Source organism: Nicotiana tabacum, chromosome 14 (assembly GCF_000715075.1).
Source record: "Nicotiana tabacum cultivar K326 chromosome 14, ASM71507v2, whole genome shotgun sequence".
Lineage (NCBI taxonomy): Eukaryota > Viridiplantae > Streptophyta > Magnoliopsida > Solanales > Solanaceae > Nicotiana > Nicotiana tabacum.
In genome coordinates, this window is record NC_134093.1 from 11,422,384 (window position 1) to 11,494,472 (window position 72,089).

General features: G+C 37.5%; 4 protein-coding genes and 1 pseudogene across 4 annotated transcripts; 1 reads left to right on the forward strand and 4 right to left on the reverse strand.

Annotated features, from left to right (window-relative positions):
* Positions 1–4,320: 4,320 nt before the first annotated feature.
* Positions 4,321–41,433, forward strand: LOC142168808 (WD-40 repeat-containing protein MSI4-like; annotated as a pseudogene).
* A 4,729-nt stretch (positions 41,434–46,162) lies between these two features.
* On the reverse strand, positions 46,163–49,910 carry LOC107781123 (NADP-dependent alkenal double bond reductase P2). The gene is made up of 2 exons (XM_016601802.2): positions 49,390–49,910; positions 46,163–47,830 (listed from the first exon to the last, which is right to left on the reverse strand). The coding sequence occupies exon 2, from the start codon at positions 47,397–47,399 to the stop codon at positions 46,359–46,361; it is 1,041 nt and encodes a 346-aa protein (XP_016457288.2). The 5' UTR covers positions 47,400–47,830; positions 49,390–49,910; the 3' UTR covers positions 46,163–46,358.
* Positions 49,911–50,400: 490 nt separating this feature from the next.
* Positions 50,401–51,814, reverse strand: LOC107781046 (NADP-dependent alkenal double bond reductase P2-like). The gene has a single exon (XM_016601701.2). It carries the CDS (start codon positions 51,662–51,664, stop codon positions 50,624–50,626), a length of 1,041 nt encoding a protein of 346 aa, XP_016457187.1. The 5' UTR covers positions 51,665–51,814; the 3' UTR covers positions 50,401–50,623.
* Positions 51,815–52,928: 1,114 nt separating this feature from the next.
* On the reverse strand, positions 52,929–54,373 carry LOC107780958 (F-box/kelch-repeat protein At3g23880-like). Its single transcript, XM_016601608.2, has one exon. It carries the CDS (start codon positions 54,257–54,259, stop codon positions 53,084–53,086), a length of 1,176 nt encoding a protein of 391 aa, XP_016457094.2. The 5' UTR covers positions 54,260–54,373; the 3' UTR covers positions 52,929–53,083.
* A 10,613-nt stretch (positions 54,374–64,986) lies between these two features.
* On the reverse strand, positions 64,987–65,616 carry LOC142168809 (uncharacterized). The gene has a single exon (XM_075229963.1). It carries the CDS (start codon positions 65,614–65,616, stop codon positions 64,987–64,989), a length of 630 nt encoding a protein of 209 aa, XP_075086064.1.
* Positions 65,617–72,089: the final 6,473 nt, after the last annotated feature.

Sequence of the window (72,089 nt, forward strand, 5' to 3'; positions counted from 1 at the left end):
TACGTCTTCAAATCCCGCTCTCGTCGATCACAGTAACATCATCATCGAATATCTACACGCAAGGTGAAGAAGTGTAGTATGAGTACAATCGATTCCATGTACTCAATAAGTAACAAACCTAACCTTAGGTTGAAAGTAGTGACGAGCTGGAACACAAGTCAAAGTCCAACAATGATAGCAAAAAATGGCTCATAACAATATAATAAAAATCGTATAGGAAATAACTCAGAAATAAAATATTCAGCTCGTTCACAGTTCCAGAAAATAAACATGCTTTTCAAGTATAACAGTGAAAACCCAAATCTCTGACCGAAAACACCAAAATATGAGTAAGTTTGTAAAATCGTGATTTTTCTTCCAAAACTTTTCAACAGGTAAATGTTTCATTATCAAATGGCATGTGGAACAGTACATCTCTATGCCTACATCTCAATGTGTATGAGAAGTCATGAATGACGTGATACCGTACAACATGAGGAAAAGTGTGTCTCTATAGCTGTATGTCAAGTGTGCATGTCAATGCAGTACAACATAGTGAACAACCATATGCATACTCTCGAAGTATCAATCCACTCAGTCGTCCCCATCACTCGGCACTCGCACTCGTACTCAATACGTACATGCGCTCACTGGGGTGTGTGCAGACTCCGGAGGGGCTCCTTTAGCCCAAGCGTTATAATCTGCACGGACAACTCACGTGTTATAGTATCAATATCTGGATCCATAAGGACAACCCATGTGTTGCACGGACAACTCATGTGTTATTGTATCAATAACTCAAAATCAGGACCTCGGCCTCACTCAGTCATCAATCTCTCCAGTCTCTCGGGATCACAATGTCATAAAACTAGCCCAAAAATGATGATATGATGTATCAATAAATAACAACAGAGACTGAGATATGATTTTCAATGAATGAACATGACTGAGTGTGAAATTACAATGTAAGCAAATAACTCAATAGCAGTAATGACCACAGTGGGTCCCAACAGGATAAGTTTATGGGCTAGACATGGTTTCTAACATGAATCACAACTCGATAACTCTAGTACGTAGAGATTTCAAGATTACAAATAAGTTCAGGTAACTACACAGTACCACAGAATTAACGGAGTCACAGTTCACACGGTGCACGCCAATACGCCTGTCACCTAGCATGTGCGTCACCTCAACACCAAACGCATAACATGTATAATCAGGATTCATACCCTCAACACCAAGATTAGAAGAGTTACTTACCTTGAACAAGATGAGTCCAATATCGAGCAAGCTAAGCAATGCTCCAGATATTGCATTTTGCGCGTATCAACTTCCGAACGGCTCGAATCTAGTCATAATTAATTCGATTTAGTCAACACAAATTATAGGAATTAATTCCATATAAAAATATTAATTTTTTAACAAAATTTGAAATTGCACTCAAAAATCGCGTCTCGGAACCCGACAAAAGTTATAAAATATGAATGTCCATTCAACTACGAGTCCAACCATACCAAATTTATCAAATTCCGGCAACAACTCGGCCTTCAAATCCCCAAATTTTATTTTCAAATCCCTAGGCCCAAATACTCTAATTTCACCTCAAAAATACGTAATCTAGTAGAAATACTCAATGATAATCCAATATTATAGACTAACAATGATCACAAGTGACTTACCTCACGTTTTTCCGTGAATTCTCTCTGAAAATCACCCCAAAACCGTGTTGGAAATGTCCAAAAATGGCAAAAACTCATAACCCCTTCGAAATGTATACTGCCCAGGGGTTCTGCACCTGCGAGTCACTTAGCAGTTTTTGCGATCTCGCAGGTGCGAGTAACCAACCACTTCTACGGTTTGCCAAGGCCTTCACTGGCTTTGCTTCTGCGCCCCAAAAGCCGCTTCAGTGGGCTCGCATTTGCGAGGCTCGGTCCGCTTCTGCGCCCATCCGTCTGCATTTGCGATCACGCAGATGCGGAATTTTCTCTCGGACCTGTGGCCACTGCCTTATCTCCCTTTTTCGCTTCTGTGCTCCCAGTCTCGCTTCTGCAAGATTGCACTTACGAGCCAATTTTCGCAGGTGCGATTGAATCAGTAGACAACAATAAGTTTCAATTGTTTTAAGTCGAAATTTGATCCGTTAACCATCCGAAACTCACCCGAGGCCCCCAGGACTTCAACCAAATACACCAAAAAGTCCTAAAATATCATACGAACTTAGTCGAACCTCTAAATCACATTCGATGCCCAAATTCAAGCTTAATGAAACTAAGAATTTTCAAACCTATCAAATCAAGTCTGATTGACCTTAAATTTTGCACACAAGTCATAAATGACATAACGAACGTATTCCAACTTTCAGAATCTGATTCCAACCCCGATATCAAAAAATAAACTTCCCGGTCAAAATTCCAAACTTACATTTCCATTTTAGCCAATTCAAGCCTAATTTAACTACGGACTTCCAAATAATTTTCCAGACACGCTCCTAAATCCAAAATCACCATACAGAGCTATTGGAATCATCAAAACTCTATTCTGGGGTCGTTTACACATAGTCAACATCCGGTCAACTATTTCAAGTTAAGCTTTAACCATTGGAACTAAGTGTTCTAATTCATTCCAAAACCTCCCCGGACCCGAACCAATTACCCCGGCAAGTCACATAACAACTGTAAAGAATAAATTGAGCAGTAAATAGGGGAACGAGGTTGTAATACTCAAAACGACCGGCCGGGTCATTACAAATCTTTTGCATAATATTTAAAAATTATACCCAATAATTAAAACAAACAACTAAGAAAATATTTAAGAATATATTTGTGTGTGCGAGAGAAAGCAAAAATGATTTGTAAAAGTCAATACCATTAATAATTCTGCAAACACAAAGATCCAAAAGAGTAGAAGTTAGATCAATCTGTTTACTCTTTAAATAACATTTTAGTGGATAAAATTACCCTTTAATATTATATTAAGAATTTGAGTCAACAAAAAATAAATTATTTTTTAATTTTAAAACCAAATAATTAAGTCTTTGAATTAATTATTTAGCAAGAGAATCTAATTCAATTCAAATTCATCATACGAGTTAAATTATTTTTCAAGTTGACAAACCTCTTAGGGAACAAAAATTTATTTCCAAAATAAGAGCGTAAGAGGTAAAAATAAATTAGAGAACAAAGTAAAAGCAGATAGTATAGCACTAAGAATCAAAAGGTCATACAAGTGTCTGTGTAGGATTTTAATGCACATTCGAAGAAAAAAATCTTGAACAAGAGCAAGCTTTCAAATCTATATTGTAAAGAGACGACTCTGGTATAGCGCAATTATCTTTTGTAATTAATGCCACTAGCTGTATCCAAATAATATTCATATGTCATGCATTACATGTAAATTCCAGATCTGATACTGTTAGCAATAACAATAAGTGGTTTACCAGCAATAATTTTACCAAGGGATCGTACAACTCACTTTAGATTCGACATACCTCTTCAAACAACTGAAAATATCATAAAAATATATATAAAAGTAGAGTGGTGGTGCTAAATTTATAAGAAAAATAAATTTAATAATGGGATGAAGTGCCTATGACTAAGTCTCAGACGATTGAAACAGTTGACAAGAGTTGTAGAGATATAATCAATATCATTAAACACATTTAGTGAAAAAGTAATTGTTTTGTGAGATAATTTCTATCAAGCACTACCAGTAGTTTCAAAATCGACGACAACAAAGATTGTAAAATGCTAGCTTGGAAAATTATACATATGGCCTCAAATGGATAAGATTCAACTAACAATAAATATGAAAGTAAGAACATATTCAATATTCAATGACTTCTTGCTTCGTGTCAAAAATGGAGAAGAACATACAATAAAAGACGATTTGATTCTTTCAAAACACTTAGTTATCAACCCCGATGGTGATAGTAGTGAAAATTACATGACAAAAATTAAAGAGCTATCTTAGCTAGAAGAAATATATTAATCAAATGAATGAAATATCGATTGTTAAGTTTTCTGGTGAAAGCAAAATGCTTTTCAGTTTCGACTTAGCAGAAGATAATACCAACAACTATTACCAAAAGGAATACTTAAATATTTTAATACAGAGATTGATCTTCCATTGAATATATTTTGATTTTGAAGAAAAATTTGCTTGTCATGCTGAAAAACTTAGATCCATCAAATGGCTTATGTAACGGCACACGAATGGTATATAGAGGTTTTTATAAAATCATATTTGCAGAAATCATATGTGTTTATCCTCGAATTCAACTTCTATCTTAGAAACTTAGTGATAACTTTTTAAATTTATCTAAAACTAATTTTCAATACGCTTATGTTTTGCAATGGTAATAAATAAAGCGCTAGGGCAGACATCCCAAATATTGGACCATATTTGTCGAAACAAATTGTTTTGCATGAATAACCATATGTTGTACTTTAGAGAGGGATATCAATATCGATAACGAGAGTTCTGGTCATGACAAAACAGCCAAAGCATTAGAAGGAAACAAACACAAAAAGGTTGTCTACAAATATTTCTTAGGTAAGATATCACCACATTAAATATTTCTAAACTATAATACATAATTATCTAACTAACATGACTATATTAATCATTTGCGTAAGTTTTAATGATATTTTTTTTATTTTGAATTCACGTATTATTCTAATGTAATAATATTTTCCGTCATTATTATACATAAAATTTCTCTCATTAGATAAATTTATTGTTCCTTCACATAAATAAATAACTAAAGCATTACGTTCCATTATTAACATGCAGTGCACGTTCATAGATACTAGTATAATACAGAGGTCGAGGAGGAAAAGGCAGGGAATCCTGGGTTTATTCATTTTTCTTTTGGATCTATAAAAAGCCCTTCAACTTCACCAATTATTTTCCTAGGATTTTCTCAAATGGTGAAGCGGAGGGATTTTCACAAAGGGTATTCTACCAAATCTGGTTAAGAGAGGTTAAGAGAATCTACCATTCGTGAGGAAGTACAAAACCATAATATCTCCAAGAGAGGTTAAGAAAATCAGAGAATTCTCTTGGAACACGGACATAATGGCAACTCAAACAGATAGTCATGGACTTCTCATTTGGAACATTAAAGCTCAGACTGATAGAGGTGATGTCGTCTCTGGTACTGATGCTTCGGAGCCAAATCTGGTATTGAGTGGACATCATGAAAATGTAGAAGCAACAGCTCTGGCACTGAGTCGGGAGGAATCCATCCTTTCTGGATGAAAGGATAAAATTGTGCTATTATGGAGCATTCAAGATCATATTTGAACATTGGCAGTATCAACTGGCTCTTCAATTAAGTCTGTGAATATTCATTCTGTTCTTCCACGTGGCACCCTCGAGGGCCACACAGATACCGTTAAATATGTTCAGTTTCACCCTTCATGTTCAAAGGAATTTTGTAGCGTTGATGATGATTCACGCCAAATATTTTGGGATGCTCGAGTTAGTTACAAACCTGCCCAACCGGTTGACAAAGCACATAATGTAGGTATCCTGAAATGACCAGACTTGTCATTTTGATAATTCATGTTCCGTTTAGTGACTTAAGGTCCCAAGCAACTTCGTAATACGTATTATGACCCACATGTGAGGTTGAGTTTGATTTTCGGAAGATTCGGAATTTAATTGAAAGAACAATTCTCATTTATAAAGCTTGAATTTCTAAAGTTTGACCGGAGATTTGACTTTTGAGCAAACGACTCCGGAATGAAATTTTGATGATTCCAATAGCTTCGTATAGTGATTTCAAACTTCGGCATATGTCCGGATTTAGATTTGGATGTCCGTAGGACAATTCGACGCATTTTGGCGAAAGTTGGAAAATGGAAGATTTTTAGAAAGTTTGACTGAGGAGTTGACTTTTCAATATCAGGGTCAGAATCCATATCTGAAGATTTTCATAGGTCTATTATATCATTTATGACTTGTGTGCAAAATTTTAGGTCAATCAGACTCGATTTGATAGGTTTCGGCATCAAATTTGAAGTTGGAATTTGTTAGTTTCATTAGGCTTGAATTGGTGTATGATTAGTGTTTTTAGCATTGTTTGATATGATTTGAGGCCTCGACTAAGTACGTAATATGTTTTGGGACTTGTTGGTATGTTCATACGGGGTCCCTAGGGGCTCGGGTGAGTTTCGGACCATTTCTAGGCCATTTTTAACTGCTGTTCTTTTTTGGCTATAGCAGTGTGCATCGCATAAACTTCTGCTGCACATAGCTGAATTTTGGAAGTTTATATCTCGTAATCTGTAATGAATTTTGCGGTAATCTAAAAATAAAGTTGTAGCCCTTTGAGTCTGGTTTCCAGAAATGTAAACCATTCATCATTTTGACATTTTTACAGAAAGTTATGATCCATTAACCAAAGCCTGGTACTGCAGTTATTTTTTCCTGGCAGTGTGCATCGTAGAAATTTCTGCAGCACAGAACTGACTTTGGAAGGTTATATCTCATAATCTATAAGAAATTTAGCGATGATCTAAAAATGAAAATTATAGCCCTTTGTATCTAGTTTTCAGAAATTTAAACCGTTTGGGAGTTGGAATTGGGTACTAAAAGTTATGGTTGATACACTACAGGCTATTTGGGAAGAGTTTTGGAAGAGTTTGGTATTTTGAGCATAACCATGTAATGCTCCAAAGGTCCATTTTTAGTTTTAGAGATCGTAATTCGATTTCGAGACTTCTGGGAGTTTGATAATGAATTATAGGAATGATCTGGAATGTTTGGTCTAATTTCACCAAATCGCGATTGGTTTTTTAGCGCGAAACATGAGTTAATTATTTAACGAGTAAAATTAGTATCGCAATGAGCAAATTATCTCCGAAATGAGTTTAGATTGAGTGTCTAGGTGCGTATTATTATTTTTGACTCATAGGAACAAGAATCGTCAAATTCTGAGTTCGTATGATGGAGTTAGAGCCTTTTTAGTGAAAAATAAACTGCTCGAGTAAATAGTTCCGGTGCGCACCTTTAGCGACCAGATTTGGCACTTTTAGCGACGTAAATGGGGCTTTGAGCGACTAGATTAGTGTTTTTATTTGGCAGAAACTTAAGGACCAAAAATGGTCATTTCGTTTAGGGTTTTTGGAGCACGGTTCTTGGCAATATTCATCCGAAAGTGATTATATTTCTACATCCGAAAGTGATTATATTTCATAAATCCATGGTTATATTCATCGTTTAATTCAAGTTTTAATGGAAGAAATTTGATTTTTGTAAAATCTTTCAAAAACAAAAATTTTAGATTTGGAGGTCGATTCGTTATCAGAATTTGATAAAAGTGGTATGGTTGAACTCGTATTGGAATGTGTTCGGATTTCGTGAAAATTCTATCGCGCTCCGAGAGGCGAGACCCGTGTTGACTTTGGTTGATTTTTAATGCTAAATTTTAAGTTGACGTTTTATTATTCGGGATTGTTTCCAATGAATTTTAATGAAGTTATACAATCATTTGGATAGATGTGAGCTGTCTGGAGGTCAACTCAAGCAAGAAGACTATTTTGGAATATCGGCCTAACTTTAAAAAGGTATGTATCTTGCCTAACCTTGAGTGGGAGAATTACCCCTTAAGTATAATTGAAAACCATGTACGCGAGGTGAGGAGTACGGACTTGGTTTATATGTGAAAATTATATTGGTTGAAATTCGTAGACGCCCTTATGTATTAAATTGGAAAATTATTGGAACATAGTATGTCACGACCCAATTTCACCTATAGGTCGTGATGGCGCCCAACACTACAACTAGGCAAGCCAACTAGTAGTTTAAACACATATTCAATCCTTTTAAAACTTAACCGAATAATTAAACTTTCTTACTTGCAATAATCAAGACAATGTAAAAAGATCTGGTAAATTAAAATAACCAAGAAACTAATTAAATCCAAAATTTCTACTAGTGTGTGTGCCAAGACCTGGTGTCACAAGTATATGAGCATCTAGTAGATTATACAAAAATTTAAATATTGTCTGAAATAAAATAAACAGAATAAAAATTCAGGAAGAGACATAGATTGCTACAGAATAGTTCAGAAGGGCAGCTCACCACTAAGCCTCTGGATATCGTTGGTGTGCGCCGATAGGTCCAACTATAGCACCTCTATCAGGTTCTGCACAAAAGTGCAGCAATTGTAGCATGAGTACGTAAACAACGTGTACCCAGTAAGTATCAAGCCTAATAATAAGGGTCGACTTTGACACTCACTGAGGGTCAATAATAATAAATAAAATAAAAATAAAAATATTTATATCAACATGATTCACAGAGTTAATAATAATTTTATTTAACCAACAAAAATAATTAAATTCCTTCAAATGCAACAATTCCCAATCTATTAATTAAATTCACAAGCTGCAATTAAAATATCAAGATATTGTGCAATTATTATTATTATTAGGCACGATTTCTGCTGAGGTCATACGACCTGATCCAGAGTGTCGTGTACACTGCCGAGGGACGTGCGACGCGATCCATAGATGAATATATACTACATAGGTCGTACGGCCCGATTCAAAGTGTTGTGTACACTGCCGAGGGACGTGCGGCGCAATCCATAGATGCATCTATACTGATGAGGCGTTCGGCCCGCTCCACAAGAAAGGAGGACAATTTCTTATGTACCCCCGGAATGAGAGGATGCACAATATTTTTTAACAATTAATTAATTTATACAGAAAAATTAAGTATATTAGATTTTCATCTTTTACTATATTTCCCTAAATATTCAAAATATATTACAAATAATTTAATTAAATAAAGAATACAATTTACACACGTAATTCATGATTTGAGTCCTACATTACCCAGAATTTAGCATAAATAGTAGCTACGCACGGACTCTCGTCACCTCGTGCGTACGTAACCCGCACATTTAGCAACAATTATTAATTTAAATCACCTATGTGGTAATTTCTTCCTCACAAGATTAGACAAGAGACTTACCTTGTCTCAAAGTTTCACTTTCTGATCAAATGTTGCGTAAAACCTCAATTCAATGCTGAAAAGTCCGAAACTATCCAAAAGTTATATAAAGTAATTAATACATGTTCAATGATTTGAAATTCATCTATTAAATAAATTACCCTATCCAAAATGGTAAAATTCATAAATTTCACCCCAGGCCCATGTGCCCGTATTTCGAAAATTTTCGGAGGAAAACATTACTCATAATCTCAAGAACTCAAATATATAATTTCTATCCAATTCCATAACCATTTTCATGGTTAAAATCTCATTTTAATAAAAATCTAGGTTTTTCATCTAAACCCTTGATTTCCAAGATTTACCAGTTATAATCTATCCATAATCTATGAATTTCACTCAAGGTGTGTAGAACTAACTTATCTTAAAGTTGCTAGTTGAAATCCCCTCTCAAAAGCTCTGAAATCGCCCGAAAATGTAGAAAAATGGGCTCAAAAAATGTCGGAGCCCCGATTTTTTTAACCATTCTGTCAAGCAGCGGTTTCACATCTGCGGCTTTGCGGCTCTGCATTTGCGGAAAAGGTATCGCAGATGTGGTTTCCCCCTAAGCTGGCCCTTCGCTTCTATGGTCAGCGACTCGCATCTGCGAGTCCGCTTCTGCGACTTGTACGTCGCACCTGCGCCCTATCCGCACATGTGCTTCTCTCCTTTGCACCTGCGCCTTCGCAGGTGCAGCCCTTTTTTCGCATCTGTGGTTCTGACAGAACTGGGGAGCTTCAGCTTTGGCTCTCAATTTCCAACTTAGTCCGAGCCTCGTCCGATTAACGCTCGGGGCCCCGCCCGTACATACCAACAAGTCTAAAATCATAAAACGGGCTCGCTTGAACTCTCAGAACTTGTAAAATAACATCAAAACTAAGAATCATACCTCAAACCAAATTTATTCAACTTAGAAATTTCAAATTCTTCAAACTTACTCCGAACGCGCCGAAACATACTTATACTACTCGGAATGACACCAAATTTTGCGTGCAAGTCTTAAATCACCATACAGAACTATTCCCAAACTCGAAATTTCAAACGGACCTCGATTACTCCCAAACCTACTCCAAACCAAATTTAAAGAACTTTAAACCTTCAAATAGTTGATCACTATTAAGCGCTAAAATGCTCCTTGGTTATCCAAACCCCGATTCGAACATACGCCCAAGTCCGAAATCATTATACGAACCTATTGGAACCGTCAAATCCCGATTCTGGGGCCGTTTTCTCAAAATGTTAACCGAAGTCAAACTTGGCCTCTTAAAGCCAAATTAAGGAACCAATTGTTCCGATTTCAACCCGATCACTTCCAAATTTTGAACCAACCATCTCCGCAAGTCATAAATTAATAAAAGCACATACAAGGAGTTTTATTTAGGGGAACGGGGTTCTAAAAGTCAAAATGACCGGTTGGGTCATTACATTCTCCACCTCTTAAACAAACGTTCGTCCTCGAACGGGTTTAGAATTGTACCTGGAGTGATGAATAAGTGTGGATATCTACTCCGCATATTTTCGTCGGCCTCCCAAGTCGCTTCCTCGACTGGTTGGCCCCTCCACTAGAATTTTACTGCAGAAATCCTCTTGGAGCTCAACTGGCGAACTTGTTTATAAATAATGGCAACTGGATCCTCTTCATAACCCAAGCTATTATCTAGCTGAACTGTGCTGAAGTCTAACACATGTGACAGGTCGGCATGATACTTCCAGAGCATAGATACATGGAAAACTAGATGAACTCCTGATAGACTGTGAGGCAAAGCAAGCTCGTAAGTAACCTCCCCAACACGTCTCAACACCTCAAATGGGCCTATAAACCTTGGGCTCAACTTCCCCTTTTTTCCCAAATCTCATGATTCCCTTCATCGGCGAAACTTTCAAGAAAATTTTCACCTACCATAAAAGATAAGTCACACGCTTTCTGATCCGCGTAACTCTTCTGTCTGGACTGTGCTGTACGAAGTCGCTCCTAAATTAAGTTTACCTTTTCCAAGGGATCCTTCACCAAATCAGTACCATATAACTTAGCCTCACCGGGCTCAAACCATCCGATGGGCGAACGACATTGCCAACCATATAAAGCCTCAAATGGAGCCATCTCGATGCTGGATTGGTAACTGTTATTATAAGCAAACTCGGACAAAGGCAAGAAACGATCCCACTGGCCTCCAAAGTCAATCACACATGCCCTGAGCATATCCTCCAAAATCGTAATTGTCTGCTCTGACTGCCCGTTGGTCTGCGGATGAAAGGCTATGCTGAGCTCTACACGGGTCCCCAATTCACTATGTACTACTCTCCATAAATGTGAAATAAACTGAGGGCCTCTATCTGTTATGATAGAAATTGGCACACCGTGCAATCGAACTATCTCCTGAATATATATATATCTGGGACAACCTCTCCGAAGTATACGTAGTCACAACAGGAATAAAGTGTGCCGACTTGGTCAACATGTAGACAATGACCCAAACTGCATCAAACTTCCACAAGGTCTGCGGCAACCCAACTACAAAGTCCATAGTGATGCGTTCTCATTTCCACTCTGGTATAGTCATCTGGTGAAGTAGGCCACCTGGCCTCTGGTGCTCATATTTAACTTCCTGGCAATTTAGACACCTAGCTACATACTCAACTATGTCCTTTTTTATTTGTCACCACCAATAATGTTGCCTCAGGTCACGATACATCTTCGTAGCGCCTGGATGAATAGAATACCGAGAACTGTGTGCCTCCTCTAGGATCTTTTTCTTCAGTCCATCCACATTAGGAACACATAGATGATCCTGAAGTCGCAGAACATCATCCTCGCCAATAGTAACTTCCTTGGCACCACCCCGTAGTACCATTTTTCGAAGAACCATTAAGTGTGGATCATCATACTGGCGAGCCTTGATCTGCTCAAATAATGAAAACTGGGCCACAACACATGCAAGAACTCGGCTGGGCTCTGAAATATCCAGCCTCACAAGTTTGTTAGCTAAGGACTGAATATCCAAAGCTAATATTCTCTTCTCTACTGAAATGAAAGCCAAGCTATCCATACTCTTCGCTTTTTTACTCAAGGTGTCTACAACCACATTTACTTTGCCTGGATGATACAGGATAGTAATATCATAATATTTTAGTAACTCAAGCCATCTGCGCTGTCTCAAATTTAGGTCCCTCTGCTTGAACAAATGTTGCGAACTGTGATGATCAGTGTAAACCTCACAAGACACCCCATAAAGATAATGCCTCCAAATCTTAAGAGTGTGAACAATCGCATCTAACTCCAAATCATGCACTGGATAATTCTTCTCATGGGACTTCAGCTGACGTGAAGCATACGTAATAACTCGCCCTTCCTGCATCAATACATAACCTAAGCCAACACGTGAAGCGTCACAATACACTGTATACATCCCCGAACCGAAAGGCAACACTAACACTGGTGTTGTAGTCAATGCTGTCTTGAGCTTCTGAAAGCTCACCTCACAATCATTGGACCATCAGAACAGAGCACCCTTTTGGGATAATTTGGTCAAAGGTGTTGCAATAGATGAAAAACCTTCCACGAACTGACGATAATAACCTGCTAAACCCAGAAAACTCCTGATTTCAGTTGCCGAAGTTGGAAGATGCCAATTCTGAACTGCCTCAATCTTTTTGGGATCAACTTTAATGCCCTCGCCGATAAAATATGCCCCAAAAATGATACAGACTCTAGCCAGAATTCACATTTGGAGAACTTAGCATATAGCTTTTGTTCCCGCAACGTCTGAAGCACCACTCTCATATGTTGCTCATGTTCTTCCTTTCTGCGCGAGTAAATCAAAATATCATCAATGAAAACAATGACAAACGAATCAATATATGGTCTGAATACCCTGTTCATCAGATCCATAAACGCTGCCGGGGAGTTAGTTAAACCGAAGGACATCACCATAAACTCATAATGACCATATCTAGTCCGGAAAGCAGTCATCGGAACATTCGAATCCCCAATCTTCAACTGATGGTACCCCGACCTCAAGTCGATCTTAGAGAACACCTTAGCACCCTGCAACTAGTCAAATAGATCATCAATACGCGACAACGAGTACTTGTTCTTAATAGTGACTTTGTTCAATTGACGATGATCAATACACATTTGCATCGTTCCATCCTTCTTCTTCACAAATAATACTGGTGCACTCCAAGGCGATACACTCGGTCTGATGAACCCTTTGGCTAGTAACTCCTCAAGTTGTTCTTTCAACTCCTTCAATTCTTTTGGAGCCATGCGATATGGTGGGATAGATATAGGATGGGTATCTGGAACCAAATCAATATCACGATCAGGTGGCATGCCTGGAAGATTTGAAAGAAATACATCAGAGAACTCCCGAACTACAGGCACTGAATCAATAGTCGGAGTCTCTGCAGTAGTATCTCGAACATAGGCTAGATAAGCTAAACAACCCTTCTCAACCATGTGTTGAGCCTTCATAAAAGAAATAACCCGATTAGATGCACTAACAGACGAACCTTTCCACTCCAACCTAGGAAATTCTGGAATAGCCAAGGTAATAGTCTTGGCATGGCAATCTAGGATGGCATGATATGGAGATAACCAGTTTATGCCCAGGATGATTTCAAAGTTAGTCATCTTAAGCAACAGGAAATCTACTCTAGTTTCATAACCACATAATGTAATAATATAGGACTGGTAGATCCTATTCACAACAACAGAATTGCCCACAGGAGTGGACACATAAACAGGAGTACTCAAGGATTCACGAGAAACACCTATGAAATAAGCAAATAGAGATGACACATAGGAATATGTAGACCCTGGATCAAATAATACGGAGGCATCTTTTCCGCAAACAGAAATAATACTTGTAATCATGGCATCTGAGGCCTCTGTATCTGGTCTGGCCGGAAAAGCATAGAACCGAGCTGGAGTGCCAACTAGCTGGCCTCCGCCTAGCTGGCCCCCACCTCTAGGACGACACCTACCCACTTGTCCTCCACCTCTTGGTGGTCGGACGATTGGTGGAGCAATTGGTGGGGTAATTATAGGCTGCTGACCCTGCTGCACTAGTCTACCCTGAAGCCTGGGGCAGAATCTCCACATGTGACTAGGATCCACGCACTCATAACAACTCTTCGGTGCGATGGGCTGCTGACTAAGAGTGTGGCCCTGGTGACCTGAATACCCACTGGAAGAACCCTGAATAGCTGGCGGGCGATAAGAACTCTCTGGCATAGCACTGAAATAAGGTCGCACTAGAGGACCCCGAGGAGGCGATGGTGCTGGATATGGGGGCATGTTGGATTGCCCTCTCACGAACTGACCTCTGCCCCCAGACGGAGCACCTCTGAACTCTCCAGAATATCTAAATCGCTTATCTCTCACAACCTGCTCTCGCCTACGCTGACACAAACCTTCAATCCTCCAGGCTACCTCCACGACTAGCTCATAAGAAGTACCCATCTCAACCTCTTAAGCCGTAGTGACCTGAATGCCAGTATGTAAACCCGCAACAAACCTCCGCACTCTCTCCGACTCAGTAGGGAGTATCATAAGTGCATGGCAAGATAACTTATAGAACCTTGCCTCGTAATCGGTCACTGACATATGACCCTGCTGGAGCTGCTCAAACTGAAATCGTAACTCTTCCCTCAGGGAGGGTGGAATATACATGTCCAAGAAAATACGGGTGAACTTGTCCCAAGTCATGGGAGGAGAATCTGCTGGTCTGCCAAGAAGATAAGGCTTCCACCATCTACGGGCCTTGCCCTCTAGCTGAAAAGTAGCAAAGTCTACCCCATGAGACTCCAATATCCTCATGTTGTGCAGTCTACCCCTGCACCGATCAATAAAGTCCTGGGGATCCTCTTGTTGCTCACCCCCAAAGGCAAGAGGATATAGGCTAGTGCATCTGTCCAATAGTTTCTGCGAATCAGCGGTTGCAGCTGGCCTGGGCTCAGGTGTAGCTGCTGCCACTGGCTGGGCTCCACCCATAGGTAGTGCACCCTGGGTCTGATATACAGCAGTTGCCTGCCCATGAGCCTATGTGGTAGGGGTATGTGCTCCCCCGCCCGCCTGAGATGTGGCTGGGTCTGCCGGAAATAAACCGGCCTGAGTCATAGTGTCCATGAACCGCAGTATACGACCCATGACATCCTGGAACCCGGTGCAGATGTGAAATCCACTGGAGCTGGCTCTACCACAGGCACCTCATACTGCTACTCAATAATGGGATTCTCTGCTGGACCCACTGGCGGCATAATTGGAACAGTCCTGGGATGTCCTCGCCCCCTACCATGGGCTGGAGCCCTCCCTCGGCCTCTAGCCACTAGGGAGTAGCTCTTCCCTGGTCTGGAACCTCGTTAGAGCACGAACTCACCATCTGTGAGAGAATAAGAGAAGGATATTTAGTACCACATTAATTGCACGATGGAATATGAAGAAAGGTAGTTTCCTAATACCCTATAGCCTCTCGAAGATAAGTACAGATGTCTCTGTACCGATCCGCAAGACTCTATTAGGTCTGCTAATAACTTGTGAGACCTACGTGAACTTAGTGCTCTGATACCATGTTGTCACGACCCAATTTCACTTATAGGTCGTGATGGCGCCCGACACTACAACTAGGCAAGCCAACTAGTAATTTAAATACATATTCAATCCTTTTATAAATTAATTGAATAATTAAACTCTTCTAACTTGCAATAATCAAGACAATGTGAAAAGATCTAGTAAATTAAAATAACCAAGAAAATAATAAAATTCAAAATTTCTACTAGTGTGTGTGCCAAGACCTGGTATCACAAGTGTATGAGCATCTAGTAGATTATACAAAAATTCAAATAATATCTAAAATAAAATAGACAGAATAAAAATTCAGGAAGAGGCACTTATTGCTGCAGAATGGCTCAGAAAAGTATCTCACCACTAAGCCTTTGGATATTGTGGGTGCGCGCTGATAGGTCCAACTATAGCACATGTATCAGGTTCTGCACAAAAGTGCAATAAGTGTAGCATGAGTATGTAAACAACGTGTATCCAGTATAAGTATCAAGCCTAGTCTCGAAGAGGTAGAGACGAGATGGTCGACTTTGACACTCAGTAAGGATCAATAATAATAATAATAAATAAAATAAAAATAGAAATATTTAAATAAACATGATTCACAGAGTTAACAATAATTTTATTTAACCAACAGAAATAATTAAATTCCTTCAAATGCAATAATTCCCAATCTATTAATTAAATTCATAAGCTGTAATTAAAATATCAAGGTATTGTGTAATTATTATTATTAGGCATGATTTCTTCCGAGGTCATACAACCCGATCCAGTGTGTCATGTACACTGCCCAAGGACGTGCGGCGCGATCCATAGATGCATCGATACTGCCGGGGCGGTCTGCCCCCTCCACAAAAAAGGAGGACATTTTCTTATGTACCTCCGGAATGAGAGGATGCACAATTATTTTTAATAATTAATTAATTTATACACAAAAATTAAGTATATTAGATTTCCATCTTTTACTATATTTCCCTAACAATTCAAAATATATTACAAATAATTTAATTAAATAACGAATACAATTTACACACGTAATTCATGATTTGAGTCCTAAACTACCTGGACTTTAGCATAAATAGTATTTACGTACGGACTCTCGTCACCTCGTGCGTACGTTGCCCCCACATTTAGCAACAATTATTAATTTAAATCACCTATGGGGTAATTTTCCCTTCACAAGATTAGACAAGAGACTTACCTTGTCTCAAAGTTTTACTTTCCAATCAAATGTCGCGTAAAACCTCAATTCAATGCCGAAAAATACGAAACTATCCAAAACTTATATAAAATAATTAATACATGTTCAATGATTCGAAATTCATCTATTAAATATATTACCCTATCCAAAAAGGTAAAATTTCTAAAATTCACCCCGGGCCCACGTGCCCGGATTTCAAAACTTTTTGGAGGAAAACGTTACCCATAATCTCAAGAACGCAAATATATAATTTCTAATCCAATTCCATAACCATTTTCATGGTTAAAATCTAATATTTATAAAAATCTAGGTTTTTCATCTAAATCCTTGATTTCCAAGATTTACCAGTTATAATCTATCCATAATCTATGTATTTCACTTAAGGTGTGTAGAACTAACTTACCTTAAAGTTGTTAGTTGAAATCCCCTCTCAAAAGTTCTGAAATTGCCCAAAAATGGAGGAATATGGGCTCAAAAAATGTCTGAGCGTCGATTTTTTAACCATTCTTCCAAGCATTGGTTTCGCATTTGCGGCTAGCTAGCTGCTTCTGCGGCACCGCATATGCGGAAATGGTATCGCATATGCGGTTTTTCCCCCTAAGACGGCCCTTCGCTTCTACGGTCAGTGGCTCGCATCTGCGACTTGTACGTTGCACTTGTGCCTTCTCCGCACCTACGCTTCTCTCCTTCGCAGGTGCAGCCCTTTTTCCGCGTCTGTGTCCCCGAGCGTTAATCGGACGAGGCTCGGACTAAGTTGGAAATTGAGAGCCAAAGCTGAAGCTCCAATTTCCCCGTCCGAACATACCAACAAGTTTGAAATCATAAAACGGACTCGCTTGAACTCTCGGACTTTGTAAAACAACATCAAAACTAAGAATCATACCTCAAACCAAAATGTTGATCGAAGTCAAACTTGGCCTCTTAAGCCAAACTAAGGAACCAATTATTCCGATTTCAACCCGAACACTTCCAAATTCTGAACCAATCATCTCCGCAAGTCATAAATTAATAAAAGCACATACGTGGTATTTTATTTAGGGGAACAGTGCTCTAAAAGTCAAAATTACATGTTGGGTCATTACATAGTAAATCCTTTATTTGTCATGCCTCATTCCTTGTTTGCCGAGGTTGTTTTTATATGATAATTTGGTGTGATTTCTACTTTAATTTTTATGTTAAATACCGTGGTTAGTTGGGTTGACATTTTTTGAAAATAATTTCATTATGGATTCCTTATCTGCAAATAATTATTAAATAAGTTTAAAAGGAGGCATTAATCTATTTGCCAAAATTTGGATTTAAGAAGGCGTTGTTCCTTGATGAATTACTTTCCAATTTGGTTTGGAGTATGATTCTTAGATTTGATGTTGTTTTACACGTTCCGAGAGTTCGAGCGAGTCCGTTTTATGATTTCAAACTTGTTGGTATGTTCGGGCAGGGCTCCGGGGGCCTCGAGTGTTAACCGGACGAGGCTCGCATCAATTTTGAAATTTTGAAGAAGAGCTGAAGCCTTTTGCTTCTGGTACAGGTGCAGGCGCATAAGCGGAAAAGGGAAGGGGAGGCCATCGCCGCAGATGCGGAATTTTGGTGCACCTGCAATCGGGCAGGTGCGAAGCAGTGTGCATAGATGCGAGCTTGGCCAAGGCTAGTGAGACTCGCACTTGCAAGGAACTTAAGTAGGTGTGAAACCGTAGGTGCGATAAATCCCTTCGCATGTGCGAAAAACCTGCTTGGACAGAACCTTAAAACAGACGAAGCTCAGTCCATTTTTGTCCGTTTTTCTTCCATGTTTGGGGGATTTCAGAGCTTTTTGAGAGGAGATTTCAACTAACAACTTGGAGGCAAGTTAATTCTACACCCCTTGAGTTAAATACATAGATTATGGGTAGATTATAACCGGCAAATCTTAGAAATCAAGGGTTTAGATGAAAAACCTAGATTTTTAAAAAATGAAATTTTAACCACGACAATGGTTATGGAATTGGATAGAAATTATATATTTGAGTTCTTGAGATTATGGATAACGTTTTCATACAAAAATTTCCGGAATCCGGGCATGTGGGCCCGGGGTGAATTTTAGGAATTTTACCATTTTGGATAGGGTAATTTATTTAAAAGATTAATTTCGAATTAATGAACATGTATTAATTATTACATATAACTTTTGTATAATTTCGGATTTTTCGGCATCGAATTGAGGTTTTTACGCGATATTTTGATCGGAAAGTGGAGTTCGAAACAAGGTAAGTCTCTTGTCTAATCTTGTGAGGAGTAAATTACCCCATAGGGGATTAAATTAATAATTGTTGCTAATTGTGTGGGCTACGTACGCACGAGGTGACGAGAGTAGCTACTATCTATGCTAAAAGTTCGGGTAGTTTAGGACTCCAAGCATGAATTATGTGTGTAAATTGTATCCTTTATTTAATTAAATTATTTGAAATATATTGTGAATTGTTAGGGATAGATAGTAAAAGATGGAAATCTTATATACTTCATTTTTTTCTTAAATTTATTAATTGTTAAAAGAAATGTTCATCCTCTCGAATTTACCTATAATAAATATACTCTCCTTCTGCAGGTACATAAGAAAATGTCCTCCTTTCTTGTGGAGCGGGCCGAACACCTCGGCAGTATAGACGCATCTATGGATCGCGCCGCACGTCCCTCGACAGTGTACACGACACTCTGGATCGGGCCGTACGACCTCGGCAGAAATCGTGCCTAATAATTATACGATGCCTTTTATTTTAATTGCAGTTTGTGAATTTAATTAATAGATTGGAAATTGTCGCATTGAAAGAATTTAATTATTCCTGCTGGTTAAATAAAAAAAAATTTAACTCTGTGAATCATGTTGATTAATGGATACATGTTGTTTACGTACTCTTGCTGCACTTTTGTGCAGGACCTGAGAGAAGTGCTATTGTTGGACCTATCGGCGCGCACCCTCGATATCCAGAGGCTTAGTAGTGAGCTGCCCTTCTGAGCCATTGTGCAGCAACTAGTGCCTCTTCCTGAATTTTTATTCTGTCTATTTCATTCCAGACAGTATTTGTAATTTTTATATAATCTACTAGATGCTCATACACTTGTGACACCAGGTCTTGACACACACACACTAGTAAAAATTTTGGACTTGATTATTTTTTTATTTACTAGAATCTTTTCATATTGTTTTAAATTCCCGCAATTAAGAAGAGTTTAATTACTCAGTTAATTTTTAAAGAATTGAATATGGGTTTCAATTACTAGTTGGCTTGCCTAGTTGTAGTGTTGGGCGACATCACGACCTATAGGTAAAATTGGATCGTGACAAAATTGGTATTGAGTTATTGTTTACCTGAAAAATTGGATAATGTTAAATTTATATATGGTTTTAAGGATACGTAATACCTTTTGATATAAAGATAACGACATGAGTATTTTGATTATGAGAATGACAATGATGAACAGAAAGAATGAATAAGATCTAGTAAAATGAGCACAAGGGGATATCTTTGTATAGGAGAAAAGATCTTTTTGTTCCAATCTATTCTGTGTGTTTTCTTTTTTTATCTGTCGATAGCTTACAAGGATTCCCCCTTTTATAGTAGAGGATCATTACAAAAAATAATAAAATAAAGCATATAGTGGAAAACCCATGATGATTTGTCTCTTCCTCGATTCCCGCCAAGATTCTCTCTCTTGGTGCGATTGCAACGGCTCTTGTCTGTGAGCTCGATACTGGCTCCAACTCGTTACTGGGTCGGGCCCTTCGCTATTGGCTTGAGTTCGACCTTCGGGATGGGAATCGCGCATTTCCGATCTTGAAGCAGTTCCTTGCGGATCAATTCGGTCACGGGCTCAATAAGGTTATCGAGCTGACTCCTCGACCGACCTTCGGACTCGAGGCTCGTTAGTACTGACTTCGGAGCTCACTCCCAAAATCTCACTCCGACTTTTTAACACTTGAACTCGATCGAATGTAGGATGGCCGAAATCTAATTCGACCGTATACAGATAGTCCCCTCGTTTCTCACGAAGGATGCGGTGAGAATCGATGTGATTTTTGGGGGTTCGGTCGAGTCATAAGCCGACATTTTCACATGGATCGATTATTACGTATGTGATAGTTGTCCCATCGATTTAGCCTTTCAAGGTATTTAATGCTTGTCCGATGGCGGTCGGCCACCTGTGATAATGAACCGTCATGATGCAAGCCTATAAATAACTCTTCCATCTATCATTTATCACCTTTACGCATTCACTCCCCCAAATTTTCTTATCTTTTCTTCCTATCTTGTCGCTACCAGAGTTTTGGTGTCGTCAATTTTTCACTTTCCTTTGTCTTTCTTCTCCTCATATCAATGGCGAAGACTTCGAAAACTGTACCTCAGAAGGAGAAAGCTTCTTCTTCACGGCCGTCCGGCGACAAAGCGCCGGTGGAGTCGTCCACCTATGACTACATTCCCGGCCCGTGTACTTTGAAGATCGATTTTAAGGTTGAGAATCCTTCATCCGTCCTGGTTCGATGCGAGCACGTGTCGATGTATATGTGCTCTATAATGAAGGGTCATCTCGAGGCCGTTAGAAAAGACGGCAATTGGGGTTCCGAGGTTGTGTTGCAAATTCCATCCCCCGAAGAGAGCGTCATCACCCATGTGGAGGGGTTTTTAAGTGTTTACACTTATCCCTTCACATTGGGTCCGGTCGACCCGGTGATTATTGTTTTTTGCAAGATATATCAGGTCACCCTCGGTCAAATTCATCCCTCTATATGGCGTATAGTAAACCTACTTCGCTTCTTCTCCATCAAAGACGGGAGGGCTGGATTTTTCCCTGAATCACCTCACACGGTTGTATCGGCCTCAAATATTTCGAGGATTAATCAGACTTCATTGTCGGGCATCGAAGGTTTTGATGTCGAGCATCGATGAATCAGAGGGCCCCAAGCCCAAAACTTGAAGGGTGAGGAGGAAGGCAATTGCCCTTTCAATTGACTCGGTCCAACGACTGAGAGAAGAAGAAGAAGAAGAAGAAGAAGAAGGTGCCTCGGCTTTGGTGACCCGATCTGCGAGAGCTATCGAGGTCACCAAAGCTCCTAAGCCTATGACGGCTGTACCAGTCGGGGTTGACCCCGGGATCCCGAGTCTTGATCGGAATTCCCCGAGTGATTCGCTTGGGACTATGATAGTGGATTATTCGCCTTCTCTTCCTACCTTTTCTGAGGAGGCGTTAAAGGAAGCTCGAGAATTGAAGACCCCCGATATGGGAGGAGGCTCTAGTGTAGGGGATCCCTTTCGGTATTGCTTTACTGGAGTCAATGATGCTCCCGATATTGGGGACGCTTCTCTTCTACTAGTAGAGGCCCAACGTTTCATTACTCGGGTAATGATTTTACTATACTTGGTTTCTTTGTTCTTTTCCGAATTTAACTCGTGTTCTTTCCCTACTGTGTAGGCCATTAGTAGGTTTCGAATCGACCTTAGCCAGTGTGAGGTCGAGCTTCAGAAGGTCTAGGGAGAGAGAGATGCCATGCAGCCAAAAGGACGAGGCTATAAAGGACCTCCAAGCGGATTTGGCTAAGGCTCATGAAGAAGAGGCCGAACTTGATAAGCAGGAGAGCCTCGTTCTGTTAAAGTATGGGTTTGACTCGACTGTGGAAGTTAACCCTTCGTTGTCTCAGCTGCAGCAAAAGGTTGAAAAGATCGAGTCACTTCGGGAAGAAATCGATCAAATCAAACCTAAATGTAATCGGTGGAAGGAGACTATCGATCGCCTGGCTGCGGAAAAAAGAGACCATTTTGACCAACTTATAATCGGCCGATATTCAGCTTCGAAACGATAAGCAAAAGGGTTCGGCTCAAGCTAAGAGGATCGAGGAGCTTGAAGACTAGCTTGCCGAAGCCAAGGCGGAGGTTGAGTCATCGAAAATCTTGGCGGATAAGTCCATTGTGTGTATCGGGTTGATGCCGAGGCTACTCAGATGGAGGCACGAGAGGTGGCGGACACTTCCTACACTCGAGCACATTGGATTGCCAAACTTGCTAAATGTAAGTCTCGGAGGGAGACCCTCGAGGAGATACATGCTCTAGGTTTCGACCTTACTGAAAAAATAAAAAAGGCTAAAGAGCTCAAAGCTGAAGCTGAACCCTTGGCTTCTGATGGCGATGATGATGATGATGACGGTAGAAAGAGTGGATCCGAGGATGGGGGAAATCCTGACAGAGAAGCAAACACCCCTGAGGATGATCAGGAAGCTTAGTTCATAATTTTTTATGTTTGTAATCAATCATGTAGAAATATTTGTATATAGACAACTTTGGCCAATTTTTGAAGACTTTATGCGTGCCTTACAAATGTTTTCACAAGGATCTTAACAATTCAATCAAATTTGGACTTCGTAGTCTCTAAGATTGATTGTTCGAAGTGACGTAGCCCTTGGGCTTACTAGTTGAGTTAATGATTCGAACTTGAAGAAATATAATCTATAGGCGTAATAGTCGAGTGAGTGCTTGCTCGAACTCGAAATAAAAGTAGCCCATAGGCTTTAGTCTTCGAGTGAATGATTCGAACTCGATGCAATGCAGCGCGTAGGCATAATGGTCGAAGTAGCCCATTGGCTTAGTGGTCGAGTGAATGCTTGCTATAACTCGAAATAAAAAGTAGCTCGTAGGATTATCAGTCGAGTGAATGATTCGAACTCGATGCAATGTAGCCCATGGGCATAACGGTCGAAGTAGCCCATAGACTTAGTGGTCGAGTGAGTGCTTGCTCGAACTCGAAATAAAAAGTAGCCCATAGGCTTATCAGTCGAGTGAATGATTCGAACTCGATGCAATGTAGCCCATAGGCATAACGGTCGAAGTAGCCCGTACGCGTAATGGTCGAAGTAGCTCGTAGGCTTAGTAGTCGAGTGAAAGATTCAAACTCGATGCAATGTAGCCCGTAGGTGTAATGGTTGACATAGCCCGTAGGCTTAGTGGTCGAGTGAGTTCTTCTCGAACTCAAAATAAAAAGTAGCCCATAGGCTTATCAGTCGAGTGAATGATTCAAACTCGATGCAATGTAGCCCATAGGCATAACGGTCGAAGTAGCCCACAGACTTAACAGTCGAGTGAAAGATTCAAACTCGATGCAATGTAGCCCGTAGGCTTAGCAGTCAAGTGAATGATTTGAACTCGATGCAATGCAGCCCGTAGGCTTAATTGGTCGAATTTAACTTGATTCTGTTTGCATAATAAATCTCCAAATAGAGGAATTTTCCTTGGATATAAGATGTCGATAAAGAAGAGAACTTTCTTAGCATGTCATTACACATGTGTTCATGTTTCACGCCTGGGTTCTGGCCAATCTACATGAGCATGGTTCGTTTCGACCATTTGGCTCTTACAAATTTTCCTATTGGAACCCTGTTGTTGTGAAATAACTCTCTTGCATCTGAACTCGATGTATTTGAGGGCCTAATACCCCCTCAGTATTCAAGGTTGATTGTAAAGAGGCCTTGGATATTGTTGTAAGTGAAGCACGATCAATGGTTGCCTCATTAAAAACCTTGCCAAAAAAATCCATTTGGGATAAAACCAGTCTAAGGGAAAAAGAGTGCAACGGGTGCTTTCAAGCGAAAGATCCTTCTTAGCCCTTGTTCGGACTTCTGCAGGGGTCAGTTTTGAAATGTAAACGAATATGGAAAGGTCGTACCTTAGCAGTAGTACCATTTCAGATATGATACATTCCACCTGCTTGATAGTTGTTTGCCATTTATAATGCCGAGCCTGTACGATCCATTTCTGATGTTCTCGAGCACCTGATATGGTCCTTCCCAATTCGGTCCTAGTTTTCCTTCGTTCGGATTTCGGGTATTGATGGTGACTTTTCTTAACACTAAGTCCCCGGGCTTGAAATGGCGGAGCTTGGTTCTTCGATTATAATATCTTTCGATTCGCTGCTTTTGGGCGGCCAATTGGACGAGAGCAGCTTCTCGTCTTTCGTCCGATAATTCGAGGCTGGTATTCATAGCCTCGTTATTTGATTCTTCCATCGCGAATCGAAATCTGGTACTGGGTTCACCAACTTCGACTGGTATCAATGCTTCGGACCCATATACTAAGGAGAATGGGGTCGCCCCCGTACTGGATTTTGACGTCGTCCGATATGCCCAAAGGACTTCAGACAGGATTTCTCTCCATTTTCCTTTAGCGTCGTTCAACCTCTTCTTTAGGTTTTGGATGAAAGTTTTGTTCGTTGATTCGGCATGTCCATTCCCACTGGGGTGGTATGGCATCGATAGTATCCTTCTTGTTTTGTGATCTTTGAGGAATCTTGTTACTTTGCTGCCAACGAATTGTTTTCCATTGTCACATACTGTTTCGGTGGGTATCCCGAATCGGCATATGATATGATCCCAAATAAAGTCTATAACTTCTTTCTCTCTTATTTTCTCGAACGCCTGCGCTTCAACCCATTTAGAAAAATAGTCACTCATAAATAAAATGAATTTGGCTTTACCTGGGGTCGATGGCAGAGGGACGACGATATCCATTCCCCATTTCATGAACGCCCATGGGGATAGGACTGAGTGAAGTTGCTCTCCGGGTTGATGGATCATTAGCGCAAACCTTTGACATTTGTCACATTTACGAACAAATTCCTTCGCATCTTTGCCCATATCGATCCAATAATACCCTGCTCTGATTATTTTTCGAACTAATGTATCAGCACCGGAGTGATTCCCGCGAGTTCCCTCATGCACTTCCCGTAGGATGTAATTGGTATCTCCCAGACCCAAGCATACTGCCAACGGTTCATCGAATGTCCTTCGGTACAGCGTTCCGTCCAAAGCCAACGTGAATCGAGCAGCTTTAGTCCGTAGGGTCCTAAAATCTTTAGGGTCCGATGGGAGCTTTCCGCTCTTTAAGTATTCAATATACCTGTTTCTCCAATCCCAGGTTAATCTTGTAGAATTTATCTCGGTGTGACCTTCTTCGATTACTGATCTCGAAAGTTGAACAACATTCCCCGAGCCCAAGTTATCTACCTCGACCGACGATCCCAAATTCGCAAGCGCATCGGCCTCATTATTTTGTTCTCGTGGAACATACCGTAAAGTCCATTGATTGAAATGGTGCAAAGTGACAAGCAGTTTGTCTAAATGCTTTTGCATTCTACCTTCTCGAACTTCGAAGGTTTTGTTTACTTGACTCACCACCAGCAAAGAGTCACAATTGGCTTCAATGACTTTTGCTCCCAAGTTTCTAGCTAGCTCGAGACCTGCAATCATGGCTTCATACTCGGCCTCGTTGTTAGTAAACCTGATAGTTTTAATAGATTGCCTAATAGTGTTACCCGTGGGTGGTTTCAAAACTATGCCTAGTCCGGACCCTTTCACGTTCGAAGCCCCGTCCGTAAAAAGGATCCATACCCCCGATGATGTACCTGATTTCAACAGGAGTTCTTTTTCGACTTCGGGTATGAGGGTTGGCGTGAAATCGGCCACGAAGTCTGCTAAAATTTGAGACTTAATGGTCGTACGGGGTTGATATTCGATATCGTACCCACTGAGTTTGACGGCCCATTTGTCCAGTCGGCCTGGTATTTCGGGTTTTTGCAAAATATTACGAAGTGGATAAGTGGTTAATATGCATATGGGATGACATTGAAAATACGGCCTTAACTTTCTAGAGACGCTTATCAGTGCAAGTGCCAATTTTTCTAGGAGGGGATATCTAGTTTCCGCTTCTCCTAAGGTTCGACTCATATAATAAACATGGAATTACGTACCTTGATCTTCTCGAACTAGGGCACCGCTTACAGCGATTTCCAATACTGCCAAGTACAAGCAAAGTTTTTCGTCTGTTTTTGGAGTGTGAAGTAGTGGTGGGCTTGATAGATATCTTTTTAGTTCCTCTAATGCTTGTTGGCACTCCAGGGTCCAAGCAAAATTGTTTTTCTTTTTAAGTAGAGAGAAATATTTGTGACTTCGATCAGATGATCTCGAGATGAACCGGCCTAAGGCTGCAATCCGACCTGTTAGCCTTTTACGGATTTCAAGTTGTCCACAACGACGATGTCTTTGATGGCCTTGATTTTATTGGGGTTAATCTTGATTCCCCGATTTGATACCATGAAGCCGAGGAACTTGCCCGAACCGACCCTGAAAGCACATTTTTCGGGGTTGAGCTTCATGTTGTATTTCCTTAAAATTTCGAACGCTTCCTGTAAATGGGTCAAATGGTCCTCTGCGCGCAGGGATTTAACTAGCATGTCATCAATATAAACTTCCATTGATTTTTCTATTTGTTCTTCGAACATTTTGTTTACTAGGCGTTGGTAAGTAGCCCCTGCATTTTTTAGCCCAAAGGGCATCACATTATAACAATACGTTCCATATTTGGTGACAAATGAAGTCGTTTACTAGTCCTCCGGGTTCATCTGGATTTGATTATACCCGGAATAGGCGTCGAGAAAAGTGAGGATCTCGTGGCCGGCCGTGGCATCGATCATGCGATCGATGTTGGGCAGCGGAAAGGACTCTTTGGGGCATGCTTTATTCAAATCCTTATAGTCCACACACATTCTAAGTTTGTTCCCTTTTTTAGGCACTACAACTACGCTGGCTAACCATTCAGGATATTTTACCTCCCGAATGGACCCTATCTTGAGAAGCTTGGTTACCTCGTCCTTTAAGAATGCGTGCTTTCCCTCGGACTGGGGTTTTCTCTTTTGCTTCACCGGTCTGAACCTAGGGTCCAAACTTAGCTGATGTGTCGTTATGTCCGAAGGGATCCCTGTTATATCTAAATGGGACCAGGAAAAACAATCGATGTTATTGATAAGAAATTGAACAAGTTTCTTCCTGAGTTCGGGGCTCAACCCCGTTCCCAAATATACCTTTTGCTCGGGCCAGTGCTCGATTAGTGTGACTTGCTCTAGTTCCTCGATTGTTGATTTGGTGGCGTTGGAGTCATCGGGAATCATGAAAGATCGAGGGACCCTTTGATCATCATCTTCTTCGAATTTCTGGTTATCTGGCTGGGTCGAAGCCGATGTCTGTGATTGCTATTTAGTGACCCGTTCTCCTTCTAAGCCTAATCCCTTTATCGGCGAAGGCGAGGACATTGGTTTTGCTTCCTCGACGGTGAACATTTCCTTTGCGGCTGGTTTTTCTCCGTACACCGTTTTGACACCTCTCGATGTCGGGAATTTGAGGGCCTGGTGTAGGATTGAAGGTACAGCTCTCATGTTGTGGATCCATGGCCTTCACGTTGTATCTCATATCGCCTTCAATCACATGAAACTTTGTTTCCTGGATGGTTCCGGCCACGTTTATTGGTAGGATTATCTCGCCTTTGGTGGTTTCACATGCCATATTGAACCCGTTTAGAACCAGAGTTGCGGGTACGATTTGGTCCTGCAGGCCGAGCTGTTCTACAACCTTCAACCTGATGATGTTGGCCGAGCTACCTGGATCGATTAACACACGCTTAATTTTAGTTTTATTTACGAGTAAGGATATTACCAGTGCATCGTTATAAGCTTGGATGACCCCTTCTGCATCTTCATCATCGAAGGATAAAGTCCCCATGGGTGCGTAATCTTGAGTTTGAGATCACTTTTCCCTCACAATCGATGTTTTAGTGTGTTTAAGCAGTGGTCCCTGAGGGGTATCGACGCCGCCGATGATCATGTGAATGATGTGTTGCGGTTCTTCTTGCTCGTTTAGCTTGCCGAAATCCCTGTTTTTAAAATGGTTCTTCGCCCTATCACTCAGAAATTCCTGAAGGTGCCCTTTGTTAAATAAGCGGGCTATTTCCTCTCTTAATTACCTGCAATCTTCCGTTCTGTGGCCATGGGTGCCGTCATATTCGCACATTTGATTGGGATTCCTTTGGGCAGGAAAGTTCATAAGTTCGATTCATGGTATGATTTGTAGTTTCGGCATTGTTTGATGTGATTGGAGACCCCGAGCGAATTCGTGTTAGGTTGTGAAACTTGTTGGTATGTTTAGACGGGGTCTCGGAGGCCTCGGGTGTGTTTCGGATGGGCTACAGGCTAATTTCTTCTATTTTTGGACTGCTGGTTTCTGCCATCTGGTTTCCTTAATCGCGTTTGTGTCACTTCATCCGCGTTCGCGTAGTGCAATTTGTGGAGAATGAATTATTGTTCTTCGCGTTCGCGTGATTCCATTCGCGATCGCGGAGGTCTGCTTTTCCCTCGCGTTCGTACCTGTCTCTTTGCGTTCGCGTAGCTCAGTTCCTGGGCCATAAATTTCCTTATTCATGATCGCATATGGTTGTTCGCGATTGCGTAGCACTAATTCTGGGCAGTAATTATTTCTTCTCCGCGTTTGCGAAGCACTTCTTGGCAGCCTCATATTTCTTCTCCGCGTTCGTGATGCATAATCATTTGGGCAGAATATAAGATCTTCAAATCGAGGGTTAGGCCATTTTTATCATATCTTGACTTGTAGAGCTCAATTTTGAGCGATTCTTTATGGGTTTTTCAAGAAAATCGATTGGGTAAGTGTTCTTCACCTAGAATTTATTATATTCCATGATTTTATCTTTATTTTTATCACTTAATTTGTGTTTTGAGTTTAGGAAAATGGAGGTTTTTGAAGAAAATTTTCATAATGAAAAATCATGATTTGAAGGACGAATTGGTATCGGAAATTGATAATTTTAGTATGGTTGAACTCGTAACGGAATGGGTGTTCGGGTTTGTGAAATTTTTCGGGTTTCGAGGTACGGGCCCGGGTCGACTTTGGGTCAATTTTTTAGATTTTGATAAAGATTGAGGCTTTATGGTCCGGAATAGTTTCTTATGAGTTTTATTTGTGCTTTGAAGTTATTTTGGTTAGATTTGAGTCGTTCGGAGGTCATTTCACCCGAGAAGTTCATTTTAGAGTATTTGTATGTCTTCTTGGAGGTAAGTATCTTGTCTAACCTTGTGTGGGGGAACTACTCCTTACGATTTGAGTCTTCTATGCTAATTGTATCTTGTGAAGTCCGTTTACGCTAGGTGACGAGTACGTGATCGGGTTTATTTGTGGAAAGTTGGTCTTTTAGGGTTCTTAGGTCCTTGTATTCACTGATTATGCAGTTGTTATGTTATGATTATGTCTCTTAATTTCTAGTTTCACCTCTACCTACTTTAATTAGAATTAATTGCTTCATGATCCACTCTTGTTGCTTATTTGATTCATCCGTACCTTAACTGAAATTGTTATCTCTTCTTTGCCATGTTATCCTTTCCTAACTACTTATCTTTATTTTGAGATATAATTTTCTCTTCTGTAATTGTTCACCCTTAATTGAGGCTATGATTATCTTTCTACTACTTATCTTTATTGGATTTGTTGTATCTCTTTCCTAATTGCCCAACCTTAAAAGAAGTTAGATATCCTATAATTTAGTTGACTTGACCTTATTTGGAATTATTCGACTTGTGTTAGCTCCCTCGTTGTCGAACTGTATATTATGGACCGTTGTTACATAGTATTTCCTTTCTTGTTAAGATGTTCTTATTATGACTAACATTCTCTATTGTGGCTACTCCTTGTGAATTAGTTCCTCCGTTTCTTTGAGTTCTGGAATTTCTGAATTGACTTATTTGTCATACCCTTGTATTATTGTCATTGTTGTTGTTGTACTTGTTGTTGTGATGCACGAAGTTTCTGCCATGCGGTTGTTGTTATTGTGATGCACGAGGTTTTGTCGTGCGGTTGTTATTATTGTGATGCACGAGGTTTTTGCCGTGCGAGTGTTATTGGGTTGCACGAGGTTTCTGTCGTGCTATTGCTACTATTGATATTTGCACATGTGGCGTGACAAGGTGGGATATATATATATATATGTGGGTTGTGCATGTGGCGAGACAAGATGTGAACATTAGTGTGCACGTGTGGCGTGACAAGGCGGGAATTTACTTTACTAAGTGCACACGTGGCGAGACAAGGTGGGCTATGTCATGGATTGATTTGTGATAACTTGTGATTCTTGTTGTTGATATTTTTGTAATGGTACACTTACCTGTGTGAGCTTTATCTTGTGGAAAGTTATGGGAAAACATTCTACGTGATGTCCATTTCTTTTCCTATACTTACTAGTTGACATGAACTATGTTAGGACACTTGCACAAGCATACACGTAGTTAAGCACTCTTATTGATTAAGAGGTTTTCTTGATATTGTTGAGTATAGATGCACACCCTTGTTTACTTGCCTTCTATGCGAGAATGGCTCTATTTGGCACGTGAGTCGTCAGTGCGGTTATAAATTGTAATTAGAGCACAGGATGCTAAGTGTTAGGGTTCGGGAATTGGGACCCGTGAGTTATGAATATTCTGAGGTTCGGTACCTCGTGGAGTTTATTGGCTAAAACACTGTGTGAAAGCGGTCGTTTTTTTGAGTTGTTATTTGCCTTTCATTTATTTGCGATCATCAGATTTAGACTATGTTTCTGTACATCTACTGTGTCATTACTATGGTATTCCGCTGATAGTTGTTATTTTCCTTTCTTACTGCAATTACCGTGTTATTTTCCATTTTGCGTAGACTTTTTGTAGATATCATACTCTAGTGTTCCTATACTTATACTTGTTCAGGTTATTTAGTTCAGTAGGTGTCTTGACTGTTCCTTATTACTACTCTACTAAGGTTAGTCTTGATACTTGCTGGGTACCGCCGTGGTGTACTCATACTACACTTCTACACATTTTTGTAAAGATCCAAGTATTTTGAAGTCAGTTGATCATTAGCTAGCTGTGAGGACTGTTGATGTGGAGACTCAAGGTAAACCTGCTGCTGTGTTCGCAGGCTTCTGAGTCACCTTCCTATTTTTTATTCACACTGTTTTACCTATTTTCAAACAATTTTATTTAGAAATTGTAGCAGACTCTGTAGAACTTATGACTTATACTACCGGTTTTGGGAATTGTAAAGTTTATAGAGGTTTCCATTTCAAAACTTGTTAGATATTATTTAATTATTGTTGTTATTCAGTAAATATTAGGCTTACCTAGTCCCTAATACTAGGTGCCATCACGATACCTAACGGAGGGAAAATTGGGTCGTGACAAGGTTGTATCAGAGCTCTAGGTTCATAGGTGCTACGAGTCATAAGCGAGTTTAGTAGAGTCTTGCGGATCGGTACGGAGATGTATGTACTTATCTTCGAGAGGCTACGTATCTATTAGGACAGTTTCACTTCCTTGATTCCTATCGTGCGAGTTCATTGATCTCAAAGTTTGAACTTTTATCATTCTATTCTCTCACAGATGGTGAGGACACGAGCTGTAGTTACTGAGGACGTTACCCATGAAGGAGATGTCGCCAAGGGAAGGGGCAGAGGCCGACAAGGAGCACGTGCCGCAGCTAGGTCACCTATCAGAGCAGCAGTTGAGGAGCCGCCAGTAGTTCCAGTTGGGGGGCAGGTACCGGAGGCACCAACTGTTACCCACGGACTTCAGGAAACCTTAGCACAGTTCCTGAGCATGTTTGGTATAGTGGCTCAGGTGGGGTTGATTCCGATTTCACCGGTTATTTCACAGATCGGGGGAGGAGCTCAGACTCCTGCCGCCCACACTCCAGAGCAACGAGTTCATGTTGGTCAGGTTCCAGGTGTCATGGCGATACAGCCTGTGGTCCCAGTTCAGCCCGTGGTTAGGGTAGTAGCATCTGAGGAAGAATAGCTTATACTTGAGAGGTACAAGAAGTACCACCCTCCTACCTTAAGTGGAATGGTGACAGATGATGCCCAAGGTTTCCTGGAGAAGTGTCACTGCATTCTTCGTACTATGGGTATTGTGGAGACGAGCGGGTTTCTTTTGTTACGTTCCAGCTCAGGGGAGCGACTTATCAGTGGTTGCGGGCGTATGAGTTGGGTAGCCCGACCGAGTCAGCTTCACTTACATGGGTTCAATTTTCAGAGATGTTCCTGAGAGAGTTTGTACCTCAGTCCCTTCGAGATACGCGGAGTTTGAGCAGCTGAGCTAGGGCACGATGTCAATATCAGAGTATGCAGTTAGATTTAATGATTTGGCCATACATGCACCTACTTTGGTCGCTACAGTTAGAGAGCGTGTTTGTAAATTCATTGAGGGGCTCATGCATGGTATTTGGTTCAGCATGGCTCGGGAAATAGAGTCGGATGTTTCGTTTCAGTAGGTGGTAGGGATCGCTCACTGAGTGGAAGGCATGTGGGATCAGGAGAGAGGACAGGCGGGGCCATGAGAGAGAGGATAGGCGAGGTCATGAGAGAGAGGACAGGGAGACTAGGAGGCCTCGTAGACCGGATAGATCTACTGGTCCTTATTTTGGAGGTAGGGTACGGCATGGTAGAAGTTTTGTGGGTCAGCCAGTTCAGTTTGCACTTCAGGCTTCGCACGGTGTTTCAGGTACTCATAGGTCTCAGAGTACCCGTACCGCATAGTTCCCATAGCCACATCAGTAGAGGGGTTCCTTTGAGTGTGAAGATACCAGCCACATAATGAGAGATTGTCCCAGACACCGGACAAATATGTCATAGCGGGGTATTCAGGCGAGTAGAGGGAAGGCCCGGCACGTTGATGTGTTTCATATAGTAGGCTTGAGGCCATTGCGCCAGTTGATGCCATATAGGTATGCTTTTGATTTGTTATAGAGGGGCACCATTTGTATTTTGATTTGGTTCTGCTTATCGTGGTGAGTCCCCTTATTTGTTGTTCCACCTATGGGTTACTTAGTATTCTATATATGTGTTTACCCATGTTGGGAGATTCTATGAGTGGTAGACCGTGTCTATTATTTGTTTTTATTCATTATTGAGAGTTACGAGGCTAGAAGTGAATTCTCGTTGTCCATTATGGTAGGTTTAATGTGATTCCTTAGTAATTTGCTTACGATTTGTGATTTGATACTCTACCGGGGTGTTTAGTAAGTGTTGTGATTTTACTGACATAATTGAGTTAGTGAAAGGTTTCAATTGGTATGATGTGTATTCGACTTGTGATTCAGGGTTGAGGGTGGGACCCTCGCGATTCCATGTGATTTGATATGTTTGAGCCGGGTTGCGTGCCGCGATGGAAGTTATATCAGGATGAGATCCTTGTGATTTGTTCATATACTTTAATTTTTCCTTTTAAATTGATTTGTAAGATGGTACTCATAGAGAGTTGTGCTTGTCGGGCTTGTTTGATATTTCTCTTATGTGTTTCTCTTTACATATTCAGTCATTTTCGTTCTGTGCTTCTTGTGTTTTAGCTTGCGGGGGTGTGTGCCCGGTAGTGTTAGTTGTGACTTGTTGATTCGGATGTATAGTTAAGAGGTCTTCATGTTTCTTGCATCATTGTCAGTGTTGTGGAGGTTTGAAACGGGTTGTTAACGGATATGAGGCTAATTGCCGGTGCTGGTTTTGATTACGGGCAACTATCGTGATCAGAAATGTTATTATAGGCCTATGTTTGGTGTGCCATGTTGGGTGTTCTTACCTTGTGGGTGTAGGCATGAGTTGTTGCAGCTGGTTGAGACTCATACCAGGTATGGATTTAGAATCGGGTCTTTTGGAGATGAACGGAAGGTGAGAATTTTGACTCTAAGGCTTATTAGTGTTGGTCGAAAGGATAAATTATAGATGAGATGGTGTCGTCAGGCTTATGTGGATTGGGGTGACGTGGGGTCACCCGCGGGTGTATGTTGGATATGTGCATTCAGTGATTTAAATACGTCGAGGTGATTCTTGGCACGTTCGAGGACGAACGTTTGTTTAAGCGGGGGAGGATGTAACGACTCGGCTGGTCGTTTTGAGAATTTAAGTCCCGTTCGGCGGCATAAGGTCTTGAGAGGCTTCGTGTTATGTGTATTGACTTGCGTGCGTGGTCGAGTTCATTTACCGGATGATTCGGAGTCAAACCGGAAGAAGGATTCTAGTTTTGAAAGCTTAAGCGGTAAAAGTTGACCGGGAATTTGATTTTTGTGTAAACGACTCTATAATAGTTTTTGGATGATTTCAACAGCTTCGTATGGTGATTTTGGACTTAGGCGTGCATCCGGATTTGGATTTGGAGGTCCGTAGGGTGATTTGAAGCATTTCGGCAAAAGTTGGAAAAGTTGAAGTTTAGAAGGTGGAGAGGTTTGACTAATAGTTGACTTTGGTTATATTGGGGTCGGAATGCGATTCCGAGATTAATCATGTTCGCGTCACTTCTTCCGCGTTCACGTAGTGCAATTTGTGGAGAATGAATTATTGTTCTTCGCATTCGTGTGATTCCATTCGCGATCGCGAAGGTCTGCTTTTCCCTCCTTTGCGTTCGCATATGTTTGTTCCTGGGCCATCAATTTCCTTATTCGCGATCGCATATGTTTGTTCGCGGTCGCGTAGCACTAATTCCAGGCAGTAATTGTTTCTTCTCCGCGTTCGCGAAGCACTTCTTGGCAGCCTCATTTTTCTTCTCCGCGAATGCGATCCTTCCTCCGCGTTCGCGATGCATAATCATCTAGGCATAATATAAGATCTTCAAATCGAGGGTTAGGCCATTTTTATCATATCTTGACTTGTAAAGCTCGGTTTTGAGCGATTCTTTGTGAGTTTTTCAAGCAAATTGATTGGGTAAGTGTTCTTCACCTAGAATTTATTATATTCCATAATTTTATCTTTATTTTTAATATTTAATTTCTGTTTTGAGTTGAGAAAAATTGAGGGTTTTGAAGAAACTTTTCAAAGTGAAAAATCATGATTTGAGGGACGAATTGGTATCGGAAATTGATAATTTTAGTATGGTTGAACTCGTAACGGAATGGGTGTTCGGGTTTGTGAAATTTTTCGGGTTCCGAGGTACGGGTCCGGGTCGACTTTGGGTCGATTTTTTAGATTCTGATAAAGATTGAGGCTTTATGGTCCGGAATAGTTTCTTATGAGTTTTATTTGTGCTTTGAAGTTATTTTGGTTAGATTTGAGCCGTTCGGAGGTCATTTCCCCGAGAAGTTCATTTTAGAGTATATGTATGTCTTCTTGGAGGTAAGTATCTTGCCTAACCTTGTGTGGGGGAACTACTCCTTACGATTTGAGTCTTCTATGCTAATTGTATCTTGTGAAGTCCGTTTACGCAAGGTGACGAGTACGTGATCGGGTTTATTTGTGGAAAGTTGGTCTTTTAGGGTTCTTAGGTCCTTGTATTCACTGATTATGCAGTTGTTATGTTATGATTATGTCTCTTAATTTCTAGTTTCACCTCTACCTGCTTTAATTAGAATTAATTGCTTCATGATCCACTATTGTTGCTTATTTGATTCATTCGTGCCTTAACTGAAATTGTTATCTCTTCTTTGCCATGTTATCCTTTCCTAACTACTTATCTTTATTTTGAGATATAATTTTCTCTTCTGTAATTGTTCACCCTTAATTGAGGCTACGATTATCTTTTTACTGCTTATCTTTATTGGATTTGTTGTATCTCTTTCCTAATTGCCCAACCTTAAAAGAAGTTAGATATCCTATAATTTAGTTGACTTGTCCTTATTTGGAATTATTCGACTTGTGTTAGCTCCCTCGTTGTCGAAATGTATATTGTGGACCGTTGTTACATAGTATTTCCTTTCTTGTTAAGATGTTCTTATTATGACTAGCATTCTCTATTGTGGCTACTCCTTGAGAATTAGTTCCTCCGTTTCTTTGAGTTCTAGAATTTTTGAGTTGACTTATTTGTCGTACCCTTGTATTATTGTCATTGTTGTTGTTGTACTTGTTGTGATGCACGAGGTTTCTGCCATGCGGTTGTTGTTATTGTGATGCACGAGGTTTCTGCCTTGCGGTTTTTGTTATTATGATGCACGAGGTTTCTGTCGTGCGAGTGTTATTGGGTTGCACGAGGTTTCTGCCGTGCTATTATTACTATTGATATTTGCACATGCGGCGTGACAAGGCGGGATATATATATATATATATATATATATATATATATATATATATATATATATATATATATATATATATATATATATATATATATATGTGTGTGTGTGTGTGTGTGTGTGTGTGTGTGTGTGTGTGTGTGTGTATGTATGCACGTGTGGCGAGACAAGGCGGGTATTTACTTTACTAATTGCAGACGTGGCGAGACAAGGTGGGATGTGTCAGGGATTGATTTGTGATAACTTGTGATGGCCTGGGGGTATTCTTGTTGTTGATATTTGTTTAATGGTACACTTACCTGTGTGAGCTTTATCTTGTGGAAAGTTGTGGGAAAACATTCTACGTGTTGTCCATTTCTTTTCCTATACTTACTAGCTGACATGAACTATGTTAGGACACTTGCACAAGCATACACGTAGTTAAGCACTCTTATCAGTTAAGAGGTTTTCTTGATATTATTGAGTATAGATGCACACCATGTTTACTTGCCTTCTACGTGAGAATGGCTCTATTTGGCACGTAAGCCGTCAGGGCGTTATAAATTGTAATGAGAGCACAGGATGCTAAGTGTTAGGGTTTAGGAATTGGGACCCGTGAGTATTGAATATTCTGAGGTTCGGTACCTCGTGGACGTTATTGGCTAAAACCCGGTGTGAAAGCGTTTGTTTTGTTGAGTTGTTATTTGCCTTTCATTTATTTGTGATCACCGGATTTAAACCGTGTTTTCGTATATCTACTGTGTCATTATTATGGTATTCCGCTGATAGTTGTTGTTTTCCTTTCTTACTACAATTACCGTGTTATTTGCCATTTCGCGTAGTCTTTATGTAGATATCATACTCTGTTGTTCCTATACTTATACTTGTTCAGGTTATTTAGTCTAGTAGGTGTCTTGACTGTTCCTGGTCACTACTCCACTGAGGTTAGTCTTGATACTTGCTGGGTACTGTCGTGGTGTACTCGTACTACACTTCTGTATATTTTTGTGCAGATCCAGATATTTCGAAGTCAGTTGATCATTATCTAGTTGTGCAGACTGTTGTTGTGGAGACTCAAGGTAAGCCTAGTGTTGCGTTCGCAGGCTTCGGAGTCACCTTCCTATTTTGTATTCACATTGTTTTACCTATTTCCAAACAGTTGTATTTAGAAATTGTAGCACTCTATAGAGCTTATGACTTGTATTACCGGTTTTGACAATTGTAAATTTTATAGAGGTTTCTATTTCATAAATTGTTAGATGTTATTTAATTATTGTTGTTATTCGGCTAATGTTAAGATTACCTAGCCCCTAAGACTAGGTGCCATCACAGCACACAACAGAGGAAAAATTGGGTCGTGACACGAGAGTTGTCCGTGCAGTTGTGATAGAGATATGGGCACGAGGTGCCGTGAGAATATGAAAGGGGGCTGAGACCCGTATTTTATGATTATGATATAAGATATTTATTTGAAAGGATTTTCTTCCAATGATTTCTATTTGAAAAGCTTGTAGATAAAAAGTGTATATTTTGAAGGACTTGATTAATTGGTTGTGCTTGTGTTCATTATTCGTTTGGGCAATATTTATGGTGTTCTTGTTGCCTTGCTGTTTATATCACTAGTTAATTATTGTTACTATCACTGCTATTTGTTTTTTATTATTTTTGTATGCTATATTGCACAGGTTATTTGACTAGTGAGTATCTTGATTGTACCTCGTCACTACTCCACCGAAGTTAGTCTTGATACTTACCGGGTACCGACTGTTGTGTACTCATACTACACTTCTGTACATTTTTTGTGCAGAGCCAGGTGTTAAAGATATTGTACTCGGGCAGAGTTAGTGTGTTGATCGCAAGGATTCAAGGTAGAGCTGCTTGGCCATCGCAGTCCCTTAGAGTCTTTCCATTTTTATTGTACTGTCACTCTTATTCGAACAGTATTGTACACTCGATCCTTGAGATCATTGCACGTATTCAGTTAGAGCTCGTGACTCAGTATTACCAGTCTTGGGAGGTTGTTGTAATTGTTTCCGCTTTTGGTTTCGACACTTGTATTAAATTACATGTTTCAAAAAAAAAATAGCTCGAAATGTAATTTTAATCGGCTTACCTAGTCTTAGAGACTAAGTGTCATCATGACGCCTGTGGTGGAATTTTGGGTCGTGACATATCCATTGCGACGACTGGAATCGTCGTAATGAAAATCTTATCATAACTGGATCTGATGATATTTCAGAACTATAACACTCTGTAAATTCGGATTAAGTGTGAACGTGTTAAATGAGTAGTAATGTTATATTTTAAACATGTGAAGTTCTATTGGGATGAGTAGGGGTGGAAATAGTTGTTTTAGAATCAAGACGGAGAGTGAGGTGTATAAGATTCGATAAAATCGACTAAGTTTACAAAAGGTATGTCTTCTGGTAGGATTTCGTGAAACTTTGTAAGGAATTTGGGAAGATGCAAAATGCGAAAGTTGTAGAGAATAGAAATAGATTTCTAACGATATATTGTGGAGCCCGAACGGATCTGTATGGAAATGGTTATGTGTGTTTCATTGAACAATGTGCAGTATGCGCGCCCCAATGGTCCCGTGCACGGCCGCGAACTTATGGCATTGTGACTGCTCTGCTGTGCGTTCAGGTGCGCGGGAGTGCACCCAGGGATCATTTTAAAAGCCCCACTTCGTCCCTCACACCCCCAAAACACAAAAACTTGCTCTAGAAAGGGAAGCTCTCAAGAACCTAACCTCCCCCAAGGTCCCTCCACCATTCAAGGTGAGTTTTAATGGTGATTCTAAGTCAATTTCAGTTTTTCAACACCTTATTAACATGGGTAAACCCTTCAAATCATTAGATATTCGATTTGGACATCATTATTGAGAAAATAATCTGTAGAACTCAAATTCAAGAGGATTGAACGTCAAAAAGGTAATATCTTCACCCTCTACTTGATTATAGTATTGGATTAATGATTATAGACTCTAGTTCATGATATATGAGTTGATGGGTTTGACAGAAAAGCATGAACGGTTATATGTTTGGGTTGTTGATTGTTGATTATTGATTAAGGGTGTTGTCTATCTTGTGGGTGATGAAGAATGATGCTAGTTATAACCATTAGAGATTTTAGAATTTATCTAGGAGCAAGAGAATGGGTTGTTGGGTGTAGAAATACCATTAATAAGGGCTATGAATCTTTATACCCACCAAGTGTTTGATAAAATGCCTAAATGACCAAAACATGAGTATTATTGCTAATATGGAACCCTTTGGCTTGTATTACTATAGATTAAAATTGAAAGGGTTGACAAACGTTGTATTAGGCTCAAGAGCAGGAAGTTAAGGTATGTGAGGCTAATTCTCTACGTTTGGGAATATTTATGATTCTCCCTACGTCTCATTCTTTATGATTATTACGAATTCCTCAGAAAGTAATTATGCCTCAGTTCCATGAATGGTTGTAGAACTTCTATTCTCTAGATGGCATTAATAGTTCATAATTCATTCAACATCTTATAGCCTCGGTTATGATAAATCAGTTTATTATGAATACATGTCCCATTCTAGTTCTATTCAACATTCCAGTATCATGTAACTCAATATGATTAAGTATTTCAGTATCATGTATTGCAGTATGATTCTCCTTTCCTGATTTTAAATCCCTGAATGTTGAACACCCGTATTTGGGCATGAGGCCGTAGTTTGTGCTTTATGCATCTTTGGGCCTGAGGCCGCAATTTATGCTTTATGCATTTTTGGGCCTGAGGCCGCAGTTATATATACGTATACTTCGGACCGAGGCCGTAGTTTGTGCATATATATATATTGGGTCTGAGGCCGCAGTTTAATATTCAGATAAACAGGTGGTTCCTCATTCAGAAGAGGGAGTATTCATATCCTTACTTCCTTATCAATTCTCAGCTATCAGTTTCAGTATTTACAGTTCTTTCTTTTAGTTGTATTACATACCAACACAATTTAAATGTACTGGCGTCCCTTTTCGTCCAGGGCCTGCATCACGCGATGCAGGTAACGATTTACAGGTTGATGACTCTGCTTGCTAGGACATCTCGTATCAGCTATTGGTGAGCCCCAGTCTTTCGGGGCATTATCCCTCTTTTTTTCAGCCTTTATAGTATTTCAGTTAATAAGGTATACCGGGACATTGTCCCGATAAACAATTAGCATTTCAGTATTCTTTAGAGGTTTCGTAGACTATAGCCCAGTCAGTCAGATATTAGCAGGATTTTATGTGTTAGCCTTGTCGGCCACTCGTTTATACTTGTAGACTTTTCAGTATTTTCCGCATTTATGATATTTCAGTCACTCTTTAATAGATCCAGCCATCCAGTTGGTCCGCTCGGTCACATGCAGTTAGGCATCGAGTGTCGTGTTACGCCCAGGCCATGGTTCGGGGCGTGACAAGAACGGTCTGATGATAGTTCGTTACACGTGTTTGATCGACGATATTTAACTTCGAATGGGGTTGGATCACCAATCCATAAATTTGAAGATCAAAAAGCTGCAGTTCTATGTGTTCAGTGGAATCCGCAAAATCGATCTGTGTTTGGGAGCAGCTCTTCAAAGGATAGTTGGTTAAGAATGTGGGACTTTAATAGGGTTGGTGAAAGAACAGCAGAGGATTCCATGCTTATTCTTTCAGCATCGTGGACACTGGAACGAAGAAGTTCTGGACTTTCAATGGAATGAAATGGATGAATGGACTGTTGCTAGTGTATCAGCTGATTTGGAGACCAGTGGTGGAGGCGGCATGCTACAGATATGGCACATGAATTTAGTGTGGACTATTGAAGTTTGCCCGTTGCAATGTATGTAGGAGCTATGCTTATGCTATGTTATTTTTTGTCATTATCTTTTTACAGTAATATAAACATTAGAAAATGAATCTAGCCTGATTAACTAATCTAAGAAATAGGAATCTATAAACTTGAACCAAGTCAATGGCAGCACATACCTTAAAGCTTCTTTGGCAGAAAACATTGAGAAGAGGTACCCTATGGATTTAGTTGAGATGCGCGAAAGCTGGCCGGAACATCATGCTGGATTATATATCGCAGCGGAAGCAATCACAGTATCATATTCACGTGTGAATTAAACAATTAGCACATACAAAGATTATTCGAGTTACTTCTTGAATCGTGAACAAAGCAAATCAATATCCGTCTCCAGTTTCAGAGTTGTAAGACCTCAACAAACTTCCACAGTCTTCTACCGCGTTATCCAAATAATATCTGAAAAGAGAGAATTTCGGGTGGGCGAAATTCAAGGAAGAAAAACATGTGTTTTATCGGTGCAAAAAAACGGCCAGATATATCCCATGTATATATAACTACGTTTTTTAGGTTAAAACCCTTTTCCAAAACCTGTTAAGTTTTCTTCTTCCACTAAGAAAAGGTTTCCTTTATTTCCTATTATTCAGGCACAGTAGGGACCACAAAATTTAATTAACAAGGCTTCCTATTATGGAATTAATTTCAAAATTTTGAAATTAATTTCTACCATAATAAATACGAATTATTCCACTAAAATTTCGTAAGTGCATTCCTTAGTTCAATTTCGAAATTCTTCCATAAAACCTTATTTAACTCATCATGTTAAGATTCAGATACTAACCAATCAAATTAAATTACTGATAATTTAATTTATTGATTACTTCTTTTAGACTTTCGCTTAACTTATTTCATGTGTCAGATACAAAATCCACCGGTCGGGTTTACACATGAAAACTTATAAGCTTTCATAAAGGAGTATCATCAATCTCAAAAACCGATATTGACTCACGAAAGAATCTCGCCTTTTAATAAATCAAAACAATAAATGACATACACAACTAATAATAACTATATCAAGATTAAGAGTATAAGAACATTGAATGGACTAGAGAAATTATTTTATTAAGTCAGTATAAAATACTTATCTCTACTTGATCCGTTCAATACATACAAAATGTACTAGCATAAGAAGTTGGAATTAGACCATTCCCATAATCAAAGATAAATTACTTTTAATCTTGTGCTACAACCATTCCGATGGTTTGTCCAATTTCATCGTTAGATTGTGAACATAAACTTTATGACTTATAAGAACCGATGATTTAATCCTCCGTGTATAAGCTAAGCTCTATACACTAAATCATCTACTATATAAGCAACGGACACACAAACCAATACATGATCTATTTAAAATAAAACTTTATTGAATTGAATAAGTAAATAAATAATTGTTCCATAAAGAATATTATAACAATAAGCATGGTTTATAGTATATCCTAACACATCAAGTAATGAGACAGAATTAGACATAGAAGAAAAGGCATAGATTGTGGAATACGATACCAACTTGCATTTGGTGGAAAAATGAGTAGAAGATGTTTAGATGACGCTGCTGATTCTATCATTAAAAGTCCAAATATATACTTTTGTAATTTGCTGATTGAGTAGATTGGATCATGTAAAATGATGTTGAATCACTCTTACAGATGCTAGAAGCCCTAAAGCATTAGAAGTTTAGATTAGAAAAGCCATGCTTTTTTGCTAGTTTTGCTTCTGTAAATAGTGTACAGTTGCTACATTTGGACTGTTGACTGTTGTATTGGCATGTATTGGCAGAAGTAAATATAAAGGCTTGCTCAGTTGGTAAAAGCACCTTCACCCATGATCGTTAGGTCCCGAGTTCGAGTCACGCTGGAGAGAAAGTGTGAAAACACTATAGATCCTCCTAATTAGAGAGGTGTTAAAAAAAAGTAAATATAAAGGCTTGGAATGTTTGTATCTGGAAAAAAAGTTGAGAGTAGGGCCAGAGGTGGATGTAGTCTTATAGCACCAGATTCATGTGAATCCAATAATTTTGACACGATCTGTAATTACTAAGATTACAACATATAGTTGATCTAAACCCATAAATTTTAAAATATACCCACTCTGTTTCAATTTAGATGAAGTAATTTGACTCGACATAGAGTTTAACAAAAAAGAAGAAGACTTTTGAAACTTGTGATCTTAAAAGCTCAAGGGTAAAAGTTTTGTGGGGTCATGACATTTGTGTAGTTATAAAAGCTTCTCATTAAGGGTAAAATAGATAAAATGAAGAGTTTAAAGTTGAATTATTTCCAAATTTAAAAATTGTGTCATTTATTTTGGAACATACTAAAAAGAAAAGTACCACATCTAATTTGAAACGGAGGGAATAGTCAATATTAAAAACCTTAAAAGTTAAATCGGTAGAGTTCAAATTCTGAATTCGCTTTCGAGCCGTGGAATCAGTGATGCTTGCATTAGGTTAGGCTGGCTACATTACATCCTATTGGGGTGCGGCCCTTCCTCAGTTTCCCATACTCTGTTTAAACGCAAGATGCTTTGTGCATCATGCTTTTGAGTAGGGCGGTGGGTGGTGCAATTGGCTTGTGGGTGGTGTACACTATGAACGCTATTTTGAAAATACCGATTTTGAAAATAGTGGATCAAGAAGAAGAGCAAGTGATTTGGGAGATTTTGGGAACCACCTAACGGATTGAGATGTATTTTAAAAAAAATTGCTAATGGTAGGTGTAGTTTGGCCGTATAATATAATGGTAGGAACAAATTTGACCGAATAGTATTACGAATGTTAAATGTAGACAATATTCAAAAGTATAGAGGTACATCCAAAAAAAAAATATTCTCAAACTGCAGCTTACATCAATATCAGCTTGATGCTATTGATTCAGTAGCAATTGAATCACAGAAAATGGAAGAAACATATGAAGCAGCTAATTTTTGGACCCAAGAACTACCAACTCTTCCACAAGAAGTCATCTTTGATATTCTCTTGAGGTTACCTGTCAAATCCCTCTATAAACTCATGTGTGTTTCAAAATCATGGCTTTCTTTACTCTCAAGTCTCAAGTACTGAATTCCACAAAGCCCATGTCAATTTTATCAAGCAGAACCCCAAATCAACTGATTATTGACTTGCTGTGGTAAAATTTTGCCATGTTTACACCATAGCATGTGAAAATTCATCTGTTACTGTGGCTAAACATGGTTGTTGTCCTCCTAAATCTTTGTCTCCCTCGGCTCGAGTATTGGGTTCTTGCAATGGGTTAATTTGTTTACGCAATGACACATTTACACTAATGTTATTGAACCCATGTAATGGAAAGTTTAACATATTTCGTGATTTTATGCTTCATTGTAATAGAAGGGGCGTATCTGGTAAAGTTGCTGTCATGTCGAGCCATCGAAACAACCTCTTGCAGAAATGCAGGGTAAGGCTGCGTACGATAGACCCTTATGGTCCGGCTCTTCCCCGAACCCTGCGTATAGCGGGAACTTAGTGTACCGAGCTGCCCTTATTCATGAAAGTGGTGGTGGTTGTTTTGTTAGATATGGATTTGGTTATGATGCATCTACCGAAAATTATAAGGTTGTGAAGATCTTTAGTTTTACTCAGATTGAGGGCTGATATGAGAACATGATTAAGGTTTATAGCGTAAAAGCTAGTTCTTGGTCAACTACACAAGGTTTTAATAGTGGTTATATAAATGGAAAGTTGGGTATGTTTGCAAACGGGGCTCTTCATTGGGAAGAATGTTATCGTCGTCGTTTGAGTGCAGTTCTTGGGTGATTGTTACTTTGGATTTGGCTGCAGAGAGATTCGGAAAAATAGCATTGCCTAGTTATGAAGATGGATGAACCAAATAGGGCAGACTTGTGGGTGATGAAGGAGTATAGTATCGAGAAAATCCTGGACTAAATTGGTTACCATCTCATCACCCGTTGTTCCAATGTAAGTTTTGGCCAATGTTGCGCGGACTCTCCAAAATGATACCACACCTCTGTTGGATCCTAAAAAAATACACTATTTTTGGAGGATCCGACACGCACCAGGCAACATTTTCGGAGAGTCCGAGCAACATAGGTTTTGGCATGTTCTTTGCTCTCCCGGAACTGTGGTAGGACCATGAATTTTGAAAACATGAACAATTAAGAACAAAAACAAACAAAAAAGCTACTAGCATATGCTTTGTTTTGTTTATTCTTGTGGTGGTCTTGAGGTAGTCGCTAAAGATGTACTTTTCCACTATGTTTAGCAACTGGGCTCTGCAAGACGATGTTATAATGTGTGAAGGAAATCTTTTTCTTTTTATATGTGTTATAACTAAGTTGGGTTATGCTAGGAATTCCATTTGATAAAAGAAAAAAGAAGAAGCAGGGTTAGGTCAGGAATTTGTATGTCAGTGTTGTGATAGGTGTGGTAATATTGATGATATGAGTTGAGCTTACATATAGAAATGAGGATTCATATCGCCGACCCCAACTTGTTTAGGATTTAGGTGTAGTTGTTGTTGTGATAGGTGTGAGATTTAGAGAATCTATAGTACTAGAGAATTCCCAGATTTTCTTAGAAGACAGTATTGGGTATTGAAATGAGATGAATTCAAACAGAACGGAGTTGATATAGAAGATTCAAGGTCGACTCGAACTAATTTGGGATTGAGGCGTAGTTGTGGTTGTTGTTATTGTAGGACGACAAAGTTGGATTCAATCTATAGGATTCATGAAAAAGAAAACCAACAACAATTTGAGTGCATTAAATGGAAGATGAATGTTCAAATGGATTACAACTTGAAAGAAGCACAGATAAGATATTGTTCCCTAATTAAATGGAAGTAAGTTCTTGACTCTTTTTCCCCCCATCATTCAGTCCCCTCCTTGAACCGGCTAATTCATGAATAAATAGGCCAACAATCATGATTTCTTTTTACTCATCTGCAACTTTGACAATCTTTTTGCCTATATTATCACCACGGAATAGTCCAATAAAAGCAGAGGGAATGCTTTCAACACCTTGTGAAACATCCTCAATGGCCTTAAGTTTTCCAGCTTGTAAGTACTCAACAGTTTTCGACAGGAAATCTGCATACACTTTCATAAGATCAGCTGCTAGGAAACCTTGGATGGTAATCCTCTTGTAGACTATATCCAACATCTCGGGTGCAGCTCGTGTACTGGCATTCGTGTACTCAGAAATAACCCCACATACGGCTACTCTGCCAAATGAGTTCATGTTTGCCACTGCTGCTTCTAGCATCTTGCCTCCCACGTTGTCGAAGTAGACATCAATCCCTTGAGGGAAACACCTTTTGAGAGCCGACTTAAGGTCAGTTTCTTGTTTATAATTGAATGCATCGTCGAAACCTAGTGTCTCTTTGAGAAACTTTACCTTTTCTTGGCTACCAGCAGAGCCAACAACATAACATCCAAGTAATTTAGCATACTGTCCTACTAAATTTCCTATTGAACCAGAAGCAGCAGACACAAATACTTTCTCCCCTGGTTTCGGCTTGCACACATCGAAAAATCCACCATAGGCAGCAAGTCCACTGAATCCAAAAACTCCAACATGGTAAGATAAAGGAAAGCCCAGAATCTCCAGCTTATTCAGCAGTGAACCCTCTTTTACTCTAGTGTACTCTCCCCAGGTAAGAAGACCTGCTACCAAATCATCTTTCTTGAAGTCGGGCCGATGAGAAACTAACACTCTTCCCACACCATAAGTGTCAATGGCATCCCCGGGAACAATGGCAGCTGCAAAACTTATAGCTGCTTGTGATGAACTTTGGCTCTTCATCCGGTTTATTTGATATGGATCAATTGATAAAAACAGATTCTTGACAATAACCTCCTTAGACTCAGGCTCTACTATAAGGGAGACGTTTTCGACTTTTATCTCAAAGTCAGATTCTTCTGGTGCACCATTTATGTTGGATTTTATTGCTACATACTTGTTCTTTATTTCCATCTTGTAGGTAACTTTTGGCTTGGCACAATATTAAGAGAGGGTTAGAATAAGTGTAGAAGAATGTGTTGGGAATTATTCTCAGAAAGGCTAATATGACTCAACCATTTTTAGGTCCTTATATACGAATGAGTTAGGTATTGTCAGACTATTCTCACTGTTCTTTTTGCAATATTCCCATTAGATTAATGTGCCAGCAGCAGCATCAAAATAACGAAACTGACAAGCGCATAGATTCTGTTATGCCGTCTTAATTAAAACAGATGGTCACTAGCATCAAGATTGTCACTATCATTAGTATCAGATACTTGTAGAAATGGGTAAGAAAAAGACAATTTAAGAGGCAGTCCTTGCCGCTCATTACTAAGCTTTTGTTGTTACCTTTCGTCTTTGCGATTACCTTCGAGTAAATTCTTGAATCTTGACTAGGTAAGCTATGATTGAGAGAAAAATATGCGTTAATTTAACAACATTTACAAGGACCAATGGGTAAATTAATATCAAAATAGAAAGATCTAGTTACTACGATTTACATGTAAATCAGATCCTTTTTTTTGGATAACCCGAGAAATTCTGGAGGGTTAGTGGCATAGATTTTGCTGGTGTTAAATCTTTTCCGAACGAAAGTCGTATGTACAGCTTAAACCGGATAAAAATACATACAAAATCCACGGGGCATTTCCCGGTTAAAATAATAAACTAAGGGACAACCTCTGACCTCAAAATCAAGCAAGCTTAAACGTTCTAATATATGCCTCCCGACCCCGAGTGAGATCCTAAAATTTGCCTACCCAGTGTGATCAGCCTAAATATGCTCTTAGCGATTAAACAATAAAATGAAATAGTAAATGTGTAGCAGTGTTTTAAAAGGCATTTTCGGGGCGAGGCGCACCAAAAGCGCCTCGGGACGATGGTGTGAGGCGAAAGTCTCAAGAGGCGTACGCCCAGCTATTCGGGGCGTATGCCCGGGCGTTCGGGGCACATTCTTTTAGTGAGGCGTAAGCTCCAAAGATTTTTTCAAATTAAAACAAAATTTGTTGAATAAGTCCTTCATATAATACCCAAATTCTCAAAATTCAGCTTGGTAATTACTCAAAAATTATAAAATGGAACTGAAATGTATTAAATTTAAAAATTAAGACCTTTTTTATTGATTGAAGCTCCAATTCATGATCTTTCCCAATTCTTTATCTTGTCCGCTAGTCTGCTAATATCTCCCAAAAATAACAAATATTTAATTTTTTTTTACAAATACAAAGAGAACTTCATTCTCCTTCATAGCAGCAAGTTCAAAGTTCAAATTGCAGGTTAGTCATCCTTTTTGTTCCTTCATGTAGAAAACTATATTCTTTTCGACTCAAGTTACTTGAGCTTCTAAGTAGCGTATAATATATTATTTTGACTAGCTTTTTGTGGGAGATGAAGCACATCTATATATATATATATATTTCACATATTTATAGTTTTTTTTTATTTTTTATGCAATTTTATCTGTTTATAAATATTTAATGTAATTATAATATTTTATAAAAAATTAAAAATTAAATACTTATGAGGCTTACGTCCCGTGCCTCGGGGTTTACGCCTCGCTGAGGCATATATAAAACGACTTGACTTACGAAGACGCCTTTTAAAACACTAATGTGTAGTACTCAAATCTCAATTCTGTTTCTTTTAAATTCCAACTCCACGTCCCAAATCCATTTCAATAATCTTGGCCAAAATTTCTTTTCCTAAGCTTGTCAATCCACGGCCCATTAATCCAACTTAAACCAATAATTCATGAATTGATTCATTTATCATAAATTATGCTCTATTCACAGTATAATTAATTATAATGAGCAATTTGACTGTCGAATGTTCACTAAGATGTCCTAGTGAGGGCAACTTCAGATCACTCCAAAGACAAGAAAAAACACATCATCATAGCCATATAAATCATAAACACACGCATCAAATTAAGAAGGATGGTGTAACAGATAAAGAATTGGACCTCAAATTGAGCGGAAGCACCTTCAAAAACTCGATCAAATATGAAATGCCAAACCCATGAATTTTACAGCAGAAGACCGTGGACAGAGAACTCGAATCACAGCTTGAAACTAATGGTGAACCTCTCGCCGGAGCTCCAAACGGTAACCTCAAACGAAATTTCTGCTATACCCCATTCAAATATGGTAAAAATTAAATTGGGTTTATATCCGGCGAAGTACTGGTGTGTTCATCTTTTATCCCGTAGCTAATTAGCGTAAACCAACAAAGTAGGACTCGCCGAGGAAAGAAAACTGCCAGAGAAAACCTATTTGTGAGCTTTCCCTCAAATATATGTAAAGATCAATAGGCACCAAAACCAGAGAATCAAAATTGTGTAGGTGTTGCGGCAATTTCGATTTCTAGTCGTCTACTTGGGACATTAGCTCTCCGTTCTCTCCCCCTTTGTTTTTTCTACTCTGTTCTTTTCTCAGTTCTCTCTCCGTTGCTCTCCAAATTCCCCCTCCTCTTTTTCTGCTTTTGGGGTATTTTTTATATATCCCCTAGCCTTTGGAATTTTCTTGGAGAAGAAGAAGTGAAGACTCCATTCAATTGATGATTTTATATGTCTGTGCCTTTTCATTGGCTAATAACGTGTGTAATCCTATCCAAATTCAATTGATGATTTTGTTGTTTATGTGAGTAATGATCAAATATTAAGAGTGAGTTTGCAAATGTGCATGTGTGTGCTTTTTGTTATATGAAAATAACATGATATCCTTTTCTTTTTATCTACATTTCTTTTCTGCTAATGATGAACCAAAATGCCTTAGACTAATAGACAATATTCAAAATACTTCAATATTTATTAAGATTACAACTTAAGAATCACAATAAACTAAGTAAAATAATATTATTTCTGTCAATACTATTTTTGTATTTTTCAATTTTATGAAAGTATTATAAACTAAAAGTAACTAGATAAATATCAATTAGTTAAAATAAAGGAAAATATTTTTGTAACTTTCATTCTTTTAGATAAAATAAAACAAAAATGAACTGAAAGTTAAAATACCTAAAATAAGCATGTAAGCAACAAACGGTATAAAATCTACGGAAGGGTAAAAAAATTCCATGTTTACAAACGTCCCTAATTAAATGGAAGTAAGTTCTTGACTCTCTTTCCCCCCTTCATTCAGTCCCCTCCTTGAACCGGCTAATTCATGAATAAATAGGCCAACAATCATGATTTTTTTTTACTCATCTGCAACTTTGACAATCTTTTTGCCTATATTATCACCACGGAATAGTCCAATAAAAGCAGAGGGAATGCTTTCAACACCTTGTGAAACATCCTCAATGGCCTTAAGTTTTCCAGCTTGTAAGTACTCGACAGTTTTCGACAGGAAATCTGCATACACTTTCATAAGATCAGCTGCTAGGAAACCTTGGATGGTAATCCTCTTGTAGACTATATCCAACATCTCGGGTGCAGCTCGTGTACTGACATTCGTGTACTCAGAAATAACCCCACATACGGCTACTCTGCCAAATGAGTTCATGTTTGCCACTGCTGCTTCTAGCATCTTGCCTCCCACGTTGTCGAAGTAGACATCAATCCCTTGAGGGAAACACCTTTTGAGAGCCGACTTAAGGTCAGTTTCTTGTTTATAATTGAATGCATCGTCAAAACCTAGTGTCTCTTTGAGCAACTTTACCTTTTCTTGGCTACCAGCAGAGCCAACAACATAACATCCAAGTAATTTAGCATACTGTCCTACTAAATTTCCTATTGAACCAGAAGCAGCAGACACAAAAACTTTCTCCCCTGGTTTCGGCTTGCACACATCGAAAAATCCACCATAGGCAGCAAGTCCACTGAATCCAAAAACTCCAACATGGTAAGATAAAGGAAAGCCCAGAATCTCCAGCTTATTCAGTAGTGAGCCCTCTTTTACTCTAGTGTACTCTCCCCAGGTAAGAAGACCTGCTACCAAATCATCTTTCTTGAAGTCGGGCCGATGAGAAACTAACACTCTTCCCACACCATAAGTGTCAATGGCATCCCCGGGAATAATGGCAGCTGCAAAACTTATAGCTGCTTGTGACGAACTTTGGCTCTTCATCCGGTTTATTTGATATGGATCAATTGATAAAAACAGATTCTTGACAATAACCTCCTTAGACTCAGGCTCTACTCTAAGGGAGAGGTTTTCGACTTTTATCTCAAAGTCTGATTCTTCTAGTGCACCATTTATGTTGGATTTTATTGCTACATACTTGTTCTTTACTTCCATTTTGTAGGTAACTTTTGGCTTGGCACAATATTAAGAGAGGGTTAGAATTAAGTGTAGAAGAATGTGATGGGAAATACTCTCAGAAAGGCTTTATATGACTCAACCATTTTTAGGTCCTTATATACTAATGAGTTAGGTATTGTCAGACTACTTAGCTCACTGTTCTTTTTGCAATATTCCCATTAGATTAATGTGGCAGCAGCAGCATCAAAATAAAGAAACTGACAAGCGCATAGATTCTGTTATGCAAAGACAATTTAAGCGGCAGTCCTTGCCGCTCATAACTAAGCTTTTGTTGTTTCCTTTCGTCTTTGCGATTGCCTTCCGAGTAAATTCTTGAATCTTGGCTAGGTAAGCTATGAATTTAACAACATTTACAAGGACCAATGGGTAAATTAATATCAAAATAAAAAGATCTAGTTACTACTATTTACATGTAAATCAGATCGTTTTTTTTTTTGGATAACTGAGAAATTCTCGAGGGTTAGTGGCATAGATTTTGCTGGTGTTTAATCTTTTCCGAACGAAAGTCGTATGTACCGCTTAAAAGGAAATCTTTCATATCTTTCGAGAGGTCGAAACTAAATAGACATGACTCTCACCTTTATCTTTCTCTACTTAAATACAAGGCTCTTATTATCTGTACGGATCACGCCATGCACATTTAATCCACACATCAAGCGATGCGATCTAACCACCAGCTCAAGGGATTTACATTGACAGACTCACAGGAAGGTATAGGATTACCATTTACCTCATAGTTATTTTAAACCATTTTAGGCTTCCAACTAAATCAACCATTTTAGCTGTTGTATGGACGGCAGGATTTGGCTCAATTTTCAGTATTATAACAGAATAAAAAAGCCATTTTAAAATTTGATAGCCTGCCAGTAGGAACAGAATATAGCGTCTGAACTTTTCAAAGAAGATTAATAGCCTTTTTGGCCAAACTTGTCCAATTTTATTTTTTTCCCCAAAGTTTGAAGTGTTTGGCCAAAAAGAAAAAGAAGTATTTTTTAGTAGAAGCAGAAACATAAGCAGATTTGGAGAATTAGAATAAAGTAGCTTCTTCCCGGAAGTACTTTTTTGATAAGCACTTTTGAGAAAAATACACTTAGAAACACTTTTAAAAAGTTTGACAAAACACAAATTGCTGCTTAGAAGTGTTTCAAATTAATTAGTCAAACACAAATTATTTTTCACCAAAAGTACTTTTGAAAACTGGTTTTTACACCTTGGCCAAATAGGGTATAAGACAAGTTGCTGAACAACAAGAACTTAGCATTAAAAATAACTGTGCCAACCACTTGACTAGATAAAACATGCAACAATACAACATCTGATGCAACCTAACTAATAAACCATCTGAAAAAATAGCACAAGCAAATTAATTTCCCTGCTTTCCTACTGTAAGCTAAATTACTTATCGCCAACATGAGGTGAAGCTAAACTCTCAACATAAGTAACAGCTTGTACTTGAAGACAACGACCTGATGAATGAATGTCCAAGGATTTGTACGAAGCGTTCCTCGAGTTGAACAACCTTATATCCGTACCAAGCTTCACTAAAACTTCGTCACCATTCTCAGATACAAACAGAGGTGAGATATAACCCATACGACCAAAGGGTGACGAGAGAGAAACCAACTTAGTCCATGAATTCTCCATGCCATACTCCTTCATCACCCACAAATCAGTCTTATCCAGATGATAGTTGCAACAGGCAACTAAACATCCACCTAAAACGCTTAACATCCAACTGAATTCTCCATTTCCATTTCCACAACGAGGCAATGCCATTACTCCATACGTCTCAGTAGCCAAATCAAAAGTCATAATCTCCGAAGAAGCACCTGAATCGCGACACTGGCTTACCTCCCAGTGAAGAGCTCCATTCGCAAACAACCCCGATTGTGCATTTACATAACCACTATTAAACCCCTCAATCATTGTCCAAGAATTAGCCCTTAAGCTATAAATCTTAACCATATTCTCATATTTCCCCTCATCCTTAGGAAAACTAAAGACCTTAACAACCTTATAATCATCATTACTACCATCATAACCAAACCCATATCTAACATAATAACTTACACCACTTTGAACAAATGAATCTTGAAATTCTTTGCATTTTCCAGTTGATGGGTTCCACAAAATCAGATTAAATGACACTGCTGTTAAACATAACAATCCATTACAAGAACCCACAAATTTCGCAGATCCAATAGGGGCTTTCAAAGTATAATCAAGATTAGCAACATTCATTGAGGAATTTTTTTCACACACTATAGAGTAAATAGAGCTCATTTTACCCACTAAACCTGATACTGAAGCTACTATAGCAAGTCTAAGATTCACATTTTTGCAATCTTGAGCAGAAAATATGATTTGGGTGTTGATAAAATGTGGATTTGACAGTAAAGAAAGCCAAGATTTTGAAACACACCTTAATTTCAACAGGGATTTTACTGGCAACCTTATGAGAATTTCAATGATAATTTCATCTGGAAGGCATGAAAGTTGCAATAAATCTTGGGAAATTTTTGTGGGTGTTTTTTCAGATATTTGAATTATTAGTGGCTTTTGATTTTCCATTGAAGCAAAGCTCTTTCTAGATAGGGAAGTGGAGGAGGTGAGAAGAAAGATATGGTTGAAGTCTTCGGATATTTGACTTTGGGGTTTTCTCCAAATTTTCTGGTAAAGGTTAGAAGACAAGTTGCAATGGAAGTCCTTATAATAAAGTAAATTAATTTCAGCCAAAAAGTTTTAATGGTCCCAACATAAACTTAACAATCCAGATTATAAGAAATTTTATAATAAAAATTTGGAGTTTGATCCAAAGTGAACAATGACATGTTAAAAAAAAAAATAGGACTAGTTTATCCAAACAATTGGTATCACAGTCCAAGTTCGGCGGGACGAGTATGACAATAGTTGTTGGACTAAACCAACCTAAAGATACTCTTAACATGATGTGATATACTCCGTTTTGGACCAAGCCCGCACACTTTTTTCCACAATTAAGAGATCCTACCACTTATATGTAGGTCTCTCAAGATTTTATTCGCACACTTAATATGAAATAATACACATACACACTCTTGTGCTTTATAAAAAAAAAAAAAAAGACGAAGAAAATCATCCCACAATCATGAAGTATTAAAGAACGATTTTATGATTCATTACTTTTAATTATATGATATTTCTTACAGGAATTTGATTAAATATTATAGAAGATCAATAAAAAAAACACAGAAAATCTTGATAGAATCATTTTCAAATTTTAATTGATTATAGTAGATCATTCCTCCCTATAATATCAGCATAAACTAAAACATGAAACTCCAAACTTTGTTTGTTTCTTGAGAGTAAAGTGACAACAACCACCCAACTACTTTAGTTTAGATATATTTATTTAATTTTCTTAATGTTGTTGAACTGTATGAACTGACTAAACTAAAAATTTAATCTATTAAAATAATCTTCTAGATGGGGATGTGCAGGAGGTGAGAAGAGAGAGATATGGTGGAAAGTCTTTGGATAAATGACTCTTAAGAGTTTTCTCCAATTTTTTTTTTTTTTTTTTTGATAAAATGGCTTTTAAGACAAGTTGCAATGGAAGTCCTTATAATAAAGTGTAAATTAATTTTTGCCAGAAAGTTTAGTGGTCCCATAGACACTGAAATTTTAACGGATCAAGCTAAATCCTAAATTCAAGATACTATAAGACTCTTGAAATCCTAATAGTGTATTAGAGTTGTTTGGAAGTTAGTCTACCATAAACTCTAACTCAAACCTATATAAATGGATACATATTCCCTTGAAGAGACGTTTCAAAATCCCATAAACTCTTGGGATATTCGCAAAGAGATCAAAATATAGTGTGATACTTCTTGACAATCAAATAGTTGAAGAAACTAGAGATCAAATACATCTCAGTGGGTCTGCATCATCCTATATTCGATAAATACGCTGCTTCAGTCCTCGAATCATAGAGATAATCAGGAGAGAAGAATAAAGGGAGAAACAGAATTGTACTCACAGTTGATTAGTAAGAATATTTTTCTCTTATTTTTCGATCGCAATTTATTTTTCATATCTTGAAAATTTATTGCAAACAAATTGGCACGCCGAGTGGGACCAGTTCTGCTCTTCATCTCTTCCTCCTGTAAATCGAAAATTTCAAGTTTCAAAATCATTTGTTACGATGGTTGAGTACTTTAAGTCTCGTATTCAAGTTTCGGCAAGCGTACACCCCGACAAACCTTGAAGTAGGGAGCATTTGTAGACACCGAAATTTTAACGGATTAAGCTAAATCCTAAATTCAAGATATTACAAGACTCTTGAAATCCTAGGAGCCTATTAGGGTTGCTTGGACGTTAGTCTACGCTAAACTCTAACTCACATCTCTATAAAGGGATACATATTCCCTTGAATAGGCGTCTCAAAAATCTCATAAACTCTTGGGATATTCACAAAGAGATCAAAATATGGCCGGATATTTCTTTACAATCAAATAGTTCAAGTAGCTGGAGATCAAATACATCCCCAGGAGGTCTGCATCATCCTACATTAGAGAAATACGCTGCTTCAGCCCTCAAATCATGGAGATAATCAGGAGAGAAGAATCAAGGGAGAAACAGAATTGTACTCACAATTGATTAGTAAGAATATTTTTCTCTTATTTTGTGATTGCAGTATATTTTTCATATCTTAAAATATTATTGCAGACATCCATATAACATATGACATCTTTACATGATTTTTTTTTCATTTAAATTGTGATTGATCGCATTAGATCATTTTCTCCTCAAAATCTGTATAAACATGAAACTCCAACGTTGTTTTATCTTAAAAGTAACATGACAGCAAGTAAGTAACCCCCAACTACTCCTTTTCTTAATTTAAATTAAATACTAATTTAAAATTTCTTTACTATAGTTGAACTGTGTGAACGGTCCCAGGTATAATTTTAAATATTAGAAGTTGCGACAATTTTATAATGTATTTTGGTTAGCAGCTTGTCTTCTTTCCTTGAATAAAGCGTGCGATAATATTGTTTTGGTTGATGATGGTGAAATTTGAGATCAGAACCTTTATCTACTTTGATAGTAATATTGAAGCGTGTGAACCAAAAGTTTACAACATATATCTACTTTAATATTAGTATCCGATAAAACTTATGAATAATTTGTACCAAAGTTATATTTTTGCCCGTTATAATTTGTGAACAAAGCAAATTTTATCAATCGGGCAGAAGTTATGAATAATTTGTATCAAAGTTATGGTCCGTCCAGCATAACTGGTGAACAAGGCAAGTTTAATCAATTCGAACAAACTCATGTACCAAAGCTATAACCATATGCTATTTTTGTACAAATTCCTTAGATAATGACAAATTCAAATGACGACGCAGAGTGATTATACTTGTGCAAATCACCCGATCAAAAGTGCTGTAATTCTAGTTGATTAGCGATGACTATGAGAATTAAACTTTTGAAAATCTATGCGGTATACCCATTGAAAACACCAGTTAACTTCCTATACATTTAAAATATTTATTTTACCTTGTATACCTATTTTATAAAACTTTATTTATTTTTTAAATCTTGAATATCATTATATAATATTAAACAAATCCCACCTTTTAAAGAATTAAATTATCTCACTCCAACTTAATATATCCCTTAAAACACTCCATCATCCCACGTTTTAAGGAATTGGGGTTATACGTACCTTCTCACCAAAAAGTCCAAACCCCAAAAATTTCTCTAATTTTTCTTCTCTTCCATCTAAATCAAAAGAAAAACAAAAATAAGTTGAAAATGTTTTAACTTGGGATACAATATCTAAAGTCTAAACTAAAATAAAATACTAGAATGTACTATTCAAACCAATACACCACAACATCCTAATAAAAAATATAATGTTCAAATCAAACAAACTATAGTATTCTAATTTGGAATACAATATTCAAATCGAACATACCACAATATTCTAATTTAGAATACAATATTTAAATCAAACACACCGCAATATTCTAATTTTAAATGTAGTATTCAAATCAAACATACCACAAGATTTTAATTTAAAATATAATATTCAAATCAAATATACCAAATTACAATAGTTTAATGAAGAATATATAATTCAAACCAACATACCAAAATATTCTACTAAAGAATACAATATTTAAACCAAACACACCATAGTATTCTAATTTTAAATCCATATTCAAACCAAACATTACATATTCAAACAAAACATACCACAATATTCTAATTTGGAATATAGTATTCAAATAAAATATACCTTTATTTTTATTTGTTGTGTATAATTTATTTTACTTGTAATATTAACATGCTATATATAATCGTATATAATATTCTAATTTGGAATACAATCACAATATTCTAATTTAAAATATAGTATTCAAACCAAACATACCACAATATTCTAATTTGGAACATAGTATCCAAACCAAATATACCTTTATTTTTATTTATTGTGTGTATTTTATTTTACTTACAATATTAACATGCTATATATAATACTAGTATACAATGAATAATTTACTGAATAATTGTTTATTGTATAAAAGAAAATAAGGACAAAGGATCTCATAAGAAAAGGCTTTGTTTAAAGGAAAATCTTTTTTTATTCTTTAATTTTGGTCCAAAGTTTAAACGGATGGAGTGGATTTGCTTCATATAGATCGAAACTTTCCTTTAATTAGGGAGAAAATTTATATGGTAATTATTATTCTTTTGATTAAATGAATATGTAGGGTAATTAATTGATGTGTACTACATGTAATTTCATAATTGAAATATATTGTGTTAAGAGGTATACCGTGTAAAGTTCCCAAAACTTTTTAAAGTGTTTCGGCCCATCGACAAGCCCAATTCAACTCTATGAGACCGACTGGTTGGCTTGAGTTGAGTTAAAAAGCCTCAATTTTAAATGGGCTAAAAATATGCCAGTGTAACTGTAGTAATAGGGCTGTCTTGTTACTTGGGATATTATCACTTTTAGCTCGTGCCAGAAACTATTTATATCTGGTAGCCAAAAAAGTGTATAAAATTTGTATAATTTTTGTATATAACATACAGAATGTATATATATAGTTAAAAAGCCTCAATTTTAAATGGGCTAAAAATATGTTAGTATAGCTGTAGTAATAGGGCTGTCTAGTTACTTTTTAGTCCAGTAATTGAAATATACTTATTGTAACGGAGTTTCAAATTTCAGAGGTAAAATTTATAATAATATGCTAGAATTTTATCCGTAAAATTTAAAATTACATAATAATGACTATTTTAAGGGCTAAAAAGTAACTACACAAGCAGTAAATATTCGGAGACATTTGTATCTATACCCGTTTTTTGGGTCACATTTTACTTGTATCCGCTTTGCAAAATTTTTTGCAAGCGTACCCACTTTTTCACGTAACTTCAGCAAACAGGCCTGAAGTAGCAAAAGCAATCACGCAAACTTCAGCATTAATTATAATCTTATATATACAATTTATTAATTATACACAAATTAGTATTAAATGAGTATTCCTTGATTGTATGTATTTAATTTTATGTTCAACCTCCGAAGCATTTTTTAATCGGTAAAGGGCCAAATATACCACTCTCCTTTCGAAAATGGTCTAAGAATACCCCTCGTTATACTATTGGGTTATTTATACCCCTATAGTCATACTTTGGGTTCAAATATGCCCCTCATTTAAACGGAAGGACACGTGTCATCATCCTGTTGGTCAATTCTAAATATCTCCTAATTAATTAAAAAGACTCATTACCCATACCCGAAAAGCAATTTTCTTTTTTTAAAAACTTAAAAAAACTAAAAACAAATTTTTACTAAAAACAATATTGTTTTTCCAGTTTTTACAAAAAAACTGCTTTAAAAAAACTGAAAAATATTTTCTAAAATAATAATTTTGTAAAAACTGAAAAAATAAAAGCTGAAAATTAATTTTCTAAATCAATTTTATTTATAAAAACTGGAAAAAACTGATTTTTTTATTTACTAAAAACTGGAAAAAAATGAAAATATTTTTTTTTCAGTTTTTTTTTAAAAAACTGAAAAATATTTTCTAAAACAGTATTTTTGTAAAAATTGAAAACAAAAACTAAAAAGTAATTTTCTAAATCAATATTTTTGTAAAAACTAAAAAAACAAATATTTTCTTCTTTTTTTTCAGTTTTTAGTTAAAAATATTTCAGTTTTTTTCAGTTTTTAATTGCTTTAGAAAATTATTTTTTAATTTTTACAAAAATATTATTTTAGAAAATATTTTTCAGTTTTTCTAAAGCAGTGTTTTTGCAAAAACTGGAAAAAAAAAATATTTTTGTTTTTTTTTTTTTCAGTTTTTAGTAAATTGTTTTTTAGTTTTTTACGTTTTTACAAAAGAAAAATATTTTACAGGCATGGGTAATGAGTCTTTTTAATTAATTAGTAGATATTTACAGGTAGAATTGACTAACAGGACGATGACATGTGTCCCTCCGTTTAAATGAGGGGTATATTTGAATCAAAAGTATGACTGAAGGGGTATAAATAACCAATAGTATAACGAGGGGTATTTTTAGACCATTTTCGAAAGTAGAGGAGTATATTTGGCCATTTGCCGTTTTTTAATTGACTTGGAATAGGCAAAGAGAACCTTAGTTTTTCTTCTTCTCACATAAGCTTCGTACCCTTCTTTTTTTATTACTAATTTTTGCAGTGATATAAGTCAAAGAAAGATATTACAGTAAATCTGGATGAAAAAAGAAAGAGAGAAATGGATAGAATTGGCAATAGAAGACTACTTCACAAGCAGTGAATATTCGGAGAAGGAGGAGATGGAGATTTTCTGTATGAAACAGAGAGATTGAATTGGAAACAATGTTGACAATAAATTTGTGTCGAGAAAATATAATCAAGACCGAAAATATCGCAACAATCGTAGTATTTTATTTCAAATATTTGAGTGTTACAATCTCTATGGTTCTTCTGATTCTACTTTTCAACATTAAATAAAAGAGCCTTCGAGCTCAATCTTGAATTTTATTTTATTTTAATCCAAGTGCTTGAGGCATGATCTTGATCTTGACGTATTTTTAATCCAAGGGCTTGCAGCTTGTTCTTGAATCTTCGCCTTGATCTTTTAATCCTTAGAACACTTGAATGCTTGTGGCTTTTAGAGAAATCTGCAGCGTTTGATCCACGAGCTCCCTCTTGCTTCTTGTTATAACTTCTGGTGTCTTTCTGAATTATGAAGATCCCTATTTATAGTTGTGGGAGGGAAGAGTTATGATAAGAACAAACTCTTTACGACTAATCAAATTGAAGTGTGACAAGGCCGCATTTGATTGGCCAGAACCTGTCACTTGCATATGTGGCACGGTTTCATTGGCCGTTTAATTTGACTTGGCATGCCTTGTTATTTTGACACGTGGCACAATCCTATTGGCTCTTCTGTTTGACTTAGCGCGCCACGTCATTTGACACGTGGCACCAAAATGGGCCTCTAGGAAGATGACATCTTGGGCTTAATGAAGTGGGCTCATCACTTTAGCCCAATTAAATGGGCTAACCCAATGGATTAAGACTTATTTATTTAATCCATATATGTTGGACTTATATAACTAATTTAATTATATTAGTCCAATAAATTTATTTGAACTAATATATCTTGAATTTAAAATATAGTCCAAATTATTTTACGGATTTAATTCCAATAAAATTTATATGGCTCCAAATACCCCTAATTCAAGACTTGTTCAGGTATAGGTTTGTCGAATTACGCGAAAAAGACTTGAAGTATACATCCTCCAATGCTCCTATAAGAGCTTATACATTTGCAAGGTTAAATAAACCTCTCAACGCTGTCAGACTTCAAGGATAACATGCTCATATGAAATAGCAAAGCAATTGTCACCATAACTAATAGCCAATATTGCTAAAGTTACAGTGAATTGTATTATTCCAATGCTTCCACATAAGCCTAGCAAATGTAAGAATCTTTAAACATTTACATCCTACAGTTATGGAGACATATTAGTAATATATTGCCTGTCTCAAATTCTAGTAGTATATGCACGTGGATTAGCAGTAACGGCTAAAGTGCCTGACTTTAGCTTCGCCATCTTTACATATCAACCATATGTAGGTAAGGAAACATTCGCCGTCTTTAGCTTTTCTACTCGAATTAGGAATAGGACACCTAGTTTGTTTAACCAAAGAATTAGATTCTGAGTTAAAGTGTATTTTTAGAAGTATTCGGGTTACTGATAATCAAAAAATTTAATATTCTCTCAGAAATAAGAAAGGAAATTAGAATAAGAAATGACAAAATAATCAATAGAAAGCACAAGAAAGTAATTATATTTTAATAATAATCAAAGCATGTCTGTACAAGTCACATCTCCTTCCCTTATATAGGAGTCTATAAGTACAACGTCTTTTTCCTTTTATGACAGAATCATTATGAGCATTAATGATATTAATGAGACGTTATGATTGGTAATCATAATTGTTTATGAAGATTCCGTAGCGTTTGTGATCATTCACACTCATTAATTGACGATTCATGAATCTCCTCTCTTTACTGTCTTGATTCATTCCGATGGCGCCTCTTCATTTAACTACTTAGACTCGAGCGACCATATCATTTCATCTCATGTGTGATTTGCTCGTAATTGTTATGACTCGTGTCTCTTTTAATGCATCTCTCCAGCTGTCATTTTTTTAGTGATCCACGTGCCATGCCATATCAGCCACACATTTAATTTCACGTGTAATATTTATTTTTACCAATACAGATAGTCCCCCCACTTACCAATTATTCAGCAATTGAATATTTGGGAAGTGGATAACATTTATGGCGGGAATTTTTTGTCGCTGTTTCTCATGTATCATTGTGTCTTCTTTAGAACCAACACATCGTATGTCACTTCTAACCAAGTTCAGTTCTTAGAGAGGTCTCTTGCCCCCTTACAGGCTTCTTATGATACTGCTTTGAATGAGAATGAGGAACTAAGAACTGAGATTGAGCAGTGGGAGAAGGATTATGAAGCCCTTGAAGACAAGGCTACTGTTGATGTTAGTTGGGCTTTCTTGAACATACGCCTCGAAACTTTAATGGAGGCAAGACAGGAAGGCTTTGACATAGCTGCTGAAATTGCAAAAACTAAAGAAACTATTGAGAAAAATCAGCAGAGTCAAAGCTTTTCTTCACCTGAGGTTGGCATTCCCGAGGGTGATGAACTTACTCCTGGTGAAGCTATTGTTCAACCCTCCTCTGCTCAAGTCGTTCCCACTGCTTCTAATATTGAGAAAACTCAGCAGAGTCAAAGATTTTCTTCACCTGAGGTCGGCATTCCCGAGGGTGATGAACTTACTCCTGGTGAAGCTATTGTTCAACCCTCCTCTACTCAAGTCGTTCCCTCTGCTGCTGATGATGCCAACTTGAATCCTTCTGATAATACTGGTTCAGATCCTTCCTCGCAGTGAAAGTTTGATTGAAAATTTGAAGTGTTTTTTTTTATTTTATTGGTGAAAGTTTACTCCTGGTCCGTTTTGTGGTTTTGTATAAAACAATTCGGTCGGAACTAAGTTTATACTTAGTTTTAACCAAGTTATTATAATATTACTTTCTGAGTTTTTGTTCAACTCTTATAATATCTTATTTTGAGTTTCTGTACTACTCTCTTATTATGCATTTAAAAATGCTTCAATACTCCGTGACTTTTTTAAGAGGCATGAATTATAAAATAGGGCCCTTTTATAAACGACACTTAATGAAGAAGACGTATCAACTTCATATTGGTGTAAACATACGAAAGAAGGAATAGGAACACACGTGTTTCTTTGAATAATTTGAGGAAGTTTTGTATTGTTTGAACTTCCAAACTGTATAATACTTTACACGTATTCAAGTATCATCTACAACTCTTTCGTAATTGTTTTTCTTATAACAAATTTTATAAAATTTAAGGGTATATCTTGCAACACATGACTAAATATTGCCTTTAACCTACATATTCGTAAGATTTTATAATTTACATCCACGAGTGTATTCCTCATCATAGGTTTTTTTTGAATTAGGCTTGCCTTTAACCTCAGGCTTGACTCAAATTCTGAGCTTGACTGGAATTCTTACTTTTTCAGTCTTCTTTGCCTTTAATATATATAGTCCCCCAAGTGTTAGAGCTTTAAAGTATGAAATCTCGAGCACTTGATTATTCCTTCCATGTGGTCCATTTTCTGAAAAGGAAAAAACATACGGGACTCGGAGGTATATATATTTTAGATGATGATTGCATTATCCTTTTTATTTCCATCAAAAAGGTTGCTACCCTAGACCGGAAATAATGTTGCTTCCGCGTGTATTTCAGGTCTAATATCATCATTTGGTGTGGGCTAGCTTTTTGCCTATTATCTAAAATTGTTAGTATAATTTTAACTGTACAAAATAAAAATCGTAATTGAATGATACCTGACTGTGAGTATTTCTTTTGCTCAGAAATAGTATTTCTTTAAATGAACAATATTCCAACTCGAGGGTGCCATCCATGGTTTCTAACTCGTAGGCACCTTTTTCCAGCGATACCTCGAACTTTATAGGATCCTTCCCAATTTGGATTTAACTTTCCCGCACCGTTTGTTTTCATTGATTGGAAATTTTTTTTTAAGAACGAAGTCCCCAATTTTGAAGTACCTGAGGTGAGCCTTTCTGTTGTAGTATCGTTCTATGATTTGTTTTTGTGCCGCCATCCGTATTAAAGTTGCTTCTCTTCTTTGTTCGAGTAAGTCCAAGTTTGTTCTTAATTCCTTATCGTTCGACTCTTCCGTTGCCAATGTGAATCTCGTGCTTGGTTCTCCTATTTCAACTGGGATTAAAGCTTCTGAACTGTACACAAATGAAAATGGAGTTTATCCCATGGCTGGTTTTGCTATGGTTCTATAATCCCATAATACTCCTGGTAATTTTTCAGGCCAATTCCCTTTTGATTTTTCTAGTCTCTTCTTCAAATTATTGATGATAATCTTATTTGTTGACTCAGCTTGTCCATTTGCCACGGGATGGTAAGGTGAAGAGGTTATTCGTTTGATTTTTCAACTTTGAAAGAACTCCGTAATTTTCAAGTCTATAAATTATGGGCCATTATTACATACAATTTCTTTTGGAACTCCAAACCGGCATATAATGTTTTGCCAAATGAAGTCTTTCACCTCCTTTTCTCGTATCTGTTTGAAAGCTCTTGCCTCTACCCATTTTAAAAAGTAATATGTTAACACTAATAAGAACTGTACCTTTCCTTTAGCTTGTGGTAAAGGCCCTACTATATCCATTCCCCATTTCATAAATAGCCATGGGGAAATAACTATATGTAATAACTCTGCAGGTCGATGTACACTTATCACATTTGGCTACAAGATTTTCTGCATCTTCTTCCATTTTAGGCCAGTAGTATCCTGTCCTGATTAGTGTTTTAACTAAAGATCTTCCATATGCGTGATTTCCGCAATGTCCTTCATGTACTTCCCTCATCACGTACTCCATTTGATTGGGTCCAAGGTACCTTGCTAAAGGACCGCCAAATATTTTTCGATATAAATTATCTCGAATTAGGCAGTCACGAGCAGCTTTTCGTTGAAGCACTTGAGATTCTTTCTTGCCTTCAGGTACGATCCCGTACTGCAAAAAATTAACAATCTTGTTTCTCCTATCCCAGGTTAAATTATTAAAGCCTACCTCATGTTTATCCTGGTCAAGTGCTGAATGAAATAAATGTATTACAATAGCATTTTCTTCACTCGTTACTTCTGCAACAGAAGCAAGGTTAGCCAACGCGTCTGCTTCTGCATTTTCTTCCCTGGGTATTTGCACGATCTTCCATGATTGGAATTGCCTGACCAGTTCTCGTGCCTTTTCCAAGTATTGTTGCATTCATGCCTCTCTAGCAGTGTAAGTTCCCTACATCTGATTGACTACCAGTTGAGAGTCACTTTTAATCATGATTTGCTCTATGGAGAGTTCTCGTGCTAGTTCCAAACCTGTAATTACAGCTTCATACTCTGCTTCATTGTTAGTAATAAGGTAACATTTAATTGCTTGTCTTATACTTTCACCTGAGGGTGGGATTAAGACAATACCTAAACCGACTTCTTTGACATTTGAAGAGCCATCAGTAAATAAAATTCACATACCTGGATTAGCTCTAGTAAAAATTTGTAATTCCTTTTCTACTTCAGGAATTATTTTTGTATTAAAATCTACGACGAAATCTGCTAAAATCTGAGACTTTATTGCTATTCTAAGTTGATAAATAATGTCATATTCACTTAGTTCTATTGCCCACTTGGCTAGTCTGCCTGACAATTCTTGTTTATGCAAAATATTCCTTAATGGATATGCAGTTACTACGGAGATAGGATGGCATTGAAAATATGGTCTCAATTTCCTACCTGCCATAACTAATGCTAAAGCTAGTTTCTCTAGATGAGGATATCTAGTTTTAGCATCTAATAAAGATTTACTAACATAATAAATAAGAGATTGTTTACCTTTGTCCTCCCTTACTAAAACTGCACTTACAACTACTTCTGCAACTGCAAGATACACAAATAGTCTTTCTCCATCCCTTGGTTTAGACAATAGGGGAGGATTTGTTAAGTATGCCTTCAAATCTTTGAGGGCTTGTCGGCATTCCTCAGTCCATCCAAACTGATTTTGCTTCTTCAATACTGAAAAGAATTTAGCGCTTTTCTCTAAAGATCTTGAAATGAATCTTCCCAAAGCTGCAATCCTACCTGTCAATCTTTGTACCTCTTTTTTGCTTGTGAGTATATCGGGTATTTCTTCAATAACTTTAATATGCGCAGGATTTACTTCAATTCCTCTATTAGATACGAGAAAGCCTAGAAACATACCTGAAGCTACGCCAAAAGCGCACTTTTCTAGGGTTCAGTTTCATATTATATCTGCGGAGGATATCGAAGGTAGTTGAAAGATGTTGAAAATGATCTTCCGCTTGTGTAGATTTAACCAACATATCATCAATGTACATTTCCATGGTCTTCCCCATGTGTTCTTAGAACATCTTGGTCACCAATCTCTGATACGTGGTTCCAGCATTTTTCAAGCCAAAATGCATGACTTTATAACAATAAGTCCCCCTGTTTGTAATAAATGAAGTTTTTTCTTCGTCTAAGGGGTCCATTTTTATTTGATTATAACCATAATACACATCTAGAAAGCTTAATAATTTGTGGCCTGCGGTAGCATCAATCAATTGATCCATATGCGGTAAAGGGAATGAATCCTTCGGGCATGATTTATTTAAGTCAGTGTAATCCACACAAACTCTCTATTTACCGTTCTTTTTCGGAACTACCACAATATTAGCTAACCAATTAGGATACCTCGCGTATTGAATCGATCTTTAAGAGTTTCTGTACCTCTTCATCGATCACTTGATTTTTGAATGATCCTTGCTTCCTCTTCTTTTGTTTGACAGGTATGAATGATGGATCTTTATTTAATTTATGAGTCATTACCTCCAGAGATATACCTGTCATATCTGAATGGGACCATGCAAAATAATTCGCGTTAGCTTTTAAATATTCAATTAACTTACCTCTCTTATCTGGGTTTAACCTTGCTTCGATATGAATTCTTCGATCTGGCCATTGTTCGAATAGTGGAACAGCTTCAAGCTCCTAAATCGTTGTTTTAATATTTTCGTTCTACTCTGGCTATTGAATTTCATCTGGTCTGGAGTCCACGTTTGTTTGTTTTGATACAATTTTTGTTGAAATTTGATTTACCGCAACTTTATCACTTGCACCCGCATCTTTTTGACTTGCACTCGTATCTTTTTTACTTCACAGATGAGGTGTTTGTCACCATGGCTTGCATGATTGTCGTGGATGATGGAGAGTAGCATGGATTGTCACAAAGATTAATCCTCGATTGGCTCATGTTATGCGGTGTCAGCGGGAGGATCCATCACTTGAAGCGTCATCATCTTCCTTCACAGCGGAGTACTTAGATCCAGAGAGGTCAAGCAGAGCAAGAGTTTTCTTGATCTTTTCAGCAACATCGCTTCCTCCTTTGGGGGCATTTGTGGAAGATCTTACTCCTTTTGAGGATGAAGATTCAAAAATAGGGGTTGATGCGGACGACACTTGGGGTGATTGTTGTCCTAACGAGCTTGCTTTGCTCATCGTAAATGGTCCAAAGCTTCCAAAAGTAACATCGGGGATGCTTTCTACATCAGCATAGAACCTGGAATTAGCAGCCTTGGTGGAAATTGAACTGGAGTTTATTTTCTTTGAAGCCATTTTAATATTCTTGAACTTTGGTGATTGAAAAGTTGAGATGAGAGGTAGAGATTGTCCCACTGGGCGTGCCAGAATTTGTAGACAATAAATTTGCGTCGAGAAAATACAATCAAGACCAAAACTATCGCAACAATCGAAGTATTTTATTTCAAATATTTGAGTGCTACAATCTCTATGGTTCCTCTGATTCTACTTTTCAACAGTAAATAAAAGAGCCTTCGAGCTCAACCTTGAATTTTATTTTATTTTAATCCAAGTGCTTGAGGCATGATCTTGATCTTGATGTATTTTTAATCCAAGGGCTTGCAGCTTGTTCTCGAATCTTCGTCTTGATCTTTTAATCCTTAGAATACTTGAATGCTTGTAGCTTTTAGAAAAATCTGCAGCGTTTGATCCACGAGCTCCCTCTTGCTTCTTGTTATAACTTCTGGTATCTTTCTAAGTTATGAAGACCCCTATTTATAGTTGTGGGAGGGAAGATTTATGATAGGAACAAACTCTTTCCGACCAATCAAATTGAAGTGTGACAAGGCCGCATTTGATTGGCCAGAACATGTCACTTGCACATGTGGCGCGATTTCATTGGCCCTTTAATTTGACTTAGCATGCCTTGTCATTTTGATACGTGGCACAATCCTATTGGCTCTTCTGTTTGACTTGGCGCGCCACATCATTTGACACGTGGCACCAAACTGGGCCTCTAGGAAGATAACATCTTGGGCTTAATGAAGTGGGCTCATCACTTTAGCCCAATGGATTAAGACTTATTTATTTAATCCATATATGTTGGACTTATATAACTAATCTAATTATATTAGCCCAATAAATTTATTTGAACTAACATATCTTGAATTTAAAATATAGTCCAAATTATTTTACGGAGTTAATTTCAATAAAATTTATATGCCTACAAATGTTTAGTTGTGTATTGCCATCCATCGCAAAGCCTAATCTCGCGAAAATGAAAGTACAATCAAACCTCTCTATAATAGGCTTATTTGTTCCGAATTATTTTGGCTGTTATAATGAAGTGCTATTATATATAAAACATGTATTATAACATAGCATGGAAATTGGTTCAATAAAAAGTTTGACTTCTATAATGAATGACTGTTATATAGCGATACTGTTATAGAGAGGTAATTGTATACGTTGTAGTTGTATTTTTTCTTTTTGCATGAATGTTGTATGAAATTTATAAATAAATTGTATATTGTAATTGTTGTATGAAATTTATATTGCGTTACTCACTTTCTTTATATAAAGTCATATGTATATATATCAAAATTATATTAAAGTTATACTATAGTTACACGAAAATTATACTTAAGTTGTATGTTATAGTTGTATTAATTTTGCATGTATATTGTATGAAAGTTGTAATTAAGTTCTAAATAAATTATATACTGTATAATTAATTGTAAAAAAAAATTATTTTTAGGATGTATGTTGTTGTAAATATTCAATTTGTGTGAAGTTATAACTGCTGGTGTTACAAAAAGAAAACAAATTAAACGGATTCCCAATATTTAATTTCTGCCGTGAAATTCCCTAAATATTGTGTATTTCTTTCATATTCAACACAGAGTAAGATTTTGAAACATTCCATGTGTTTCTTGTAGCAGCAAAATGGCTGATAATGGCAATTCACTTCCCTCTTACCCCAAAACTTAACATGACGGCAGTACAAATTGCTGGCGTTGTAAAAAAATAAAAGAGTTAATACCCTAAAATTCGTCTAAATTATACAACTTTTGTCCGTTGCTTACCTAAACTATCACTTGTCCCCGAAAACTGTCTGAACTATATCCCCTTCATAATAGTTTAGGCGGATTCTCAATATTTAATTTTTATTGTTAACTTCCCAAAATATTGTGTCTTTCTTTCATATTCAATATAGAGAAAGATTTTGAAATATCATTTGTATCTCTTGTAGTAGTAACAATGGCTGATAATAGCAATTTACTTCCTTTCATCCCAAAAGTTAATACGACGGCAATTTCAAAAAACTTTATTAAAACATTTTTTTCCAATCTCAAATAACACAAAAGCATCAATAGTACTATATTCAACCTACGAAATTAATAGGTAAAGATGACATAGTCCTTGTTTGGGATAAGAAGAGAAGGAGGAAAGACGGGGGGTCGGTTATACTGTTATAGGAGGGAGGCGACAGAGGAAGAAAGAGAAGAGGTGACCATTGCACTGATCACTAATAAAACAAGTAACATATAATTGGAAAAAGTGCGTGTTTGGTTAAGCTTATAAGCTAATCAAACTAGTTTATAAGAACTTTTCAGCTTATCTACGCGTTTGATAAAGTTAAAAAAATTTATAAGTCAATTGCTTATAAGTCATAAATAAGTTAAAACCATAAGCTGGTGACCCACAACTTATGAATTTTTAGCTTATAAGCACTTTAAGTTTGACCAAATTTTTTACTATTTTATCCCTAAACTATTCCTTTTTAAAACAAAACTCCTACTACATCGATATTCATTGCCTCATATTTTTTCAAACCTAATCCCTCCGCCTCTTCAAGTCTGCAATTCTCGTTGACAATATTTGAGGTAAGGAAATTCTGTATTCCTTTTCATATTTTGTATCTATGTGATTGTGTATTAATCTTTGAGCTTTAAGTAAACAAGGACATATCAATTTTTTGGTGTATTACTTTTTAAGTGTTGTATTTAATCTCAATGGACACTGGTGATGAAGACAAGAGATAAATTATTATTATTATTATTATTATTATTATTATTATTATTATTATTATTATTATATAGTGGTTCGAGAGAAGCATCTTATAAATTATATATATCATAAATTTATCTTATCTAATCACATTTTGTAGTTAAAGTAAAATGACAAATGTATTATTTTGTATTTGAATTGATCTAGAATTTAAAATCTTGAAGAAATTACGCCCTTATAGTGTAAACACTTCTAAGGTTATTTAAGTCATTTTAACAGAAAAAGAGATTATCAGCACTTTTTTAGCAAACACTGTAGCAGCTTATTATCAATTTCAGCACATCCAAACACGTAACTTTTTATTTATTAAATCAGTTTCAGCACGTAAAAGTATTTTTCAACACCTAATGCTTATCAACTATTTTAAATTAGCTAATCCAAACGGGTTCAAAGTCTACTTAGATAGAATGTATATAATTTACAAAACAAATCCAGTTAATTTTGGAAAATAGTAAACTTTGGACATTTCGGGTAATTAGATGTCTACGAAAAATTCCCTATAATTATTAGAATTCCAACTCAAAACAAGGGCTTAACCTCAGCTACAACACTTTTGTATTACCAAAACCTCAGAATTGCCGCTAATGGAATTGTCGAAGCGCAAAGCGACAACAATTGCTGGCTTGTCCCATGATTCAGAATCACTACCAATACTTCCCCAGAAATAATATATGAAATACTCCAAAGGCTACCTGTGAAAACTTTATTGAAGATGCGGTGTGTTTCAAAATCTTGGCTTTCTCTAATCTCATGTCCTCAATTCGTCAGAATCCATCTAAAACTTTCTGCCAATAATCAAGAATTCGCTCACCACAGGCTTTTTATTATCAGTAATGGAAAAAATTTCACACTTGCTCTGTTAACGCAATTAAGTATGAAAAAATCTCGTATTATATCTATTGAGCATGATGATTTTGCTTATCGGAAATGCAGGGTAAAATTGCGTACTAGACCCTTGTGGTCTGAATCTTTTTTCGGACCCCACGCATAGTAAGAGTTCAGTACACGGGGATGCCCTTATTTTGGGTTCATGTGATGAGTTGTTCTGTATTTCTAATAACTTTTTTTTTGGTAACAATGTGGATATTACCATTGACATCACCAAATGATTATACTTATAGAGCACCTAAATCTGACCACAGACTTTTAGGCCTCCAACAATATAAAAACAACTAATTATAGATAATTTGTCTAACTAAACTCCTACATTTTTATGCTTTCTTCCTTTCTATAACTTCCTTCTTGATTTGTGTAACTACCTCTGCTCTATTTACGGTTCTCCCTTGAAATTTTTTTTATGTTCCTAGCTCTCCAGGTATGGTA

Excerpts from the sequence above, each read along its gene's own strand:
- LOC142168809 (XM_075229963.1), bottom strand. The coding sequence starts at position 65,616 with ATGCAACAATACTTGGAAAAGGCACGAGAACTGGTCAGGCAATTCCAA.
- LOC107781123 (XM_016601802.2), bottom strand. The coding sequence starts at position 47,399 with ATGGAAATAAAGAACAAGTATGTAGCAATAAAATCCAACATAAATGGT.
- LOC107780958 (XM_016601608.2), bottom strand. The coding sequence starts at position 54,259 with ATGGAAAATCAAAAGCCACTAATAATTCAAATATCTGAAAAAACACCC.
- LOC107781046 (XM_016601701.2), bottom strand. The coding sequence starts at position 51,664 with ATGGAAGTAAAGAACAAGTATGTAGCAATAAAATCCAACATAAATGGT.